The sequence below is a fragment of the Homarus americanus genome, unplaced genomic scaffold, assembly GCF_018991925.1.
Source record: "Homarus americanus isolate GMGI-L3 unplaced genomic scaffold, GMGI_Hamer_2.0 scaffold29963, whole genome shotgun sequence".
Classification (NCBI taxonomy): Eukaryota; Metazoa; Arthropoda; class Malacostraca; order Decapoda; family Nephropidae; genus Homarus; species Homarus americanus.
This window is the reverse complement of record NW_024743443.1, coordinates 165,432-237,520: the sequence shown is the minus strand read 5'-3', so window position 1 is coordinate 237,520 and position 72,089 is coordinate 165,432.

Here is a 72,089-nt window from a genome sequence, read left to right as displayed (position 1 = left end):
CAAATGTGCTTCAGGGCTTCAACCATTCACTATGTCCTACTTTCAACACAAACAACTACTTTAAAAAACAGACAAAGTTTGTTTTTGGTGTTTTAATGTATTCAAATGGCTCAACTGCAAGGGCCTCAGAGCATCGTTCAGCAAGTTTTTACGACCTACGACGGATAATTTTTGAAACATGAGAAATAAATTTTTTCTTTGATATCAAATTTTTTACGTCTAGTTGTATAGCTTTATCAATGGCAACCAAGTGATTTTTTTATTCTTCATGTATTCTAATGTTCAGTATCAACATGAGGGGAAAAAATAAAATCAGATTTTTTTTCATACCAGTTGCCGTGCGTTTTACTATACCTGTTAATTCTATGTTATGTATTCAACATTTTAAATATATTTACAGAAACTTGAGCTGTATAAAATGATCATAACGTATGCAACTTTACCTTCTGAATGACTCAACCCATGAAACTTCGCCCCTGGATTCATGTACCTCATGGATAACTCATCCCATAAAACCTCATCTCCTGGACTCACAGAGGATCACAGGCCTGGATGATTTAGCCCTTGTGATTTCACCTCTCGGAGTCATGGAAGATCACAGCCCATGAAATTACACCCCCCGAACCTTCCACTGAGAGCTTCTTGCTGGTGAATTTGTGGCAGTGGGCGTCTTGAAAGTGTTTGATTGAATATATTGCTACTTGTTTTGCGTAAGTAACATAATTCAACTTAAACCTTTGATATATTTTCTTTGTGTAACGAAACGCTTTAATTATGTCATGACTCTTTTACTGACGATGATGTAGTCAATGAGATGCCAATGTCTGAATTGTTGATGTTAGTATTATACTTGCCCACTTGCCCTATGGTTCTGTGCCACTGAAGTCAAAGAGCTGAGAGCAGGGAGCCGGGACTCACTTATGGCTGCTATGTCGATGTTGTATCTGGACAACTCTTTTACCACAAGGGCGGTTCTTCTTTCAAGGCGCTCACCTACTGTATGCCAGTGTCCAGAAGGGTTCGAACATTCCATTCGGCGACCAGAAAAGGTTACATGGTTTTTATGGTGTTTTAACATTTTGTGATTTTTTCACCGCATTAGGGATGACTTACTGGGTGCGAATGCCCAATCAGGGGAGTTGTATTGTACAGGGCGCTTTTTCTAGTCCCCTCCTCATGTGGGGTGAGCAGAGTGGCTGCTGGGAAAGACTGCTCAGTCGCACAGACAGGACCGGGTTGTATTGTTGCCTAAATCCCAGATCATAAACGACCATCATACGTATGCCGCTCACGTGCAGAGTTGTGACTATGGACACACACGCACTCCATCTCCATGGATGATCCTCGTGTTCGAGGATGGCCGAAGTTGTTTAAGGTGTAGAAGCTGTTGCCAACACAACAACCACACCCTAAGCTAAAATGAGCTGCATGGCCCAGTGTCAAGGAAGAGCCCAACTGCACCGACTAATCATTACCCCGGAACACGATCCGTAAATCGACTAACATCTAGGGTCCCAATTACTGCTGGGTAGACAGAGGCAAATGGCGTAAAGAAACTTGCCCATAGTTCCACCCTGCCCTAGGATCGAATCCGGGTCCGCTCATTTGCGAGGCGAGCATGCTGACCGTTACACAACAGGTCGCTACTCCTTATAATCCTTCACGCACAGAGCACTGCGAAATGATGTGCAGTATACGAGAAAACATATCAACTCGTACCCTATAACGAGTGAGAGAGACAAGCAGTAAGAGGGAGAGACAGGAACACCACACCAGAATGACAGCTGACAGGCTTTTTCTCCCCTACACAAGGGACGCCACATTTTATTGTCAGCACCACGACACGTATCTCTGTCCGCGGCGTCAAATTTAGACACAGATTTAAGCCACGTGTCTGTCAACATTACTTTTTTCTCACTTGAACTTGTTTGTACATCACGGTATTTTTTTTATGCCTCTCCGCACTGCAGGGGAACATATTGCATGTGTTACCCCTTATGTTTTTTGCTTTTATGTTTAGCGAAATGAAGTTAAGTTAAAAATATCATGTTTACATTATTATTATTTCTTTTGTCATTACTGGTACCATTAGTATAGTACCTCGTATATTAAAAGCTACCATTACTATTATTATTCTCACAGTCTCCAGTCATAATAACTGTTGTAGGAACTTTTAACTGATTTTATCTAGAAAATTTACATAAAACAATATACTGTATTACAATAACATAACTCTCTACACAACTCACCCGTTTGTGGCTCACTTGAGGAGACACCCGCAATAAACAACGCATTTACAATTTTAGGTTATGTGTGTGTGTGTGTGTGTGTGTGTGTGTGTGTGTGTGTGTGTGTGTGTGTGTGTGTGTGTGTGTGTGTTTCTGCGCAAAGATAATATCGGGGTCGAAGACGTGGCCCTGTGAGGGGGGGGGACGAGGCGAGTAATGATGGAGATTAGGGACATGGTGGGGGGGAGGGGGGAGGAGTCATCTTAGTTCCCCATGATGGAGTGGATAGGTAGGGGGCGTGAGAGATGGGGTAGGTCTAGTCTATACTATTTGAGCCTTTCACGGGCTTACTGACTCTAGTGTTGAGTTGCTATACCTGTTTCTATATAGCAAACATCTAAGAGTATTATAGTTTTTTTATATAGGAAGGATAGGGTAATACATTGTTATTTTATTCTCAGTTTTAATGAAGAGTTTTCCGATTCTTCTTAACAGTCCTTTAATAATTGTAACCCAGAAGTCAACATTTTATTATTGATTCTTTAATTGTTTGTGTTCTATCTCTTGTCTTTGTGTTGTCATCAGCAGTTGTCGTCTATTTAATGTTTATTTTCTACTGTTGATGTAATGGTGAAAGGAAGTTTTAACCCATCATCAGTCGTGTAGTTTAAACCCATCGCTCCACTTGTTACTCCAGTGTTGGTCCTTATCACAGTGTTGTCTCGCTCCACTTGATAACTTCCTCCATCGTTGTTATCTTGTGTAAGGAGGAATAAGATCACCTCTGTTAGACTCTACAACTCCAAAACGTTTCGGATTTTTTTTTGGTTATCTCCATGAAACTATTACAGTAAAAATAACATCGAACTGCAGGATTAACAAGAAACGACAGTGGGATTTTCTTCTTACATTAATGTTTTGTTATTTTACTCTGATGGATTAAGAGCTGTGTACAGTACGTGATAGTGTGTTCTCTGATGGGCAACAGAGCCGACAAGTAGGTAGAAACGAGCCTGACTGACCTCCTACACCAGGGATAAGATCATTAAATGTCACAAATTCGAAGGATTATAAGGTGAAGGTTGATATTATTATGTGACGAGGAAGAAAGTTATATACAGGAGAGAGAGAGAGAGAGAGAGAGAGAGAGAGAGAGAGAGAGAGATGATGATGATAAAATCCGACGAGGGAGAAGTTGTATGGAGTAGGGGAGATATGATGAAGATGAGGCAGAGGAGGAGGGTGTGAAGGAGAGGTAGGTGATGGGGTGATAAGCTTTAGGACTATATTGTGTATGTTAGTGTTAAAGAAGCCGTATACCTGGAATTCTTCGGTCGTTGGACACGCGTGTACAGTCGGGGACAAAAGTTCGCTCCTCGTGGTGAAACTGAATCACGGGAATGAGACTCCGAACTGACTTACCCTGACTGTTGTATCTCGCTTGGGGTCGATGCTACTTCATTTTGGGAGGGAGCAAACTTTTGACCCCAACTGTTCCTCCTGGCGTTCCTAAATTCAGAGTTCATCTCAAATATAGATGTGAGGTGAAGCGATACTCGAGTGCGGGAGAGGGTGGGTGTGTATGGGAGGGTGTAGTTGTGTGTGGGGGGTGTCGGTATGTGTAGGGTTGTGAATATGTGTGTGTGTGTGTGTGTGTGTGTCATCCTCTTCCGTGTGCGCCGGAGCTTTGTTATCATGTGTGTCTGTTTTTATTTCCTTGACTCTTTTCAGGATTTTACTGCCCAACCTTTACTGTACTCTCCTGCACTCAGGTGAACACTGGATGATTTTCGGGTTGTGACCACTCTAACCCTCCACGTAAAAACATCAACAAAACGTTCACAATACATGAACCGAAAAAAAGATCTTTACTTGTATAGATTGAGATAGTAGGGTATACAAGGAAAATTGTATATATCAGACAAGATTTGCATTCAGCAAGATATTGGTCGGTGTACTCTTAGGTCAAGTTCAACAGCAGGAAGGGAGGGCTTCTGCCACCATCACCTCCAACCCCCTGAATAATTCATTGAGCGTCATCCTGCCTCCCCATATTCTAGTCTATGTAATGGGATACTCAGTGCTCTTCACACCGTAAACACTCACAAATTAGGCCATTCCGGGCGTCGGTGTAAACCTTAGTGTGCAGTTTACGTGGGTGTGAGCCAATACTGACGGTATATATAACGTGGCGTGGCAGCAGCCTCTACTCCTGCCCGGCCTTCACACTTCAAAGAGAAGGTTATTAAGGCAGCTTACTCGCAATATCCTCGCTTCACAGTCAAAGGAGGACGCTAAGGCAATTGATTTGTGTCCCTTTAACTTGGCTGTTATTGGTTCAGTCTAGTTAAGTATTAGCTTTGCACTTAACTTTATATTTCTGGCGGGTAGAGACCGAGGGTAAGAACCTGTCAGGAGTGAACAATACCCAGAATGATTTGTTTTAATAAGTCTGAAATCATAATATCGAAGACTTTATTTTTGGTCACAAGAATGAGCTTAACAGGTAAAGAAATTAACTCATCTTAACCCACTGAGACACTAAAGCCTTTTGTTAAATATGTTGACATTTCTGTATATGTTTTATAATCTGAATAGTCATAGAGTAAAACTGGTAATTTACATCTAATTATAACATTGAAATAGATTTTGCTCATTCCTATAAACGTTTTTCTGCTGCAGTCTGGAGTGGCCAAATTGCATAGCGTTCATCTCGTTAGTCTCAGTATTCAGCAGCTAGTGGGTTCTACGCCACTGTCTTGGCAGGATGCTCGCCCACTCAAAGGTTGTTCTATCATTGGCAAGTGTACCCAATAGTGTACTCAATTATTACCGAGTTGTACAAGTATTAGTGTGCAAGAAGAGAGCCTAAAACCTCCACTTCGGGTAAAATTTGAACCCATTATTACGTTGAATTTGAACCTTTTGTCTTATGAACCACCGTGAACTTTGTTTGTAAAATAAAAGTAAACCAAAAATAGAATAACAAAAAGTAAAAAAATACTAGTGATTTTCCGAAGTATAAACCATTAAACCACAACATAAAAATCACAATTCTCGATCATAAGTTCCATAGATTAATAAAAAAGAAAATAATAAATAAATAAAACAAAACGTAAACTGACGAGTCGAACCACATAAACCATTATCTGTTATTTTCCTAACTTTTTTTTTCCCTTGTTGCGGGTCAAGCGTTTGAGTGGCCGGGCTCTTGTTCCAACCTCGTGCTACTATTTGAAAAACAAAAAACAAAAACAAAACAAAAGGTAAAATCGAAAAAACTAACCTTTTTTTATTGGACGTCTACCTTAAGTGGCTTTGACGGAGTGTTCAGGTGTGTGTTTTCAGGTTAATTTGGGGTCTTTATTTTTTTTAGTTTGGTTATTTATTATGTTACATTTAGATTAGGTTAGGTTACTGTAGGTTAGGTTACTGTAGGTTAGGTTACTGTAGGTTAGGTTACTGTAGGTTAGGTTAGGTTAGGTTAGGTTAGGTTAGGTTAGGTTTAGACGAAAGTGGAACCGAACGCGTTCAAGAGCTTCACCTTTTCTTATTTCCTATTTCAGTTAATTTATCCCCCGTGCCTTACACACACTACAGTATATGAATTAATTCATGTTTTTGTACTAATATTTATATAACAGTATATATACATTTTTATTATATTAATCCCGTATTTTTTTTATATTTTTAAATTAAAATGCTATATAAACCTTATGACCAATCGAGTATCTTGTAATTATTTGTATGTCCTTATAACATTATGACCGTAAATTAGAAACAAATATATAAATATCTCCTAGTGAAGTTATTTTAGTCTTATATATATTAATCCCTCAGTGATATATAATACTACGCTTCTAAACAACAAGAGGCAGAAAAAATGGCCACTAAGTAAGATATAATGACTCTCATGTTGCAGTTTCTTAAGAGTAATTAGGTGTATCTTGAGTCTATAGGGTGGTTTCACGTAACATTTTTTTCTCTTAGTTCCTGTTGTTGCCGTGAAGACTTGTCAAGGGCCTCAGTCATCGTCCCAGTCATCGTCTTAGTCATCGTGAAAAATAAGTATTGTTATACCATTGTTTAGGAAGGTATGGTGGTTGGAGGGAAGGATGAGATAAATACCATAGTCAAATCTATACACCGAGGTGTTGGTCTGTTTGCTAATGCCTGATGATGTTGACTTGTTGGGAGTTACATGGTTTTGTTAATCTGTTAGCGACATCGTAAGTTTGAGAAGTAACGAGACTGGTTGTTTCTTTCTTTCTTTCTTACTTTCTTTCTTTCTTTCTTTCTTTCTTTCTTTCTTATAACAATTTCTGTTCACATAAAATTATGGATATATGCTTCAACATCTATCTGATGGAGGAAAGTCTGATTTTTTAATGCTAACACGAACTTGAAGGATTGGAGAAATGCTGTCTTGAGTCTTGGTAGCCCGTGTGTTTGCCCTCACGGTGTATTGCTCATCATCACCAGGTCTCATCAACTCATGTATGTCAGGTGACTCACCGGTCGTTGGTATTGGGGGAAAGAGTCACCAGCTTATTCTTGGTGATTCTTGGGTTTTGTATCTAAATTTTGCACCTAACACTTTTTTTTATACCAGGAAGGATTGTGGTCTGTTGTTAGCTATAACCAATGTATTTGGAGTACGTCACAACACCACAAATTGGGGCGCTTCTTGGTGAGCGCTGAGAGTGCTTGTTTACAAACTTTCCGAGCAGTTTGGTAAGTGTTCTCCTGGCCTTTTGCTGTTCTGGTTGAGAATGGGAAAGTCTCAAGTTTACAGGGCAGGTATAGTCAAGGTAAAAAGACTCATTGGTCATTTAGTTTCTCTGAGTTCCGCCATCAAACTTTCAAATTAGATTCGTGGAAACTTTCAGATTGGATTCCGGCATTCAGCTGAAGTCTCTTCTCGACCAAGTCAGGAGAATTTTTTCTGAATACTTCCTAACGATGACCCTCTACTGTATTATGTTCATCTGTCTGTATCCCGTCACTGTGTTTCCCTCAGCTTCTCTCATGTTTTCCATACACGACCAGAAACAAACTCCCGATGTATACTAACTTTCTGACCATCTTGGAAGTAATACATTCCTCGTCCGTGATGACAGTGACCCCTCTCAGGCGAGTGTGAGTGTAGTGCGAACACATTTGTTACGATTCCCGGCCGCTTAAGAAACATTGAGACAATAAAGAGAGACACACCTATCTTGTGTCTCGCAGTCCGTGATCACACATGTCGTAAGACCCGTGTGGCTGAAGACGTGGGTTGACTTCCAAATGTCCCGAGAGTGGTCAGCCAGGCAAGCTGTCTAAACTGGCCTGTAAGTCAAGTCTTAAGGAACTTAGGAACTGTCAGCCCGACGTAGGTGAAGCACAACACACCACACCACACACAACACCACACCACACACAACACCACACCACACAACACCACACCACACACAACACACACACACACACCACACACACCACAACACACCACACACACAACACCACACACACCACACACACACACAACACCACACCACCACACACACACACACACACACCACACACACACACCACACACACACCACACACACACACACACACACACACACACACACACACACACACAACACCACACACACACACAACACACCACACACACACACACACCACACACACACACACAACACACACAACACACAACACCACACACACACACACACACACACACACACACACACACACACACACCACACACACCACACCACACCACACACACCACACCACACACACACCACACACACACCACACACACACACACATACACACCACACACACACACACCACACCACACCTCTCACCCACACACACACACACCCACACCATACCACCCCCCACCACATCACCCCACACCCCACACCCCACTCCACCACCACACCACACCACACCACACCACACCCCACACACCACACACCACACCCCACACACCACACACGACACACACACAATAGATAAGTCTAATGTCTTACGAGGCATAAACTATGTCTCAAAGCAATAAAAAGAGCCAGTAAAAAGGTCGTCATTTACGCGCGAGTCGGAGTTAAGAGGAGCGAGTGTGGTGCAGTGAAGTGACCAGGGCATTAACAAGTGTACTGTGCCTAAGATGACTCATGTTGTCTTTGTATAGATTGATTGATTGACTGACTAATTTACTTGTTTGTTTATCTAATTGTTTACTTATTTGCCAAGAACGTCAGGACTATGTAAAAGCTAAACAGATCCTCAGGGAACAAAGGATTTAATGACAGAAAAGAAGGAGATGAGGAGGTAGAAGAGGGAGAGGAGAAGGTAGAAGAAGGAGAGGAGAAGAAGGTAAAAGAGGAGAAGGAGGAGAAGGTAGAAGAAAAGGTCAAAGATGGAGAGGAGGAGGAAAAGGTAGAAGAGGGAGAGGAGAAGAATGTAGAAGAGGGAGAGGAGAAGAGAAGAGGTCAAAGATGGAGAGGAGGAGGAAAAGGTAGAAGAGGGAGAGGAGAAGAATGTAGAAGAGGGAGAGGAGAAGGTAGAAGAGGGAGAGGAGGAGAAAAAAGTAGAAGAGGAGAGGAGAAGAATGTAGAAGAGGGAGAGGAGAAGATAGAAGAGGGAGAGGAGAAGGTAGAAGAGGGAGAGAGAAGGTAGAAGAGGGAGAGGAGAAGATAAAGAGGGAGGGAGGAGGAGGAGAGGAGGAGAGAGGGTAGAAGAGGGAGAAGAGAGGGTAGAAGAGGAGATGGGAGGGTAGAGGAGGAGAGGAGAAGGTAGAGAGGGAGGGAGAAGAAGAGGGTGAGGAGGGGGTTAGAAGAGGAGAGGAGAGTGTAGAGAGGAGAAGAGGGAGAGAAAGGGTAGAAGAAGAGAGAGGAGGTGTAGAAGAGGGAGGGAGGAGAGGGTAGAAAGAGGAAAGGAACGGAGAAGGAGAGGAGAGTAGAAGGAGAGGAGAGAGAGGGTAGAAGAGGGGGAGGAGAGGGTAGGAGGGAGGAGGAGGGGTAGAAGAAGGAGAGGTAGAAGAGGGAGAGGAGAAGGTAGAAGAGGGAGAGGAAAGGGGGAGAAGAGGAGAGGAGAGTGTAGAAGAGAGAGGAAAGGAAAGAGGGAGAGGAGGAGAGAGGGTAGAAGAGGGGAGGAGGAGAGGGAGAGAAGGAGTGGAGTGTAGAAGAGGAGAGGAGAGGAGAAGAGGGAGAGGGAGGAGGTGAGGAGAGAAGAGAGAGGTTAGAAGAGGGAGGGAGGGAGGAGGAAGAGAGGAGAGGAAGAGAGGGAGAGGAGAGAGGGTAGGAAAGAGGAGAGGGAGAGAAGGAGAGGGAGGGAGGAGGAGAGAGAGTAGAAAGAGGAGGAGAGAAGAAGGGGAGGAGAGAGAAGAGGTAGAAGAAGGAGAGGAGAGTGTAGAAGAGGGAGAGGAAAGGAAAGAGAGGAGAGGAAGAAAAGAGGGAGAGGAGAGTGTAGAAGGGGAGAGGAAAGGTAGAAGAGGGAGAGGAAAGGGTAGAAGAAGGAGAGGAGAGGTAGAAGAAGAGGAGAGGAGGAGAGGGAATAGAAGAGGGGTGGGGGAGGAGAGGGGTAGAAGAGGGAGGAGGAGGGAGGGTAGAAGAGGAGAGAGGGAGAGGAAAGAAAGAGAAGAGGAGAGAGAAAGGGTAGAAGAAGAGAGGAGAGGTGGAGGGGAGAGGGGTAGAAGAGGGAGAGGAGGAGGTAGAAGAGGGGGAGGAGAGGGTAGAAGAGGGAGAGGGGGGGGAGAGGAGGAGAGGAGAGAGAAGAGAGGAAAGGGTGTAGAAGAGGGAGAGAAAGAGGGTAGAAGAGGGAGGGAGAATGAGAGGGGGGAGGAGAGGGGTATAAGAAGGAGAGAGAGTGTGAGAAGAGGGGAGGAGGAGAGGGTAGAAGAGGAGAGAGGGGAGAGAGAGGGAGAGGGAGGGAGGAGGAGGTATAAGGGGAGAGGAGGAGAGGGAGAAGGGAGAGGAGGAGGTAGAAAAGAGAGGAGGAGAGGGTAGAGGAGAGGAGGAGGAGGAGGGTATAAGAGAGGAGGAGGAGAGGGTAGAAGAAGAGAGGAGGGGGAAAAGAAGGGAGAGGAGAGGGTAGAAGAGGGAGAAGAGAGGGTAGAAGAGGGAGAGGAGAGGAAAGGGTAGAAGAAGGAGAGGAGAGGGTAGAAGAGGGAGAGGAGAAAATAGAAGAGGGAGAGGAGAAGGTAGAAGAGGGAGAGGAGGGAGGAGAAAGGAAAAGAGGAAGAGGAAGACGAAGTCGGAAAGGAAGAGGAGGGAAGGAGTGGTGTCAACTGAGGGAAGTCAACAAAACGGATAATTTTGGTATGTTAGATTATTTTCAGCATTCCTGGCGTCAGGCTTAAGGAAACTAGGACTCGCTTTGTACCCAGACCTTGCAACTCCGGCAATCACCAACAAAGTTACCTGGAGATACTTTAGATCCTAACGAGGGGAAATTCAGTGACATATTACTCATGGCAAAGATTAATCCTTCTTCTTCACTAACTACTGACCTGAGACGAGGACATATATTTCCCCGAGAGATATGAAACTGGGGGGGAGTTATAGCTCATGATGTACGATCTTTAAATGAAAGGATCTTGTTACCAGAGGTAGTTGGGTGACTGAGGACAAGCGATATTACCCTCAGAGGATCTTCTCATGACGTACCTAAACCAGCAATATTTATAATACAACTTTCCTCTCTATCTCATTTGTACTTCTTCCTCACACCCTCTACCTCGCTGCCAATCTATCCTGTAGAACCTTTCACCTTCGTCGGTATCAAAGCGAGCCATCATTCTCTGAGAGATTGAGGATGTTCCAGATGGCCACATGAATAGCCAGCAAGACGTTTACCCTAACTCTAAGCCTTTGAGTGAATAACCACCATTACTCTGACCACCACATTTCTACTTGAGCCGTCCCAGGGCTTTCAGAATAGGGAAGCTCTCGTAGAGGCTTTCCGCTACGCCTGTCATACATATTGTAGCAAATCCCCTTAGATTTTAATAGTACAGTACGAGGAGTCAGCTCTACCTAGTTGATGGAAGTGGTCGTTTCGTTGTTAGGGACTCCAACATCTTCCCTGGCTTATGATGATGTAACATATAAACTGTTTACTTGTTTACCTAATATTACGTGTTGTCATTCTCATATACGTGGCATAAAATAACAAGGCTGCCGGCAGTCACTGGCAAGGATACGTAATTACTTGATATAGAGAAGCGTCCGTGCTACCACAAACGAAATGTTATGGTTCAATCTGCAGTGTTGTCTCCCACTCCCGGCAGACTACAGCGGGAATAAGTTTATATCACGTTGTCAGTTATAACAGCAACGCGCACTGTCCCCGCCACATCCAGCTGCGTAAGGCGACATGAGGTGCTCGTGGACTTCTCTCCATCCTCATTTCATTAGACACACACACACACACACAATACTTTTAGAACAATTTATACGTCTGTTCGATTAAGCTAACATGTATTGTTGTTTAGCTGTATTTGTATTCTCATGTATAAGGATTTGTGGACGCTGCTCAAGAACAATAGTCAGAGAAACATAACATAGCCAATTATGGTTTGTGTTATATTGTTTTATTGCTGTCTATTTTGTCTAACATAATAAAAAATCACATCCTTCCACATAAAAGACCAGACCTCATCCCAGTTCAGACCTTTGTTGTGCCTAACTGTATCAATGACTAGTAATTAATTCATTATCTAAGTAATTTGAAAATTTGCCGTTTTCATGGTGCTTCTGGGTTCACCTGTGGTGATTGTTCGTACATTACGTATATTCCCAGAAGTCTTGATCACGTAATTTAATAATAATAATAGTAATAATAATAATAATAATAATAATAATGGTTATTATCAGTTGCCAGGAATACATAATGAAGTTCTGATTTTACCCGGCCTTTAAATTGGGTTGGGGGAAAAAAAAGTAAAACTTAATTTTATTATTAAGTCTTCAAAATGTCTAAATTATGAACCAAATTTGCACTTCAGATCATATATCATAAAATTTAGGTCCTACAAAAGTCCTAGTTTTCAAGGAACAAAGGTCCTACAAGAAAGTCCCTTTTGAAAATGTAAATTTAGTAGACACCTTGAAAAAGACGTGTCTGTTTGTCTGTCTGTCTGTCCCAGCCATAGCTCCCAAGTGCGTGCACCTTGGTACCACTATTGACCACGGACCCCCGGGTGGTCCGGGCAAGAACCCCAAAACTTCCCCGACTAAGATATCACCACGACGATTGTGAGAGGTGGTTTCCCGTGTCAGGAAGGACACACTGTGGCAGACAAGGTTATACAGTATATACCTAACCCGAGCGAAGCCAGGCAAACAAGTACATTGAAAGTATAGGTATACAATGTATATACAGTACTGGTATACAATATACATACGCAGTGCAAGGATACAATACACATAGTACAATTCAGGTTTATAAACACTGGCAAACGACTCGAACAAGGATGGTCCAATAAAACCATGATATGTTTTATTACCAGAGCGTCAGAGAGGTGCAGAAATCATAACGTTATTGTTTTGGATCCAGTTTTAGCAAGAATGTTGGTATGAATTTTCATCTACGTTTTTAATTATATTTCATTCTTCCACAAGTTCTGTCTATAATATCGAATACCGAACATTAAGAACAGACCTCCACAACACACCTCCACAACACAGCTCCCTGCAGCCAGAATACAGACGAAACTATAAACCTGTGACTGATTCCTGTATTTTCTCATGTAATCTATAGTAAAGGGTACAAAACTTACCATAGATACTTTTAATAAATAGTACAATGGTCTCGGTTTAAATGGTATGTGTTAAAGGGATATTCAGTATTAAAATGTTGAAAATCGACTAATATCTCAGTGTTTAGCCTCATTACGTTCATCTATAAGTCATTATGTTCATTTACCCGGAAGTAGAATTTTAATTTACTTCTCGCTTTAACAGGATAAAAATTGTACCCTTTTTATAATTCATGGTAAAATGGTTTAAGGATACGAATTTTTTTTTAAAGCTGTATGTCATTGTAATTACTAATTATACGCGTATTGGATGTAATTAACCTGTATAAGAATACCTGATCCAGATATTTTCGGTGCGTAACTCCTGTGAATGGCTCCAGGAATGTGTTGATCCAATTTATTTCCTCGCTACAATATTTCTAAATCCCTCAGTGTTTTAGACTGAATAATTGTACTTTTTTATGGACATATTAATGGCGTCATTTTCTGTATCTATTTATTTTGATTTCTTTTATGCATTATGTATATATTTGTGATTTTTTTTCTTCACATGGATTCCACTCGTTCTATTTTATACTTGCATTAAAGCAACGCTCGAGTTATCTAAACGACTGTTGCTATGAGATGCTTGTGTGTGTGTGTGTGTGTGTGTGTGTGTGTGTGTGTGTGTGTGTGTGTGTGTGTGTGTGTGTGTGTGTGTGTGTGTGTGTGTGTGTGTGTGTGTGTGTGTGTGTGTGTGTGTGTGTGTGTGTGTGTGTGTGTGTGTGTGTGTGTGTGCGCGCGTTTACGATTGAATTCTTCCTAAAATGGATAAATTCATTCGTTTTCATCATAATCTGAAGACTAGCTGTCGCCCCCCTGGAAACCACTATGAGAGGGAAAACGATCCACTGTAAAAATGAGTTTAAGTATCAGGGAAGATAAACTTTTCGTAATAGAAGCTGCCACATTCCCGGCCTACCTGACTAGCACACACACACACACACACACATAGCCCTGGCCCACCCCGACTAGCACACACACAGCCTCGGCCCTCCCTGACTAGCACACACACACACAGCCCCGGCAACAACACTGACCCCGCCATCCCGTCAACACCACCAACTCTTGGAACCATTAAACCGTCAAGTCACAGAGACAAATACAGCAGGTATGTCTTTCCCACCTTTGATCTTACACGTTATATCCACGATGATAAAAAACATGGAAACATAAGAAAATTAACTTACTTTTATTAATGTTGTTGTTTATCTTTCAATTAAACTGTGTTCTCCATAGTAATATTTTAAAGCCCTCTTCAAATACGGCTGTAAAATGGCTCTGCGAGATATCAAAAGAACGTGAATGTCCAAACACGGGCGAACAGGGCGTGGCAACTGAAGTACTTGACGTTATAGCATCGCGTGGTTTATGGCAGAGGACGTATTGTTGATGATGTGTGATGGTGGGTTATGTGAACTGACGGGGATAAACCAGGAGGATATCTCTGGGCTTTATTGTGGCGGCGGGGACACCATAGCGTAACACAGCTGCTGCAACGGTGTGGGGGGAATGGCTGACAGCGAACGGAGTGAGAGTTAGTATTTCTCTCTGTTTCAACTAGGGTGTTTCATCCTCAGAATAGGCCTACAAGAATTTATTTATATATGTTTATATATAGTGCTAGTTAGTGGTGTCATTAGCAGCGTAGTGTCATAATTAGGAGGCGGGGGTGAGATTCATTAGAACTTTGTAGACCTAACATGTTGGACGAGAATATTAAGTGAGTAACTTTGTGTTATGAGCTGCCGAGTGTGGGAGGTACACGTCAGGGTAGTGGTGGTGGAGGCCGCGTCACCCTAGGACTACCTCAGCTGGTGGTGGTCGCGTCACCCTAGGATTACCTCAGCTGGTGGTGGTCGCGTCACCCTAGGATTACCTCAGCTGGTGGTGGTCGCGTCACCCTAGGATTACCTCAGCTGGTGGTGGTCGCGTCACCCTAGGATTACCTCAGCTGGTGGTGGTCGCGTCACCCTAGGATTACCTCAGCTGGTGGTGGTCGCGTCACCCTAGGATTACCTCAGCTGGTGGTGGTCGCGTCACCCTAGGATTACCTCAGCTGGTGGGGTCGCGTCACCCAGATGGTGGTGGTAGGATTACCTCAGCTGGTGGTGGTCGCGTCACCCTAGGATTACCTCAGCTGGTGGTTCGCGTCACCCTAGGATTACCTCAGCTGGTGGTGGTCGCGTCACCCTAGGATTACCTCAGCTGGTGGTGGTCGCGTCACCCTAGGATTACCTCAGCTGGTTGGTCGCGTCACCCTAAGATTACCTCAGCTGGTGGTCGCGTCACCCTAGGATTACCTCAGCTGGTGGGGGGTCACCCTAGGATTACCTCAGCTGGTGGTGGTAATACTCTGTTGGATTTAATATTGCAGGTATTATTATTTTGTTCGTCTTTTTTGTTTATCTAGGGTTTTGTATTCTCCTCTCCTCTTTCTTCATTTTTCTATTCCTCTCTTCCCTTATCGGTATCTGTGTGTCTTTCTTGCTTCCTATTCATGTATGTATGTATGTATGTATGTATGTATGTATGTATGTATGTATGTATAACCCCACCTCTTTTATTGTCTCTATTTCATCCCTCTTCCACTATACATCTCTTTATCATTCTCTCTACTTTCTCCCCCTCCTTCTTATCACTCCTTTATCACTTCCCTCTTTCTTCCACCCCCCAATGACCTTCTTACACTCTAATTACTCTTTTTCTCTCTTTTTCTATTCCTTTCTCTTTATCTCATTTTCTTTCTCTTTCTCACTCTATACATTATGTTTACCTGACTCAACTGACGTGAGAGAGAGAGAGAGAGAGAGAGAGAGAGAGAGAGAGAGAGAGAGAGAGATTTGCCACCACCTCCTCCACGCCTTCTCGGATGATGTTGTTGACCTGCTTTTCCTCTGTATTGTGTCCAGGAGGGTGATGAACTAGCGGAATTAACGACGGGGAGGGGGGGATAGGATAGGAGGATAGAGGAAAGGAGGGAGGGAGGGAGATATGGAAGGAATGAGTGTAAGAGGAGGTTGGAAGGAGGGAATGGGGCCCCCATTATGGAGGTAGGGAGGAATGAATTTGGAGACCGAGAGTAAAGAAAGATACAAAAAGGAAATGACAAAAGTAGACATCAGAGACGAAGAGAAACGAAGACAATGAAACAATAGGGAAGGAAAATGGAGAGAGAGAGAGAGAGAGAGAGAGCTGCAGAAGGCAAGGAGGGAGGGAGGGGGGGGTGCGTGTACCCTAACACCAGCGAAGACGAAAATATTTCCACATAATATCACGAACCTCCCCCGGGCGTTTGTCGGGATGGGGGCATTATGCAGTTGCTGGGACGGAGCCGAGGTGTGTATACGTGCCTGGGCGTGCGCGTGCGTGCGTGCGTGAATGTGTGTGTGTGTGTGTGCTATCCACTCGTTCATGCTCACCGTTGCTTCCTGAGTATCCATACCCCATACTCCCTCCTTCCACCCTATCTCTGTCTACCTCTCCTCTCTCCTGTCATTCTATTTTTACTAAAATACCCTTTTTTTAACCAATCTTTCGTTCTCCATTCTCTCAGTATGTCCACACCACCTTGGTAAACCGAGACCGACTTTCGTCCAAATTCTTGTCAATCTTTCTCTAACTTATTCATTTCCTTTCTTCATTTTTTTTTTACGTTCAATCCATCCACACGTGCAGCTTCTCTTCCCTCCTACCTTGGCTGTCGTGCTTATTGGAGACTATTACTCTACACAACTGCAATATTACATAATAAAAACAATATCTTCCTTTACTTGGCTAAGAGAATGCCTGTAATTTTTGTTATCCTGTCAGGAGGGACCAAACACGGAAGAGTTACAAATATACACAAACAAACATGTATGTAGAAGCCAGTAAGAGCCAAGTCATATACGTTTTGATGTTAGTATTCAATTTAGGTCGTCAAACAAGTCAACACAGTGATATGTACCTACACAGAGACATATATGTACACCCACTTGTACAGACAAACGCACATGCAGACATAAATATAAACAAACGCCCTCAAAAAACACAAACAACTACTCTCTCGTGTGCACAAAGACGAGTGCTTACATGAATAGATGCACACACACACACACACACACACACACACACGCATCATACCTCCCAATAAGAAAGTGTTTACAGAAAAAGTTGCCAAAGCCTCCTCTTATGTTTGAATGCACAATGCAAATCGACCAACGCGAAGAATTTTTATTTTACATGACACTGGGGCGGCCACCATAGATATTACATCAGTAGCTCACATGTAATTTGTAAATTTTATTCATATTGATACATATTTGTATACTTCTCCTTGTCATGTCACTAGGAAACTGGGGTATATAATTCTAGGGTAAGTTATATGAGGGAAACGTGTTATAAGTGAGGGAATGGTGTTATAAGTGAGGGAATGGTGTTATAAGTGAGGGAACGGTGTTATTAGTGAGGGAACGGTGTTATTAGTGAGGGAACGGTGTTAAAAGTGAGGGAACTATGTTATAAGTGAGGGAATGGTGTTATAAGTGAGGGAATGGTGTTATAAGTGAGGGAACGGTGTTATTAGTGAGGGAACGGTGTTATTAGTGAGGGAACGGTGTTAAAAGTGAGGGAACTATGTTATAAGTGAGGGAACTATGTTATAAGTGAGGGAACGGTGTTATTAGTGAGGGAACGATGTTATAACTAAAAGAACGGTGTTAAAACTAAAAGAACAATGTTTCATATATAAAATGATATTCATCAGATAAATTGTTATACATCAGGAAACCATTGATAGATTTGTTTTAAAATTTTGGGGTACTGAAAAAAAAATAGAACTAAGCATTTATTTATTTTTAATATAAATACATATTTTAAAGAAGTGGCTTTTATGGGTAAAGGAACATTGCTATTAGTGCTTTTGTTGAGGGCCTCGATTTTAGTTAAGAAGATACCAATGGTTTAAGGTTTTAATTATGACTAAAGTTTAATTTCTATTTTACATTTATTTTATTTTATTTTTTATTTTATTTTATTTTATTCTATTTTTTGTGAGTAAATGACTTTTAAAATTTACTACATCTGTTGTATGGATGACTCACACGTTTCCTGAGATCTTCTTTTGTGAGCAATATGTCGGAAAGGGAACCTCGACCACCTGAGTCCTTAAAATTCAGTGAGCAAAGCAAACTAGGGTAAATTGAGTTAACGTTTATGACCGTATAGTGAGTTATGATTTTATTAACTTGTTATTGACGCAAGAATGATTCAGTGGATGAGTGGATACAGCGCTCACCTCCCGTCCTAAGCGTCTCTGGTTTGATCACGGCCTCCAGGTAAATGTGCAAACCTGGGTATAGATGTGTATTAATGTGTTTATATTTACTGACAATAAATGGAATAGGTGTAAATATGTAAATAAATAAAAACTTGCTGTAAAAGATAATATGATACAAGCTTAAAGCAGGTACAAGGAATGTAAATAAGTCTTTTATAAACTCAGCATGATAAAGATATTTAAGGAATTCGTATAAAACGTTCATGCTATCAGTACACCAACACAAAACAAAGCAAACTCTCACGACTAAACTATAGTTGTTGACAGGGAGGGTTCAGTTGTCTCTATTGTATGTTTGTCAGCAAGAAACTGCTCCTGAAAACACGTATAACAGTTGTCAGCGTCACTACAACCTCTAGGTGAAAAAATCTGTAAAATTTCCATGGCAACAGTTAGTTAGTTATTGGCCTTTTATGGCGCGTCAGCTACTATGACTATACTGCGCCAACACGATAATGGCAGGAAGTGCTGGTGTTAAGAGAAGAGGCGTACCTGCTCTCACACAGTCACGTTATCAGAATATTTAGAATTCGTGAACACTGTCTCTTGGTACATAGAACTGACAGTCTATTTAACACCTCTATAGGCATGGTACTCTCTCTCCTTCACAGTAAAAATGATTCCCTCTCTATGTTTCATTTTGTGAGAGAAAGCGAAAATGGGTCTCATAAGCCTGACGGCCCGTTAGGGACAGTGTAGACTCAGCTGACTGAATACTGAGCCTTCGGTACACAAGGAGGAAATATGGCTAGTGTTACGCTCGACCGCCTTCACCTTCCAAACTTGTAAAGTTAGTTGCCCATTTACAGCTGGGTGGACTGGGGTCACCCTGGGAGGAGCGCCGACTTTCAAGGAGGCAGGAGAACGATGTATCTAACCAGAATGTTTCTCTTGTCACAGGAAACATGAAATTCCATTCATCTGTTTGTTTGTAAGGTCTTCAAATAATTGTGTTTATTTCCTCTTAAAATATTAAAGAACAATTACTTACCTTGAACTGTATGGAAGTTAGTGTAAAACAAATCAGATATCATATAAAACTACTAATATCACTAAGTTATATTAGTGTCTGCAGGTGAAAAATTTAATATAGTTCGTATATAGATCTAAACTAAATAGAAAGAGAACAAGCAGAAACGTACACGAATCTTCTGATGTCGTTGGTAAGTGTAAAATTTAGACATTCTTGATAGCACTCATTTACATATTACTCTAAGCCGCTGGTTCTAGAGAGATTAACATATTAAAAGATACAGGAAGTTCAAGGATAACTACAATGAAACGAGTGGATGTGTGTGTGTCGTGGAGGAGAGAGGTGTCGGGGAGCCTGCAGGTAGATGTGTGTCTGCCTGCCTGCCTGCCTGCCTGCCTGCCTGCCTGCCTGCCTTTACGCGAATAGAGAAAATATATCTGGGTCAGCATTCGTTTGTCTGCCTATCTATACAGTAACATATATACAGTTCGAGTGTAGAGTCCAACATTCTGTGTCATGTATAAGTGACAACATTACTGTCTCAAAATTGAACTCTCTTGGTCTTTAATGGAACCTGGCGTCTCTTAATGAACTGTACAAGATAACTGTGTTTCTACTGAACTTGATATTAGAATTTTCTTATTGAACTCATATGATCAATTTATTTTGCAATTTCCTCGGCCTCTATTATCAATTTCAAAGTTTTAGACTTACATTCCTCATTGTTAAAGCTACCTTGATATATCTATACTATTCTTGTAATGGTTCTTCAGTCATTATTTACACCGAGTCACAATGTCACATTTCTTTGAATCTTACAATTATCTTATCCTTGTATGCAATAATTAAGAGAGATAATATTCTTCTCTTCTAAACACAGCTGTTGGCCTTAAACTAGCTATTGATCTCAGCTCAATAGGTTACAAGTACAAGCACAAGGGGTGTGTATACTTTTTAGGCTTTTCAGCAATCTGTCTTTGATATGAGTCTCGGGATGAAATCAAACACTTGTCTTAGGATCTGAGAGAGAGAGAGAGAGAGAGAGAGAGAGAGAGAGAGAGAGAGATGATGGCTATGAATGTGAGAGTCTGTGTGAATGCAACGAGAAACGGAGGATGACAGCTGAATAATGCACTACAGAGGAATATTCCATAATTGGTATTCCTGAAGATTTGTAAGTTAATTTTGTCTCTTAACTTGTGGTAAGTGACTGTATCTAGTTAAGGTAAAATCTCGGTATATTTTTTTTATTCTACTTTGGTGGTCAATTTCAGAAAAAGAATTTAAGTCGGTGAATTTGATTACTTCTCATATATACTCCAGTACGAAGAAAGATTAACCTGTGTCGTAACTTGAATTAACCAGTGAAATAGATTATTATTATCATCCATTTAAGAAGAAAAATACAACGAGAAAACAGTTCCCTTAAACGTTTGATTTTTCTATAATGTATCGTAGAACATAAAATGGTATTGTATGTGGTTAATGAAATCTTAAAATAAATGAATAAATGATTGTGTATGGCTGACAGGGGCGTTCGTATGTGTTGAAATATTGGGGGAAGGAGTGTAAGTTAGCGTTGACTAAGAGGAATAGTAAAGCGACGAGTGGTGTGGATCAACCTGTGGTATTTCTGGCGAGACGAGAGAAATAGTCATAGTTGTTTCATATAAAAAGGTAAATATTTAGCTTTATATTGAGATTTAGTAAACATTTGTGAAAGTAGAGGGGAAGTGGCTGTAGTGCTCTGCGTGTGTGGTGTAGCCAGGGACCTGCAACAAGGATAAGAGAGGCCCTAAAGAAGGAGGACATCAAGTGTTAGAATAAGCAGCTGTATATGAGGGAGTGAAGGATATCTTAGTCAGTAGGATAAACAGAGGGCGGGGAGTGGGGGAAGCTGGGAGGGAGAGAGGAAGGCAGAGAGAGCGAGGAAGGGATGGTGGCGACTATACTGGAGATGAACCACAATATGTGTTAAATGACTTTGGGTCCGTGTGTCAGTAAATGAAGTTGCTAACTCGAGTAAAGTGGCAGTAATTGAAAAAAAAAAGGTAGTGAGGCTGTACAATTTGGGCTCATCGTCAGGATGGGTTAAAATTTCTGACTTATTTGGGGAGAAACGTTGTGTTGGGAGAATAGAACCTAATGTGTCAAAGGGAGTGATGAAAGGTGGTCAGATAGCCAGTGTTCTGTGGAAGGTGACAAAAGGTTATACCTTGAACCACCAGGTTGCAGCTGGGTCAATAGAAGGGCGTGATTGCAACTTCCCTGCTGTGTGGGGACGAAATATGAGTGCAATAAAAGAATCACGAGGCGAGTAGAAACACTGTAGCTTGATATTTTCTCCAGCATGAAAGGGCAGGTAAAACTCCCACTCAAACGTCCCAGAATTAAATACCTTCGAGTCAGCTGACGGCGTCAGTCACGTGGTTCTGGCGTCACGTTTCACAGACCGGGTGAGTTAGGGATGTAGATCTCTCATTTTTTTCCCCGGATATTGATAAATCAATTGGGTTTGGCTACAAGTCCTGGGGTAGCGCCCAGTCCTCTCAACTGTAACTGGGTTCTTAACTTTTACAGTTGGGGAAATGAAGGCGATCGCTTGTAGTACTGGTCAAACTGCCTCGTTTTGTACCGAAAAAAAATCTACATTGTACTGTATCCGCACGACTCACTTCCACTTTATAAGGATACGGTTATGTGAGAAGGACTACTAGCTTGAATAAGATACACTCACACGCCGCCTCTTGCTAAGATCAAAATACTGGACCACGGGATCATTGGCCCACGTGAATGTTGAATATACAGAGTGAAGAAAAAAGTTATGTTTGAGATATAATATCAAGAATAAGGTATAAAATGTATAAATCAGGAGAACGAGAGAAAAATACAAAGAAAATAAAGGAATACAGGCGATCCCTAGAGTGAAGAAGTGTGGGAACAGGCGGGAGGGAGTGTGACGAGATGGAAAAAAAATTGCAAATGTTAGAGAAACTCTGCCTCAATCACCATACTGCAGGTACGACGTGAAGTATACTGGAGTACTTGAAGTTCTTGGATGATCTTGACTCCAAACTTGTTGAAGCCACCATATATATGTTACGCTAAATGGGGATATTCTCCTATTAAGTTTTAAAAAGCAATGGACGTTTTTTGCCAAATAGCGATAACCTTTTGTTTTAACTACTACAACTTAATGGAAATTATTTCGTCTATGGTAATAATTGTTCTGATTCATTAAAGACTTCGTTTACACTCGCAAGATAGCAAAAAATATGTCAGGTTATGTATGATTCTATGACCAGTTAGAAGTTTAAACAAAATGTAAAGAAGTTATCGAAAATGACATTTATCGCTATTTAGCGTTATATATATATATATATATATATATATATATATATATATATATATATATATATATATATGTATATATATATGTATATATGTGTGTGTGTGTGTATGTATGGCGCAAGCGCGTAGTTGAGCCTTGAGGGTGAACGACCCGCCACAACTCCCTCACTGGGTCACTGGGTGGAGTTGCCGTCACTCAGTAGTCAAGAGGAGGGATACCTGTCCACCTCTACACACACTGTCTTTATTAATACATTTAACGCTATACAAACATTTGTTGTAGAAATAATAAAGGCAGGAACAATAACTATAACATGTGGTACAGTACAGGAGGTCAGCACTCTACTCACGGTGTTACTGTACACGTCAACAGTCAGTGAGGTGCAGGGGATAATAACATTCACTGATACTACTACACACATGGCAACAACATACACATCTAAAAATAACTACACTAATCATATAACACAATAACTGTATTACAACCTCTCCGAGAGTCACCTCAATAAAGATAACTAAATTTATACGTCCATAGACACAGAACTACACAATGGCTCTGACATAACAAAATACAAGAGCGACTTCCCTTTGTACTCTCCGTCGTCCATGTCGAGGTTGAATTATAGGTCATATATCCCCAGCCAATATACGTCTGAGACTAATGTAACATCATCCTTAAACGTCAACTCCTGAAGCAACACACACACACACACACACACACACACACACACACACACACACACACACACACACACACACACACACACACACACACACACACACACACACACACAAATAAAACAAGCACACGGGAATATTCAAACACGCTGAGGTAAACACACAAGAAAATATTCCTTAGATCTTTCCTGCGAGCGTGAGCCAACGAAATTAAATCTTCATAATCCCAACACAATACTACAATTAAATTAATCTAAAGCTGTGAATAACACCTTAAATCCAAAACTTTAACCTCGACCAAAATTCGAGTGAAAAATGTTTGACACCTCCGTATACAAGTTATTAAAGTTTGTCAAAAATATTCTCTACGCGGTGAGGAAAAAATATTCATAAAAAAAAGAGATTTATAACTTTTTTTTTCTTTACATTCACCTGAAACTATTTGGCAGTTATAGTCGTTGGTGCCTTTCCTCTCACGTGAATATAACAAGTGAATTTTTACCAAGTTGATTAATTTCTTGGTCCACCGAGAGGCGCGAACATGTTAAATTAGTTTCCTCGGAGTTCGACACGGCGTCCTTTTTCCGTCATAACCTGGGACACACACACACACACAAGGCTCTTACTCTCCCTTGCCTCTCTCCACAGCCTACCCTCCCTCCCCTCCTCCACCACCCCAACGAGTTCATGGAGAGGGTAGGGGAATGGTGGGGAGGTGGAGGCATGGTGAAGAGGGTGGATGTGTAGTGGAGAGAGAGTGGAGAAGGCGGAGGGAGAGGTAGAGATAAATTCATGGTGAGTATTGGGGCGTGGATGTCGCCCTCGAGTATTGCCTCCTGTGTATATACGTGTGTGTGCGCGTGTGTGTGTGCGCGAGCGAAATTATGTGTATGTATATATGTTTTTGAATATGTTATCAATATGTGTAATTTTTTTTAATTTTTATAAGTTTCATCTAATAAATAATAATGAATACTAGATAAATATATAATAACCTGAACACTCACATTATCTCCAGAACAATTAATCAGACTTACTAGGTTATAAGTGAAGGTCAAGAGTGAAGGTGATAGGTGACGTTACTACACTAAACTGATCTCACTTTATATGTAAAGTTAGGTACAGGGGAAATGACTGATACCCCATTGACAAGTGACTAAACCTACCCATGAATTGATTTTTTTGAGAAATGAAACATTTAACAAAAATGATTCTAAAGTTTGTTATATATACATTGTCAAAATAAAATGACGGAGTATTTTTTTTATTGAACCTTAAATTGCCGGTAAACGTAATTTAAAAAAGTTAGGCCATGTTGTGCATCGATGGAGAAAATTTGCTTGTTAGACAAATTGCAACATTATACTCGGTTCTGTAAATGCATAGAAACATTATTTTACACAATACGTTTTTATATGGGCCGTAAAGCAACATGTGTATTCCTATTCATATTATCACACTTTTTACATTATTTTTCATTTTTGTGCGTTATGACACGTCTCGCTTTTAAAATCATTCGACAGTCCAATTTGAGGTCATATGCAAATTCAACCAACCACATCCCTTCCCTGGGTGGTTTATACACTATCATTTCCCTTGTAAAATTTAGTCAATAAAAGTTGTTAATGACTTTTTTTCCAGAGTCGTGTAAACTGGTTACTATACTCGTGAGGTGATTACTTAAGTGATTCTCTATTTCGTGTATGGTCGAGGACAAGAGTATATACAAGTAACACACAGGTAACACACAGGTAACACACATAGCTAATACACACACAGCTAATACACACACAAGTAACGCACACACACACACAGGTAAAACACACAGGTAACACACACACAGGTAACACGTACAGGTAAAACACATATAGGTAACACATACAGTTAAACACACAAGTAACACAGAACCACAGGTAACACTTACAGATATCACACATACACACACACAACTGACAACCCCTAATGCCCTGGAGAATTCGTATACACGCCGCTCAAATAGGAAGCGGTGTGGGTTAGAAGCCTCCGGGGGTAGTGGTGTTGTGTGTGTGTGTGTATTTCACTCATGTTAGGCTTCTGTGTGTGTCTGTTGTGACATCCCCATTAGCCACACGACGCCATGACCTCCTAATAATTCAGACGCTCTATTGCTTCCAGGAAAACCACAGTTCCATCACTTTTGGTATAGTTTCCCTGACCCTCATCCTTCCACAACCACCTTCTTGTGTTTTTCCTCCACTTCCTCCTTCCATCCACATCATCCATACTTGAATACACACACATACATGAATACTACTATGCCTTAGGGTTTGTCCAGGGTCTTGAATTCTGTATACATTGACCTCCTCTGCATTTTTTCTTGCATTTTCTTAGCTTTCATCTTCACTCTGACCATCTAATCAACAATGGTGCACCTTCAAAAAATATATATATATAATTATATATACTATATATATATATATATATATATATATATATATATAATAACCACAAGGAAGAAGAAAACACGAACTTCGTGTTTTCTTCTCTCCTGTAGTTATCAACGCTATACCTCAGATCACACTGCACCTAATGATTTACATATATATATATATATATATATATATATATATATATATATATATATATATATATATATATATATATATATATATATATATATATATGCTGCATTTACCGAATGATGACTTGAATTCTTCTTCCCTTTTATTTTCTATCATATACCCTCTACAGTCTAAAGAATAATAGCTTGATATATAATATTTTTTAACACACGTCGGAAATATCACTTCCTTCGTACAAGTGACCAAGCTTTCCATTCACTCAAAACCGAACCTTCATTCAATTTCCCTAAAAGCGTCCGAGGCTCACTATACTCCCTCCCTCTCTTAACTTTCCTCCTCAACTTCCCCATCCCTCCTTCGTCCAGTTATCTGATCACTTCCTGGTTCCTCTTTGTTTTTACGTTTTCCTCTCTCTCTCTCTCTCTCTCTCTCTCTTCTTTGGCTGTATTACATATCCATACTCAGTGTCACTCCGACATTGGTTTCCATTCCTGGGTCTGTCTTGCCCCCTGGCCCAGCGTCAGCACTGTAGGTCACCCCCGTCTTCCATGACGATCAATAAACCCTGGTAGTATCTTTTCACCTTTTATATACACTCTGATTTGTTATCAACAATTTCTTTTATTTATTTCCTACATTATCTTACTTTTATTCTCAGCATCTCTTGGGTTTCTTATTACGTGATCAGTTTATCCATTTATTTTTACTCATCACATTATTTACACTTGTACTTGATTACTTATTCTTGCTTATGTTCTAGCTGTATATTATTGTTATCCAGGATTTAAGTAGTTTCTAGCACAGGTCGTGTCGTGTGTGGGTTGTCAAGTGGAGAGTATAACTCGAGCCTTATTTACATTCAAGGTGATTGAAATATACATGATAACAGGAAGCAGATAACTTGATATAACTTAACGTAATTTGCCTGACTCAGGATAAGTTAACCCAATCTTACCTAACCCTTACCAGATGTAACTTAATCTCACCTAACCCTTACCAAACTTAACCTAACCAACCGACCCTAATTTCATCTAATCCTTACTAAATTTAACCTAGATAACCTAACCTAACCTAACCAAATCTAACCTCACCTAACATTTATCAAACCTAATCTAACATAACCTAACACAATATAACATAACATAACCTAACACAGCATAACATGACCCAACTTAACCTAACAATACAACTTACATAAAGAAATAGTATATAAAATTGTAACTCTTATCCTACATAGAAAACGACTGAGACTCCCGTGAACGAAATGATCAGCAGATACAGACGCCATTGTTTTGGTCTCCCCTGCAATGGTGTACATTTTCTTATCCTCTTTTCCTCTCTTCCTCTCTTCTTCTCTTGCATTTCCCGGATAATTTATTTTTGAATTACCTCATTCTTCTTCTGAATCGTCTTCTTAACGTCTTCACTCCACCACATCGTTCCCTCTTTCTCTGCTCCTCTCTTGTTCCTTCTACAGCTGTGTTTTTTATTTTTATTTTTACTCTTTCCTATCTTGTTTCTTCCTCCTTCCTATGTTTGCTTTCGACTAATTTAGTTATTTTCTGGTTCTCCATACTTACACTTATATTCTACCCTCTTTCCGTTTTCTGTTCTACTTTTTTTCTGTTTACCCTATTTTCATTTCCTGTTTTACCATATTACGTTTTCTGTTCTAGCCAAATTCGGTTTTCTGGTTCTCCCTATTTCCATTTTCTTCCCCTTATAGCCGTTTTCTTTCCTCTCTACAACTCTGTCTACAAAGGTGACACTATTTTATCTCTGACGAATCTTTGTCTATCCTATTCAGACGATCTTCCCTCTTCACTCAATAGCCCCAAGTATTACGTTATCATTTCCTCGTTTCATTTAACTTAATACCTCTCATTCTGCGATCGTCAGCCCCCTTCTTCCTCCTCCTCTCTACGTCACCACCGCTTCCAGAAGTACTCTTTTGATATGAGAACCAGAGAGTAGCCTTGGGGTACTCCATCACGTCTCGTTCTGATTGTGAGGAGGATAAGTGTAGCTTATGACTATCGTTCTGTATCTGGGACTCATTCTCTCTTAAACACTACATAACTAAATTGCTTTCATCATTTTCACCATCATTGTCACCATCATTATCACCATCCGTCCTTGACACACTACAGCAGTGTTATGTTCAGTATCTATAATATATGCTTGTAAACCATCACCCTCATCACCATCCGTGTGTAATTCCCCCCTCCTCCTCCTCCTCCTCTTCCACTATCAACACCCATCTCCAGCCCAACATACCATAGTTCTCTCCCTCTCATGTTGCATCTTACCCTCACTTCGTTTTATGCAGGGGAGAAAAAAAGAGAACGAAGATTTTGATGAAGAGAGCTTTGATCCGCTGGAATCCGGTTGAGGCTGACGCAAGTGTCGGGCAATATTGGAAGGTATTATGTGGGGGGAACTCAGAGCTGAGGCGGCAGCGGCAGCTCAGAGTTTCTATCCAAAGTCTCGGGTCGCCGCCAGCCTCGTCACTCCTGCTCCTTTTCTCATCTTCAAGCTGGGTGTTGTCAGGCGGTGTCTCCCCACCACCCAGATTCTGAGCCAGACGAACAGACTGTCATTGAGCCAACGACCAAGTTCAACCAACCAACCAACCAACCAACCACCCACCCACCCACCCACCCACCCACCCACCCACTCGTTACCTATTCAACCACAAAGCCGTCAGCCAGGCAAGCAGTACTTTCACTAAGCCAGGAAACCGTCTTGTCAGCCAACCATCTAGCCCGTCAGCCAGTCAACGATCTAGCACATCAGCCAGTCAAACATTCAGCCCGTCAGCTAGTCAACCATCTCACCCGTCAGCCAGTCAGCCACCCACCCCGTCAGCCAGCCAGCCAACAAGGCCGCTCTTGTATCTGATTTAATCTTGGGGTACAGCCAAGGCGGAGACAAAAGAGGAGGTGGAGGAGAGGAGGGAGAAGACGACCACACCAACACGATGATGAAAGACAAGTGAAGGAAAAATCCTTGATACTTTGGAAATAAGAAAAAAATGTAGTTACGTAAAAATAACTCCCAAATTCCGGGAATAAGATATAATAAGAATAAAACAAAGAATAAAAGGTAAAAAATATCAAGGAAGAATATGAATCGATGCATTAAACTTTCTTAGATCTTATACCTGAAGAAGCATCCCTCACTCACATCTATCAATCAAATCTGGGTATTTGGAGAGCTAAAATCACTTGAAAAACTAAAAAAAAAAAAAAAAATCAATGGCTTAGAGTGAAAATGAGATCCAATGTATCAAGATGGAAGAATAAAAGAGATATCAAGAATTCTTCATCCTTGTGTTAGTGAGGAAACTGGTAGTATGTGTATCAGCGTTTGAAACGAATTTAAGAATAAAAAACTCCCTCTCGCAGAAGACCTATATTTTGGGATCAGTTTGTCAGGAACGGTGGACATACAGAGGTTAGGGTTTAACTTTCTCCCCATTAGAAAATTGATAAGTGTTTAGATTTACAAAAGCGTCGGTGGCATAGATTCTCTGTTGATATCTCTTAAAGCGATAATTATGTCGGAACTAAACTGACTCAAAACATTGGAACAAGAGCAACAGTGTGAGATATAAACAAGCTAATAATAGAATAAAGGTAATGAGGATTATTAAGGAAAAATACAATTAGATGAAATGATTTGGTGATAAATAATTAGTGCATAAACAATATAATTAATGAAAAAATATACCTGATTATATAACAGTAAGAAAACCCCGATTTGATATCATTTGGGTGGACTTACTCTGTCTGTCTGTCTCTGTCTCTATCTGCCTGTCTGTCTCTTTCTCTTTCTCATTACACACATTTTTTCCACTTCTAGTTGTCATTAAGAACTAAAAGTCTCCATTACACACAGACACACTTAAAGATCTCTGTGAGGATGCAACACTCAACATAATCCAAGAGTTATTAAAAATAATGAGAAAACCTCACACACACACACAGTCGGTAATAATCGCCAAAGACCATCTTCTTTACTCCTCAACATTACTAAGTGGATTTAACATCTATATTAAGACTTCATTTGTGGTTTTATCCGACTGTGAACGTTTTAACAATGTGTATGATACGTTATGTTATTTCTCTGACTCGAATGCCGCGTGGACCTGGTAAAGATTAGAGGTGAATAAATACACGATTTCTTGTCTGTTGTGAGGTGTAGCAGCTGAGGATATCTGTGTGTGGGGTGTGTAGTATGATCAGATAGTGTCTAAGGGTGTAGTGATGGGTCTAGTTTTTTAGCCAGTGTGTGTATATGGGTGTATCAGTTTGTGAAGGTGTCGTGATGGGTGTAGTCCCCTCTTAGCCAGCCAGCGTGGGTGTCGACTAGCTAACAAACATATTGGTGTCAGGGGTCAGAATTGCAACACACCTCCAATGTTTTCTCTAACAACACCACGACTGACACCTGCATCACCCTGGGGCCTCGTCACCTCTTGATTACTTCACTGTTCTTGACATGAAATTACCTCTCATGTCTCCGAGTCTATTTATTATATTTAATAATTGTGTTTACATTCGGTAAATAAATCTTGAATATATTATAGATATTGTGAAAGAAAACTAGTCTGTAAATAGTTATAGTTACCTTTGGGTTTATTGGTCATTTTCGTATGTATCATTTCTGGGAAAACATTAACATAGTCGTATTACAGATCGAGCCATTACCATACTTGAACTAAATTGTAATGACTGACGTTTTAATTTTGTTGACGGGACACGTAATTATGCTTTACATCATAGACACACAGACACATACCCAAAAATTTATGATGAAAAGCGTCTATTCATTTTCTTTATGACAGTCGTATACCTAGAGTTTTGTTGTGTGTGTGTTTTGTGCTTTTAACTAAATATCTAGAATTCGAATGACGATCCTATGTTTTGAGAAAATAAATACGAAAATTATAATAAGACTGGATTACTAAAATAAATGAAGATCATATAATTACAGAATATAATACCTGAAAAAAATGAATATCGACACTTTATACATACGATTTGTAATTTTAAGTTAATAAAGTAATTCCAGTTTTAGATTTTATGAATTCCAAGTTAAACATATTTTTTCTAATCTGCTTAACCTGGCATGGCGAGCAAATTAAAATCGTCTAGGGATCTTGTGTTAATATAAATGCCCATCCAGGTCAGGTGTAGGTGTTTAATTAATACATCTCTCTCCCTTGTTGGTCTCGTGTAGCCTACTGGGTCATAGCTCAGTCATACAAAACACAGTGACATACATACCTGAAAAATTACAAATAATTCTGAGCCTTTAGTAATTCGAGGCTTCAGAGGATAGAGTTAATGAATCTCGAGGCTTCCATATTACTGAGTCTTATTAATATTTATTTTGTTTAATGATTCGAAGCTTTACAGAAAAGGGCTATTGAACCCCAAGTCTTCTATTTTACTCACTGGAGCAATACTTTATAACTCAATTATTGATGTTATTCATTTTATAAACGGTCTGGTCTCTCTCTCTCTCTCTCTCTCTCTCTCTCTCTCTCTCTCTCTCTCTCTTCTCCCTTTGATCATATTATTGTATATTTCCTTCCCCCTTCTGATTATTTCCTCCCTTCCTTTGAATTATATTATCAAATTTCTCCTCGTCGTCTTCACTCCCCCATTCTCCTCCTTCTTAATTTTGTTTTGGTAAATTTTCCTCACGTCTGCCCCCCCCCCCCTTCAACTCGCTTTTGCTGCTTTTAAGTGCATCATTAAAAACAATTTCCTCTTCGTGTTTTTACCCTTTCCTTCCTCTTTTTACGATTGTTTCTGGTCAAATTTCTTGACTATCCTCACTCTCTTTTTTCCCCTCACACGTCGCATTTTCCTCCCTCTTATTAACCGTATCAAAATTTTCCTTACCATCCTCCCTCACTCTTTCCTCTCTCTCCTTTCAATTATGTTAATGTATGTTTTCCTCACTAGCAAGAGACTCACTCGTCAGACGTATATACATCGAGCATGGAAAATATCAACAATAGTCCGACTCTTATGCTTCAAACGACTGCTGCTCCGCCTTACAGATTTCCATCGCGTTTCTATTCCTTTATTTAATCTCTTTTATGTACACAATATCGTAAGAGTTAACGTGTTTATATTTTTCTCATCTTTATATTTAAATTTTTCGTATTGTAAAATGGCAGATCTTTTCACTCAGCAAAATAAGACGGAATTTGGTGGAAAAAATTTGCTTCCATGCAGACGTTTTGCTGACTGGAAACTTCAATTGCAGAGAGTTAGTAGAGATTGGAGGACAACTTCAGCTTCTTCTCATAATACTCTTACCTTAACTTCTTCTTTCCTATTGTTAGTGTAGTGGGGTATTATAGATTATTATCAATATATCCATTTTTCTCATTATTTCAAGTCTCTCATTATTGAAATAGATGTCGATAATCTCTCTCTGTCACACACACACACACACACACACACACACTTTCTATCTGTTTGTCTCTTCCACGCATAAAAGTCTGATTAATTATACCTCCATCTACTTTCAATCTCCACCAATTTCATATCACTTCACAAGAACCACACTACATATTAATGCCAAGATTCAATAATAATAAGAAAATCACAAATCTCAACAACACACAATAACCGGGGACACTTTCCTCCCTCTCTCAGTGTCTGTGTTTCAACCTCACTCCGAAATCGGCCATTTAAGCTACCATGTGTGGCATAACCTCACTCATAGTTACACTGTCCAGTCCCGGTGGTATTACACAGTGCTGACACACACACACACACACACACACACACACACACACACACACACACACACACACACTCGGTTTTATTTCAACGAGGTGCCTAACGTTACAATATCAGAACGTTATCGCCTCTGTGGGTAAAGTTTGGTTTGGTTTGGTTTGGTTATGTTTAGGTTGATGGAGGATAGACTACATTAAAGTAGGTTAGGTATAGGGTTGTTTAAGTTATGTTAGATTTGATTAGATTTGATTAAGATAGATTAAATCAGGTTAGGTTCAGTTAAATTTGGTGAAGTTAAATCAGAGTAGGTAATGTTAGCTTAAATTCAAGTTAGATTAGATGACTAAGTTTGTTTTAAATTGGGTGTTATCTATGCCTATATTATTCAAGATCTCGTAACGTTAGCCCCTAAGTATGTATAGTGGTTAAAGCTATTTTATCAGTAGATCATCACGAAAAGATTAATATACCAACAACTAAACCCAGATCTAGTAGAGCACCAAGTCGTTATGTCCCGCTATCATAAAGTTACTCTCTGTCTTATTACACACATACTACGTTTACCCATCACCATAATATAGTGTCCCAGAAAAATCTCTCTCTCTCCCTCCAACTCACAGTGTCTCAGGGAGGGAGGCAGGAAGCAGGCAGGGATGGAGGGAGACAGGGAGCAGGCAGGGAGGGAGGGAGGGAGGGAGAGAGAGGGAGCAGGCAGGGAGGGAGGGAGGGAGGGAGAGAGACAGGGAGCAGGCAGGGATATTTTTCTGGGACACCCTATATATCCAGGCGAGGAACCTCCCCACACAAACACCGTCCCTTGAAAAACGTGTGCAAATAGAAAACACACAAGAGGCAAGACGAATAATTGAATTCCCTGGTTAATGAGGCGTGTGTTGACATTACTTATGAAGCGAAGTAATCATAGCTGAGTTGGTGGAATATGACTTTAGGGAGTGAATTGTAACACAGGATCTGTTCATTGGTGGAAGGTGTGTGTGTGTGTGTGTGTGTAGGGGTCTCACTTGAGATTTGTTGCCGCCAGACTGCACACACTGAAGTGATAAACTGGGGAAACTCATTAAGGAGATGTGATATATTGAGTCGTTGGATGACTGAAGGAGGGAAGAACCTAAGTAGTTTTGATGGAGAAGGAACTGAACATTGGAGAGAGAGGATGGGGAGATGTAATGTGTTATAGTACTATTGAAGGAAAGTTGTTAGCACTGATGATTATACTTTGACAATTAATACTAAATCATATACTCGACTTTGTACTGGACATGTGTACTGTACCCATTTGATATATTTGGTATAGTAAAATAGCACTTTAGATATTCACTATAGTAGGGGTCGGAAATCAATACCATATCTAGACAATATAGTTTTTGTTGGATATTAGTACAGAACCTATTTAATATTATCTATTTTGAAAAACATGAATACCACTACTCCCTCCCTCTTTCCTTCCTTCCCTCTTTCCCTCCTTGTGGTATCCTTCGCTTCATTTTCTATTTATTCACACTACCATTTTCCATACTGTTAACGCCTTTAATATCTCTTCACTTCTATCGTGGATTTAGATACGTAAGTTTAATAATATTGACACAAAAAAATAATCATTATTCTTCTATTAATATTCAGACCTCCTTCCTGCATACTCAAAATCATTATCTTTTGTTTTTCCTTCAAATGTGGCTTGTCTGCGTCTCACTCACTCACTCATTCACTCATCCACTCACCAGGCAAATCATTAATTCCATTTCACCCTTGACTCACATAAATTTCATCAGGTCCAATCTTCATCTCCCTGAATATATCAACTGGAGTATCATCCTCTCTTCACATAATTCCATCCGCATTCCAATTCAGCCACACGTACCCATGTCACTCGTCGTAGTCAACTATGGATACTGCGCCTCGGAGTGTGGATATTTCTGAATCCTTACATCCTTATTATTGTTACGGTACTTTACTTAGGTCGTCCCCTTGTGTCTGTGCCATGGGAGGGAAGAGTTGGGGGGAGAGAGGGAGGGGAGGGAGAGGGAGATTAGGAGAGGAAGGAGGGTGGATGAGAGACAGTATGGGAGAGGAAGAGTAAGGGAGAGGGGGGGATGTGAAAGAGAGTAGAATAGAAGGGGAGTAAGAGAGAAAGAGAGGGGAGAGGGAGAGTTAAGGGAGAGTAGAATAGAGGGAGAATAGAAGGGAAGTAAGAGAGAAAGAGGAGTAATAGGGGAGAGGGAGAGTTAAGGGAGAGTAGAATAGAGGGAGAATAGAAGGGGAGTAAGAGAGAAAGAGGAGTAATAGGGGAGAGGGAGAGTTAAGGGAGAGTAGAATAGAGGGAGAATAGGGGAGAAATACGAGAGAAAGAGACAACACACCACCTCTTCATCCAAAATATACACACGATATATCATTAAAAACCAACACCAATAAACACACAAAAAACAATATATCAAAACAAATTCAAAACCAATAATAAAAACCAATAATAAAAACCAATAATAAAAACCCTTACTAGATATCACATGGTTTTTTACAGTACCACACAAACACACACACAGTTTCCCCTACACATTTCATATTCCCACCACTCCTTCCCCCCTCCCCCTCCATAGCCCCTCCCCCTCCATACCCCCTCCCTCTTCCCTTCCCCCTCCATACCCCCTCTCGCCAGGTTATTGTGTGTGTCCCCCTACGATTTGGTTTTTTGTCTTTCAGTCTATTGGCTTGGCTCCCACATACGATTCCCTCTTTCAGTCATCCATTGTTGTTTACTGTCGTTCTACTAATGCCTTGTAATGTATATAGGATGTTAGTAAAGTTTCCCCTTGAATATTTGTATAGAAAATTAATATTTGTCTTCACTATAACTTGTGTTGATAATTACTATAGGTCCTAAATACTGTTTACTTTAGATTTAATTAATTATTACCCTTTTATACGAAATTGTCTTTTAGTATTAGATAAAGATGTTAAATCGTATACTGAGATCTGAGAACATATTTTCATACATAATTATATCATACAAAATACTGGCCACGGCTGAGGTTTGCAACATAGCTGGAATGGTTCATTGAGTATGCACTGCCAGCTAATGAAATTTTAGCTTCCTCTGTTAACTGAAGAGATGAGAACCACAACAATTTAACTTAAATATATATACTCAGTATTTTTTTCCACTGGTGAGTAAATTGATAATATGAATAAGATTGGTGGAAGAGAAGAAGAGGAGGTGGAAGAGGAAGACGTGGAAGAGGAAGACGAGGAAGAGGAAGACGAGGAAGAGGAAGACGAGGAAGTGGAAGAGGAAGACGAGGAAGTCGAAGAATAAGAGGAGGAAGTGGAAGATGAAAAGGAGGAATAAATGGAAGAGGAAGATTATGAAGTGGAAGAATGGGAGGAGTAGGAAGAAGAAGAAGAAGAAGAAGAAGAAGAAGAAGAAGAAGAAGATACTTACATACATAACAGCGACATACAGTACATATTGCTCTTACATATTACTGTACATAGAGGAGAAACAAGTTGTGTCTTTATTACCAGTCTTGTTTAAACATTTGTGACTGAACGAAGCTTAAAGTTCACTCTAAAACTCTCCAGTGCTGACGGTGTTCTTGCTGTCAAACTTCATTCTGTTACACTGTACCTGTCTCGTTGTTTTTTCCTGTGTTGATATTGCAATAAAGAAGTTGAGCTGTCATTTTGCTCGAGATAGGGCGTCATGTTGCATCCTGTGTCCTTACATGCTTTCCTTATTGCAACGTTCAGTCCCTGCAATATTCCCTGATAGCAGCGCTCGTTCTCCACTCTTTTTTTTTTCATAATGAATCGTACAGTTATGATGTTTTTTTTTTCTATGTTGAAAGGCCTGGTCGCTGTACAGGTTTCTTTTAGAATCGTTCACTTCAACAGTTTCGTAAATTCTTCTAGCTCTTCCATATAGTGTCATCATGGGAGTTTTTCCCACAGCGGATCGTTCACTGTATGAAATTTCCCTTATGGATTTGTTCATTTATACAGTTTCCAAAATTGCATCATTCATACCGTAAATATCCAGTATTGCAATATTCAATTCTGGCAGTAGCTGCCTCTATCGCCGCTGTTATTGCTCGCCAGTTCTATTGCTTTTCAAGTTTTGCAACATCGTGACAATTAAGATTGTTATTGCTGGAACAAGGAAGAGGTGAGCCCGGTACACTGACAGTTTTTCCAACGAAGAGAAATTCAATATGAATCATTCAAAGTACTTTACTGTCAAAGGTGTGTGTGTAGAGCGTCTGAATTATTATTATTTTTATTACCATTATAACTATACGTATGTGTGTGTGTGTGTGTGCTCGTTGCGTGTGTGTGTCTCCAGCAAAAACAACACGAGGGTGGCCGGCCATGTTGGGTAACTGCGTCTCTCCCCACAACTTTATTAATGAGATGGGTGTTTACGTGGGCTGGATGGTCCATAACCTCTGTCTCTCTCACCACCTCATAACTTTTACCTCACCTAATTTCATTCTTGGAAGAGACAGACAGGCAGGAGAATGAGGGAGAGGATTGGTGGGTTAATCAATTAATTCTTAGACGAGAGAGAGAGAGAGAGAGAGAGAGCTTCCATAATACTTAACTCGTGTAATATCCTTTTTACGATTACTACAAGTCTGGCACAATGACCGCCCCCCCCATTAAGATGTTTTAATAATCTCAAAAAAAAGAGGAAGAAGAAGAAGGCGAAGAGGAAGAAGAAGAATAGGAGGAGGAGGAGGAAGAGGAAGAAGAGGAAGAAACTACAAATGTATAAGTCTTCCATCGCGACTCACATTTACAATTTGTTCACTTTGATACATTGATATAAGAATGTCTCCCTTCTTGTATTATTGCTCACATCCGCTCGTTCTCTAATCTTGATGTATTTGATCATTGAAGTTTGTTTATAAATCACATAACCTAACATAAGCTGGGCTAAACTAACATAACATGACTGAACTTCACTTAAACTATGCTAACCTATCCTATTCTAACCTAAGATAATGTAACATAACCAAAGCTGAGCTAACCAAATCTAACCAAACTAAATTACATGTGACCAAACTTAACCTAACCTAAACTAACCAAACTTAACCTCTGCAAGTCTCGTGGAAGTGTCAAATCGTTACTCACACACACACACACACACACACACACTTGTGTCCTGGCCAGTAGAGGTTCAAGACCTATTCGGCGCTGCTCCGGCAGCCGCCTGAGCCAATTTGTTGGCCCATACCCTAACTCCCTCCCTCAACCCTTCTTCCCTACCGGGAACATCAGCAAAATCTCGCCCAAACTGACAAGTTCGCGTCGGAAAGGATTGGAATCGGTGTTTAACAGTGATGAACAGTCAGTGAAGTCAGCAGTAGACAGTGGTAGCCGAGAGTGTTGACCAAGATGACCGTCACACCCACCAGTAGAGTCCTAACATCTATAGATAAGCACCCCTGGGAACCGACCATCTCCTGACCAGGCAGTATATTATTAATGAGTTCACTCTGGGAAGAACCGTGGGTCGGCTTTACACCTGACCATAAGATAACACAACACCACTTAGCAGAGAGTGAGGTACTGTGTCACTACACTACACGGTGGCTCAATGACACTGCGATGTAATGACCGAATTGCTACGGCATGTAAATCCTACGGACAAGTTACTACTCCACGTGACCGACGTGACCTCTCACAGTAGGGCAAGAGACCAGTCCGGGCCATCAACTGTAAACTATAATTTTTATGTTTAGTTCGCGTTCCTTCTCCTTTTAGTAATTAAAGCTTTTGTTTACGATCTACCCCCCCCCCCTATGTCTCTGGATGTAATAAGTCATTTCTGCCCAATGTATATTTTCAGCCCTTTAGCTACTAAACTTTTTCAATATCACACACACACACACACACACACACACACACACACAGGGTAAAGTCATGTCAGCAATTACGGCTTTGACTTAGGTGAATAACCCGGGCGGGGAGAGAACACTATTAGCGAATTATAGCGGTGCTTAGCTCGTAGAGTCTGGTGGCCGGGCTCCTGCAGGCTAACTTTTAATGGTCAGTATAAAAGGAGATATAAACTTGGTCCAGAAATATATAAAGGCGAGGTTGGGGGGAGGTACATTATAGGAGACTCATATATTATCATTATACTGTGTGTTGGTGAGTGACCTACAGCGGCGGTCGTCCTCATTCTTGTTTATTAGTGAAGGAAAGTTTAGTGAAACATGGCCAACTTCATTACCAAATACCCCGGGAGCCTTGACGGAGTTTCACTGGTCTATTACGTTGTGTATACTCCGAGTTATGTGGCGGTGGGGAGGAAGGTAAGTGATCCCGGCTAGAAAATGCAAAATTATTATTATTATTATTGTTATTATCATTATTTTTTAAACAATAATGACAAAACAATAAAATCAAATCATTATTCAAACTTATTACAATAATAGCATTAATAAGATAATAATAATAATAATAATAATAATAATAATAATAATAATAATAATAGTAATAAATATATAAAAACGGCATTAGACTTATTAGTCTGTAACAGAAATAAATTTAGACTTACCTGTATGTACCTTTAGAATCACCGGTATACTGTGTATCTCTACAGGAAGGTAATCCATTAGTCTGGATACTTTCATGTCAGCTTCTGTCGTTAATAACATATTTATTTCCATAATGGCTTCATGATATTGTGAGATTAATTAACTGTTAGAATATAACTTAACACTGACTTGAAGTGTGAGGTGTCATTATAAGTGAAGATTGTCATTACTTATCATAACACTTACTTGTACAGCGTTACTTAACAAAGGAATGATACATACATAATTAGGTAGATTTATATAGAAAGTAGATTGATAAATAATTCAATAATCTCTATTATTTGTAGTTCGTAATTATTATAATCCTGACTTGTATAATCGTTTTAAAACACTATATGAATGTTTTTGAACAAGTCATCGATTCAGTGATATCTGTATTTGCTGTATTTCCTTCCTTCCTTCCTTCCTTCCTTCCTTGTCTAGTTTATTACTCACACGCGGCAACACCACCATTATGGCGAACATTTCTCACCGAATAAAACCGGTTTATATCCATCAAATAATGAAGAGAACGCCTGCCCTTCATTCTTCATATTGGTGAATGAAATTGAGTTATCGGTTGTATTCAGTTTGACGGTTTCTCTTCCTTTTCCTCACTTCCTTCTTCCTTCTTTCTTCCCTCATTTAAACCTTTCTCCTTTTATTGTATTTCTTTCCTTTTTTCACTTCTCTCTACCTTCCTTCACTTCCTTCTTCCTTACCTTATTTCTCCCTGTCTTCTCCTATTTAATCCCCTTTCCTTTCATTTCATTCCTTCTTTCACTTTCTACCTTCCTTCACTTCCTTCCTACTACTCACACTTTTTCTTCCCTCCCTCGCCATTTCCCTCTTTTTTCCCCTCACTTCCTTCTCCTCCCTCTCCCCATTTCCCTCTCCTTCCATTCACTTCCTCCTCCTCTTCAGCTACGACAAAAAAGGATTATGGGAATTACTGCACTGATGTTGGTGTCAATTTTGTTCAATTTTGCTCAGGGGAAAAATAGGGACGGGGAGAAAACATGCGACTCATATTAACTGTCTGGACATTGAGTTGTGGACGGAGTGTGAATCAGAGTAATGGGAGGCAGGCATGATAGAGAGAGAGAGAGAGAGAGAGAGAGGATCAAGGAGGTTGAAAAATTACCAAAGGTGGAATGTATCTCGTGGCAGTGAAGCTAAAATATCACATATATATATATATATATATATATATATATATATATATATATATATATATATATATATATATATATATATATATATATATATATATATATATATATATATATATATATATATATATATATTGTTCTAGTCAATGGACTTTACGGGTAGCGTGGATGTTAGCCGCTGTGGGAGAAAAATGTGTTCTGTTCTCTGATCTGTGTTTCTGTAATCAAGGGAGTTAAGGGAATTAAGGGAGTCTCTTTTAAAGTGTTACAATTCCAGGATTTAACATGAAGCAAGCATGCTCTCATAACATTTACGGCTACATATTCAATAATCTCTGACCCTGATGTGAGCGATGGTTATTGAATTTATTGTTGGTGTGGTTATTGTAATACACATGTTGCTATAATAGGTTAGGTTAGGTTAGGTTAGGTTAGGCTAGGCTAGGCTAGGCTAGGCTAGGTTAGGTTAGGCTAGGTTGGGTTAGGTTAGGTTGGGTTGGTTTGGGTTAGGTTGGGTTGGGTTAGGTTAGGTTGGGTTAGGTTAGGTTGGGTTAGGTTAGGTTATTGGTTTAGATTAAAAAAAATAAGGTGTTCCATATTCATACGTATTCATTATAAAAGTTTAAGAAAAAATAACTTCCTTTGTGTTTTAGTACAAAGTTATTAAAAACAACAATTATTACGTGTGAATAATAGAGGACACGCACACACACACACACACACACACACACACACACACACACATACTCACACAACTTTCAATACTCCTTTACACAATAGATCTAGTGAAAAGTGTTCCTTGTCTCTTCCCTAAATCTGCGTCTTGCTCTCGCCAGTATTAAAAACAATAGAGTCATTTTTGCAGCTCGACTCGTCACCAAGAAGGACAAATGTTTTTAAATTTGATTTCCTCTTGTTTCCTCATTCTTCAAAATTAACTTTTACTTCAGCGGAGTTATGAAGAGAAAAATGCCAGAGTTGATTTTTTTCCCCTCAGCCTTGAAGAAGAAAGACTGAACTAACTTTCTGTTGTCATTTCAGTAATTGGTGTGTTACCCGTGGTGGTTCAGACTGTGATATTTTACTGTGTTGTCAGTGGTGGTAGTTGTGGTGACAATAGTGGTGCCGATGAAGGTAGTGGTGTTTGTGGTGGTGATGATGATGGTGACGATAAAGGTGAAAGTAGTGGTGGTGACGATGGGTGGTGACGATGGGTGGTGACGGTAAAGGTAGTGGTATTTGTGGTGGTGGTGATAGTGGTGATAGTCAAGACAGTGGTTCGGTTCTTTCTCCTGGTGCAAATAATTGGCATAATAGTTGTAACACCAGAGTCGTATTTGGTTCTGGTTAGCATCCGAGGCGCCCCATTTCCACCCAGCTGTGAATGGGTACCTAATTCAACAAAATGGGAAGTCAAGGCAGTCGAATGCAATGTTAGCCAGAATTATGCATTGGAAAGAGGCTTTAGTTTCTAGTATAATATATCCTCACTGCTCTTAACGGCCCGTCAGTCATATAGGATCTAATATCATTTGCTCTTGTGGTTATTATTAAGTTACCTATACCAATAGGAGTGGAGGCGAAGGGAATTGAGTTAGCTGTAATATCAATTGTAACAGTGAAGGTAATACCTCTAATAATACCAACCACAGCAGAACAGTTTCAGTAATACTCAGGCAACACGCGAGCTAATAGACATGTTTCTCATCATCACGTTCCTCGTTATTATCCATTAGTAAATTAGTTCACAAGTTGTTCCTCTCTCATGTTATTTCCCTTTTTTAAATCTTTATATTTTCTTAGAATTCTTGTTTCCCGATTTTTGCAGTAAAATATATTTCTCTCGTGTGAGCCTACAATGTGTGTGTATATATATATATATATATATATATATATATATATATATATATATATATATATATATATATATATATATATATATATATATACACATATATATGCAGTATATAAATACACAGAGAAACAGAGGGGAAAGTATATAATGTTTTTGCCGGAAAATAATCCAGTGTATATCCTTATATCTCACAGTGAATACAAGTCGTGTGTGTGTGTGTGTGTGTGTGTGTGTGTGTGTGTGTGTGTGTGTGTGTGTGTGTGTGTGTGTGTGTGTGTGTGTGTGTGTGTGTGTGTGTGTGTGTGTGTGTGTGTGCGTGCGCGCGCGTGTGTGGGCGCGTGTGTATCGTAAGCATTAAAAGTGTAATTTCGTTTCATACCTATGAAGAGTTTTCCATAATCACAGGTAAAGAGATCATTACATCTCATTACCTTAATTACTGTACCTTCATGTTTTACCTGAGACTGGCCCACTGGATGGAGACGTAGAGCGAGGTATCAAGGCCAAGATCTCCTGCAGTAACTCTACATGTGTTAGCTGATCTCCCGGCCACATTACCTCGGCCAGCCTCTCCCGTGTCATTTAATCTTGCCCCGGAGGAGTCGTGCTCACGAAAGCTTTCTTAATCTTTCCTGCTCTGGATGGTGCCTTTGTCTTCATTAAGCAACGTAGTTAGTTTCTGGGGGGAACTTTATTTCACGTCTGTTTTTATTTGTTTTGGCTTTTTTTGACACACATACACACACACACACACACACATATGTATATATAATTGTACAAGTATCTTATGTTTGTATGTAAGTATAGTTATGTTATAAAAAATTTAGAAACTTTTCACTCCATCAAGACGACGGAAATGTAATGAAAACACATGAATTTTATTTCCAGACGAGGTGGAGAATTTTACGCATATCTCCTTACGCTGACGAGTAAATAGAAACGTCAAATGATATCCTCAATTAAGTATAGATAATAATACACAAAATCAACAAATGTACTCAATTGACACATAAACTTGAAATACATGTGTATATATTCCTATCTAAAATACTATTAATTATTGTCTTGTGATGAGAAACATGTATGATAAATTATGCAACTTTTCATAACTATCTATATTGTGTAATTCTACCCCCTCCTCTTTCTCCTCCCCATTAACCACCCCCTCTTCTCCCCAGGAACCACTCCCTCGTCTTCCCAATAACCATCCTTCTCGTTCCATTATGTAGTACGTGTTCTATCTCAAATATTTTAGGCCTCGTGTAAAAAACTCCTTAAGATGGAGGGTAGGCCTATATAACATACATCCTCGTGTCAGCTGGTGTAAACAACAGGTGTTGATGTTTTAGTGAACAATGGTGTTATTGGAGGTAACAGTAAGGCGTTTTATACTAGTGTTGGGAAGAATGACAGAGGGTAGCATAGTCATAATGAAGTGTTTTCTGGGACGACGATTGAAGCTGTTCATACTACTGTATCTAGATTCTATATACTCAGTCAACTAATAAAAAGAGCAGCCTGGGCACACATGTACAGTGGGCGATGCTTTGTAACAAGTGACGTTCCCCAACTGCTTGTTTATAAGCTTAACCCTCCGATGACGTCACTGTCCAAGGCCAATATCAATTCCTTTCTTATAACTCAATCCGTAAAGCTCTTTCTTATTGGTTGAATGACTGCAGTTCATAAAGTTGCCAATAGATGGCGTAACAATACACTCCAAGAATCGCTACAAAAGGAACTGCTCTTCTATAGGCTGTTTGTTACCCAGCTGCTTTCTTACTGGATGATGATACAAACCATTGTCATTTGTATACAAAATGACATTTGTGTCATTCAGCATTACTTGCCGCCAAAAATATATTTAGTTTCATAAATGACTGGACAGTTCTATGATTTATCACCAGACACTGTAGATGAAAATGTTTTAAAATATTCCAGCATCCACGATTGTTTATATGTTCTGTGTATATAACTGTATATGTAACATAAGTGTTTCCATCACTGAGGTTTCAAATATTTTCACTAAACAAACTTTCTTGTACATATATTCCCATTATTTTTATTTAACAGAAGAATAGTGTCACTAATATCTCATAAACAGTCAAATCTTGCCTTTTTTATACCTATTTTTAAACTATTTGTTTATTCATAATTACGTGAGTTTTTCGACAGAATTATCAAACTCACCTAAAACAAACTCCTACTAGAAAAACTCTTTTATTTAGTGTTAATAATGTGTTGAATGTTCACATTTTATTACAATTATCTCGTTAAACATTGGAGGAAAGTTAAACATACTGAGTAAATATTAAATTCACAATACAACATAACTTCAGTGTTTATAACATTTAATAGTGAGTTATCACCTGTCGGGAAAATGATTGATGGTGGTAATGTTTCACTGTCACGAAGGCCGAGGGAGGGAGGAAGAGGGAGAGAGGCCGAGGGAGGGAGGTAGAGGGAGAGAGGCCGAGGGAGGGAGCGAGGGAGGTAGAGGGAGGGAGAGAGGTAGAGAGAGAGAGGCCGAAGGAGGGAGGTAGGTGGAGAAAGGCCGAGGGGAGAGAGGTCCATAGGAGGAGGTATGAGTTTTACTATAACGGAGACAGTGTGATATCCGCCCAACGTCACCTGCTGCACCAGTGAGAAGGACGACACACACACACACACACACACACCATCTTACTCAAAAAGAACAGGTTATCATATACAAAGGATTAACACTTCACTTTGATGACTAATTAGATCTTCAGTAACGTTTTAGAGCATCACTACTCAGAGTCTTACTAGGAATGTAAAGAAATATTGTTTACTGTAAATTGGTGTTTGTGGGTGTGCTCAGTATCGCTGTTCGTCGTATACACATGTACACAACACGTCCGACACAGATCACTCCCGGGAACTACCTGACAATGTTCAGTGATTTTTGTGTGTGTAAAACAAAATATTCCAATTAATCTGTTGCGTGGGTTGTGTTATTCCTCTCTCTCTCTCTCACACACACACACACACACACACACACACACACACACACCCTCTCTCTCTCTTCGACAGGAAATTGGAAATGGGTGTTTGACAGCTCCCGACATTGTTATTGTTGCGATACTGTTTGAGGCCATGGCCAGGGGAACACTTGTGCCGGGTGATACTCTTAAACGCTGATGAGTGTATCAGACAATGGCACTCGGGTCATCATCGACTGTACACTGATGCTCTCCCTCAATTCACCAGGCAATGCTATTACTTACACCAATGGGCTCGTGTTAGTAGAGCTGCCAATAGCGGCTATTTGTGTGTGTAACTAAACTAGCTTAATGTCTTACTAGCAAACTGTTTAACTCCTTAACTATATAATCTACTAATTATCTATTTATCTATGTTACTAACTAAATATTGAACTGTCAACCTAACTAACTGACTGAATTAACTGACTGACTGACTGACGACTGACTATCAGTCAATCAATCAATCAATCAAACTACTTAACTATACAAGACACTAAAAACCAAAACCTTTAACTATATGTCAGGTTAGTAGCGTTGCTGTGTTTAATCCTCATTTGAAATAGTCTAGTGGGGATGATCTTCACGTGATACCATAATTCAATACTTGTCTACGTAATAAAGCTCAAGTGTGATATTTATGGTGAATACGTCTATAATCTATAACAGTATACTCATCATTATAGCCTCTGTGCATCATTATGTTGGTATTGAGGCCCGAGGGAGAGAGGTCGGGGAGGGAGGCCGAAGAAGAGGTCTAGGGAGGGTGTGAGGTTGAGGGAGGTAGGCTGAGGGAGAGCGGTCGAGGGAAAGCTATCGAGGGAGAGAGGCAGAGGGAGAGAGGCAGAGGGACGGAGGCAGAGGGAGAGAGACCGAGGTAGAGAGGCCGAAGGAGAGAGGGCGAGGGAGAGAGGTACAGGGAGAATAGCTGAAGGAATGAGGCCGAAGGAGACAAGCCGAGGGAAAGAGTCCGAGGGAGAGAGGCCGAGGGAGAGAGGTCAAGGTTATCACCAACATTTATATATACGTAACATGTGATGGCTTCGTGTTTTTTTTTATCCTGGGTCAAATTGCCTTAGTGTTTAACCATTGTTTTTATATCCTCAACGGTGTAGGTGTACAATGCATTGGAAATTGTATACCTGTACGCTCTATGTACACTGTATACCTGCATTGTCTATATACATGTTCAACCATTTGTAAACTTCCATGATGATTTTACTGATTAAATGCCTATCTGTCTGTCTGGTTGATTGTCTGTCTGTCTGTCTGTTTGCTTGCCTATGTATGTATGTATGTATGTATGTATGTATGTATGTATGTATGTATGCCTGACTTTATACGTGCTCACGATGATAACCTTTTAGAGTTGCTATGTTTTAATGGTCAAGGGTTAGTGTCATGGGCTGTTATATAAGGCATCGCCCCCGGTGAGTTGTCATTTCACTCGAGTGCATGTCAATTGTTCATGTTTATTCATCTCTCTCTCTCTCTCTCTCTCTCTCTCTCTCTCTCTCTCTCTCTCTCCCTCCTCATCTACGTCTTAGAATCTGAAAACGTCTGTATCAAAGCTTTATTTAAATTTTTTCCTCTATTTTATCTCTTTCTTTCATTCTCCCTGTCTCTCTGTCTCTCTTTCTATCTCTGTTATTATCAACGTCATAGAACTCCGAAAGCGTCTGTATGAAAGATCAACCCGGCCTCCTGACACCTGATATGATCGGACACAGTGGATCAATTCTTCTTCCTCCTCCTTCACTCTGACGGGCTGGGAACAAGGCACTCCTGATGTATTGATTAGTGAAGAGAAAGGGCAGATAATAAATAGTTAAAGTGGGGGAATAAATAAGAGATAACTGATAAGAAAGGGAATTTTTTTTATAATTTTAAATAAAGTGGAGGATATATCAGTAGAGCATGAGGTTAGTAAAGTATGGGGTCAGTAAAGTATGGGGTCAGTAAAGTATGGGGTCAGTAAAGTATGGGGTCAGTAAAGTATGGGGTCAGTAAAGTATGGGGTCAGTAAGGTATGAGGTTAGTAAAGTATGGGGTCAGTAAAGTAGTAAAGGGGTCTCAGGGTCAGTAAAGTATGAGGTCAGTAAAGTAAAGTATAGGGTCAGTAAAGTAAGGGTCAGTAAAGTAAGGGGTCCAGTAAAGTATGGGGCCAGTAAAGTAAGGGTCAGTAAAGTAAGGATCAGTAAAGTATGGGGTCAGTAATGTAAGGGGTCAGTAAAGTACGAGGTAAGTAAAGTAAGGGGTCAGTAAAGTATGGGGTCAGTAAAGTAAGGGATCAGTAAAATATGGGGTCAGTAATGTAAGGGGTCAGTAAAGTACGAGGTTAGTAAAGTAAGGGGTCAGTAGAGTATGGGGTCAGTAAAGTAAGGGATCAGTAAAGTATGGGGTCAGTAATGTAAGGGGTCAGTAAAGTACGAGGTTAGTAAAGTATGGGGTCAGTAGAGTATGGGGTCAGTAAAGTAAGGGATCAGTAAAGTATGAAGTTAGTAAAGTATGGGGTCAGTAAAATAAGGGATCAGTAAAGTATGGGGTCAGTAATGTAAGGGGTCAGTAAAGTACGAGGTAAGTAAAGTATGGGGTCAGTAGAGTATGGGGTCAGTAAAGTAAGGGATCAGTAAAGTATGGGGTCAGTAGAGTATGGGGTCAGTAAAGTACGAGGTTAGTAAAGTATGGGGTCAGTAATGTAAGGGGTCAGTAAAGTACGAGGTAAGTAAAGTATGGGGTCAGTAGAGTATGGGGTCAGTAAAGTAAGGGATCAGTAAAGTATGGGGTCAGTAAAGTACGAGGTTAGTAAAGTAAGGAACAGGTGTTAATCAATAAAGTAAAGGGTAATTAATGATTAGCTAGTAAAATAGGGTAGTAATATGAATGGTACTGAAATCGACCGCCTTCACTTCCCCAATTGTAAAATAAGATTCACAATTGGCTAAAGTTGGTACAGGCTCGAACCAACGACCTTTAGGATGGAAGATGAGCGCTGTACCTACTCGGCTGCCGCACCCCTGAGGATATATAAAAGTCAGTTACCAGCTGAGTATAGATACAGATTGGGAACTGTTCTCATTGTGTTATTGAGAACTCCCGATACTAACTTGTCTCAGAATGTTTTTTTCTCTTTTTTTTCTTTCTCTCTCTTCCTCTCTCTCTCTAGTCTTTATATGTCTATTCTCCCATTTCTTTGTTTTATATATTCTTTCTCCATCTCTATATCTTTTTTATTTCTTGCTTCTCATTCTTTTTTCTCTTCCCTTTTATGCCTCACCTCCCTTAATTTTTGTATCTCATATTTCTTTCTCCCCTCCCCCCTTCTCTCTCTCTCTCTCTCTCTCTCTCTCTCTCAACGAACGAGGTACCTTATCCCACACTCAGGCGCCTCAAAGGCTCTCTCAAGAATACAGCTGAGTTCAGGAATATTTATGGCAGATTTCGCCACTCCATCTCCAGGAACTTTAAGAGAAACCAGAAAAAAAACCTCAAGGAAATTATATTTTTTTCTCGAGTTTTTGGTGAAAATTATCTTGATTTTTGGCATATTAATAACAAGACACTTTAATTGATTGATTGGTTGTATTTATGGTGTATTTGTTTGTTGTTTATGAGTACTTGGTCTTCCTTGAGGTTTAGTGTTAGTGTAGGAGGGAATGGGATTACCTGGGGACACCTGTCATGTTTGGTAAGGCTATAATGGACAACACCCTTCTCACGTTATCAAAGTGGGTGTTGAACTAGTCACAGTAGTAAGCACATTACAGCTTCAATATCTTCACTCCAGTGCGACTTTAAATATGAGTAAGTAATGGGATTTTTTATGTATTCGGAAAGGAAATTTTTTATGCTCTATTTCTATGAACGTAAGAGTTACAGATTTTGTACGTACTGTATTTATGGATTGTTTTTGTGGAAGCTGTATCTTTTTTTGTTGTAACTTTAAGAATAAAAGTTGATGCCTGTATTTCTGGAATTCCTGAGGTAAAAATTGCTGCACTTTTTTATAGCGTAAGTGCAGGCGGCGTAAGTACGTGATGCGATTTCTGTGGATTTTTAGGTGAAATTTTTGCTACTCTGTGTTTCGAAACCTCACCTCACCTCACCTCACCTCACCAATCTCTTGTTAGACTCAGGGACCAGTGAATGAACGAGGCTTTTGAAACGCCACCACACAGACTGTCCAGGTACGTTTGTCCGGGTACGATTGACCGGGTACAATTGTCCGGGTACGATTGACCGGGTACGATTGTCCGGGTACGATTGTCCGGGTACGATTGTCCGGGTATGATTGTCCAGGGTCCATCTCATCTGGGGTCTTCCTCAGGGTCTTTCTCCTATCTGTAGCCATGCCCTAAACTTAACTGGGTATCTTTCCTCGTTCATCCACTTGACGTGCCCATATCAACGCTGCTGTGTCTGATGATTTTTTTTTTTACTATAGAGTCTGACTGTAATGGTAATTTGGATATTAACATTTCTACAAATTGTCTTAAGAGATTTTTATTCTTTATTTCAGCGTCTACGTCTTAGCTGCTTGAATCCTAACCTGGTTTACTAATATTTTATAAAGGATTTTTTTTCTCAAATTCGGGTAAAGTAAATTAAGATAGTGTATTTTATATGGCAATTAGTTGATTTAATTTTTTCCTTTGCTTTTGTCTGTTGTGGTTACTTAAAGGAATTGGAATTATGAGAACTATTTTAACTTGTTCTATGTTACAATTTGTCATCTGTTGATAGTACCAACACTTCATCTTTACAGCTATTGTCAGTCACATTATTCTGTTCTAATCTCATTTTTTACCTTTTGGCAATTTTATGTTAATCGTCCATAGTTTGTGTTATGATTCCAACATTACCTACTTGTGTTATCGTCGAGTTATTGTGTACATAAACTGATCTTCTTATCACATCGACCAAGAACATGAATAACAGGGGAGATAACACGTTGCCCTGCTTCACGCCACATCAAACCATTTTTTTATTTCCTGTCTCTCACCTCACCATACTACCGCTATGCTTATGGAGATCTTTCAGCTATCTTCTTGGAACTTGCTCAAAGGGCTTTAAGCTCAGAGGAAGACCACATGTTGTTTAATATTCTACTCGAAGGATTTTTTCCGTGGTCGTGAGGAGGATAAAATATCATCTCTAGTGCCTTTGTTATAATATTAGATCCTCTTTTGGTGTTTCCTGAGGTGGTTTTCAATAGGTTTACGTAGTGTTTTTTCTAAAATTCTCTCGTGTGTTTTGCTTATGTGGGGAGGGAAATATATGTGTGTATCATTCGGCTTTGAAACTTGCGGTTAATACATACAGTATATATATGTTTGACAAGATTATAACTTTTATTTATTTATTTTTATTTTTATTCATTTTTATTAATTTGTTTGTTTGTTTGTTCGTTTATTTATTCATTTTTGCTGCAGGACAGATGATACCAAGTTAGTGAACGTTTAGCTTGGGATTTTCAACGATAAATTGTAAATATTTCGTTATTTTCAAAGGTATACTAAAATAAAAAAATTCTATTACTGTATTAATGTTTTGAGAATGTTTTAATTATAATCTCTAGAAATATAGAAATAAAAGTCACAATTTACGTTAATTTTTTTAATTTCAGAAATGTTTTTGGCGATTTTTCAAAAATAATTTACGACTGAAAACTAAAATATAAAAGTAAATTAAATTATATCAGGGGAATTATAGGGAAACTGTTGCGGCTTTCCGTGTTTTATCGTTGGGAAAATTTACACAAAAATGAAAGAAATTATTGGTGAGATTTCCGTCGTTTTAGACAAATTTTTGAAGGTTGTCATAAGTCACCTCAAGTTGATAAAAAAATTGTTCAGTCAGTCAATAACCAATCGAATCAGTTAGTCAGTCAATCAGTCAGTCAGTTAGTCAATAATCAATCCAGTCAGTTACATAGACAGGATTAACATTCATAGAGCTGACTGATGTAGGTGAAACTCCAATCAAATAAGTTTCTTCTTCAGCGATTGACATTAATTTCAATAATATTTGGCGATTGAAGGAAATTATTGACGCAGTAGCTCCTGGGTTTAAAAGATTAGTGACGGGTTTATTAATGCATTTTGAGAGAGAGAGAGAGAGAGAGAGAGAGAGAGAGAGAGAGAGAGAAAATTGCCCTTTTATTCACTCAGAAACTCTAAGCTTGGCTGATAAAACCCCTGATTGAAGCTACATTCTGAGAAACAGTTGTTATTGTAATCAAGATGAGTGACGCTGTAGTGACAATATGTGTTGGTAGTCTTTATTGGATGATGTGTCAAAGAAAGACTTTATTTTGTGTGTGTGTGTGTGTGTGTGTGTGTGTGTGTGTTTATAGTGGTAGTGTGATAATGGTATGGTTGGGTGGTGCTATGTTGAACTTAGTGGAAAAGTGGTATGGAGATAATGTGGAAGTGGTGATATGATAGTGGTAGTGATGGTGATAGTATAGTAGATGTTATGTGATTGTGATAATGTTGTGGTGGTAGTGTGGTAGAGGTATTATAATAATAGTGGTATTGTGGTGGTGGTAATGGTGGCTTAGTAATAATTATTTAGTAGCTACAGTATGGTAATGAGAGTATAATAGCTCTACAGAAAAAAAATACACATCTGATAATTGCTTCCTCGCAGGTTAAGTACCGTAGTAATAATGCAGGCAACACATAATTTGGGAATTACTGTCACATAAGCTATTTTTTATTTTTACATTGTATTGTCAAGCTACCACAAGATCTCTCCTCCATATACTGTACTATGTGACCAGTGTGTTGTATACCATTACGGAACAAGAAGCACCATTGATGAGAACGTCTTTTTCATCTGTCACAGCAACTTCTGGATCGAGGTTACGTACGGTTCTGAGAAAAACAATGAATGGGTGGTTTTGAGACGCCCGAGGGAAGGAGGGAAACACAATCAGCTTCATTGTAACCTGTAGAACGTCTCTCTCTCTCGCCGTCAAATGATTTCGGCTCCAGACACGACACCATTGATGAGGGAAGGGACTTTGAATATCCTCATTGGAGTTCTTTTAGGCGTGGAATATATGTTTTTTTTTTTCTACTGCTCGAAGATGGATATATCATCTTTTTTCCTCTTTTCTAAGCCAAACTCCCCTTTCCTCTTTCATTTACATTTATTTCCTTTTCTAAGTCAAGAAAATATTTCCTGTATTCTAAGTCTAATATAATTTTCCTCCGCTCTACTTCGAATTTATTATTTTCTGGCACCAAGTCGATTATATTTCTCTGCTCTAAATCACAAATTTTTTTCTGCTCTTTATTCTATTTTTTCCTTCATCATTTGCTGCTCTATATTACCGAGTTCCCCGATTCGTTTTATTTTGTTACATTATGATGAGCTACGGTCTTATGGGGGTGTCTCAGTGGCACAGTGAGGATTTCTCTCGCTTGAGATCACAGAACATGCAGGCAGGTGTCAATCAACGGGTCATATGAGTAATTCTGCATCTCACCTGCCCCTTGAGATATCATTACACACGTAGGATGATGGGTCTCACATTTCTTTTGGGATATTGCTACAAGTGTCTACCTGTATTTACCTTTACATGTCCTTTGGGGCTTTGATTTCAGTCCTATTGTCTGAAATTTTAGATACACACTAAGTGGTTTTCACATTTTTCGCACACTCTCTCTCTCTCTCTCTCTCTCTCTCTCTCTCTCTCTCTCTCCTTCCTTTCTTCCTTCCTCCCTTCCTTGAGACTACAGACTGTCCTTCGGGTACTCTGCTGTGTCGGGATTTTTCTTCCTCTGACTGAGTGAACTAAAGGAGCATAGAGTTTTTTTCCGTTTAAAAGGTCGCGTAGCTGTGGTTTATGTAGTGAAGTGCCTCTCCTGTTTGTTTTACTGTTGTTACCGTTTACATGAATTGGAATTTGTTACAGGATCAGAATTTGTTAAATTATCACCTAAAATTTGTCTTTAGTTCCATTACGTAACGCTAATTTACTTGTCTGGTTTCAGGCTTACAGTAACTAGACACCGGAGGTTAGAAATTATGTATATTGTTGTTGATGTTATAATGTTATTACTGTGCTTGAGGAACTAAGGTCTTTAAGGGTGAATCCAGTTTAGTAATTACACGAGTCTACCAACAATATATTTCTTTTAAGTACAGCTCTTCATTTCATGTATGTATAGAATTATGTATATGTAGGACTACGTATGTATATTTATGGATCTATGTATACATGTAGAATTATATATGTATAGTAATATGTTATGTATGTATAAAACTATGTACAACTCGAGCAATGCGTTGAGAGAATGTAAAGGGATTGTGGAATGATGGTATGTAGGGAGTATGGTAATGTGGAGGGAGTGTGGAAGGAGTGTGGTGGTCACTCCGCCTTGTTGGTTGTAGTCGCATTGATCTGTCAGCTTTAACCCACCGTCCGCGTTAATGTATGTATGTATGTATGTATGTATGTATGTATGTATGTATGTATGTATGTATGTATGTATGTATGTATGTATGTATGTATGTATGTATGTATGTGTGTGTGTGTGTGTGTGTGTGTGTGTGTGTGTGTGTGTGTGTGTGTGTGTGTGTGTGTGTGTGTGTGTGTGTTGTGTGTGTGTGTGTGTTGTGTGTGTGTGTGTGTGTGTGTGTGTGTGTGTGTGTGTGTGTGTGTGTGTGTGTGTGTGTGTGTTTTTTCCGTATTAGCATGTAAATATATGAGCTTATATATAGACGAGTATTCATGACGTCCCGCGACCAAAAATGTTCCGTTTAGTAAAATTGTTCATGGTGGCTACAGTGTTTTTCTCTCACATGTTTTTCTCATTAAGTCATTGATCACTCACTGAGAATTAAATGTGCATACTTCTTTCTCTCTCTTCTTTCTTCTTTCTTTATCAGTTCCTCCTTCACCGTTATTATCTGTGGTGGAGTAAGGAATATTAACAGTGTAGTTTAGTTTAGTGTAAACATTGCAGCTACACCTGATTGTGACGTGTTATATACCTGCATGGCTGGTTGGGTCTGTGTGTCTGTTAAACGATAATTAAGTTTTACGCTGGATTTTGCACCAGAATTTATGTTCAGTTGCCTGCCAATGGAATGCTGTTTTAACAAACATATTTTAATCCTATTTTTGTCCGAGTTCAGGTCCCGTGGATGGGAGGAGGTACACAACGCACTAGAGTGTAGCTCACGTGTGGTGGAGTATCCTGGAATATCAGGAAATATCCCCAACTCTCTATACAGTATATATTTTATGGAATGTCTTTGATAAAACTCCCGGCTCCACTAAACAAAGTGAAATATATTATTATTTTTATTTTACATGTGTCCCTCGGCATATTTTCTGTAAATTGAGCTTTTGATATGTAAATAAATATATATTTTTGGTATGAGGTTTAAAACCATGAAGATTTGTATTTTTGTTTATTTCGGTAAAACTAAGCTCTCGTCTAGCTGGAAATTGATATTCAACCATTATCTCACTGGCCTCGCAACCCAAATCTACTCCCTGAGAATGAATACGGTATTTTTTGCACGCACGCACACGCTCACATACTAATATCTATATATGTATGAAGGTAACTATTAAAGAAGCCAAAACTATGTGAAATAGATTCAAGCACTTGTATCTTTTCCTGCTTCTGATTCTTAATGGTTAACTGGATAAAAGTACAGAAATGAGACATTAAGAGCGAGAGAAGAGGGAGGCACAGAGAGCATCAGGTTGTAGTCAGGTAATGAGAAATGAAATACTGATAAATAATGACTTTACAACTGAGGTGGATAGTAAGGAGAGGAGAATAATACGGAGATGGAAGGATAGGATGAAAGATACACTAAGAATAGGGAGGATGGAGATTTAGGAAACTGCAGTGTGAGTAAAGGATTGAGCTGGTGTTGGGAGAGCTCCTTGCTGGCTTGGTCTGAGGCGACGGACCTAAAACATATATGAGGTGTTTTTGTGGAGAGCTAACCCAGCGTAACATATCTTTTATAAAAGCGAGAATGAATAAATAACAAAATATATGAGGGGTGGGTGTGTGTGTGTGTGTGTGTGTTTGTGTGTGTGTGTGTGTGTGCGCATACGTTTCCGTTCTTGTTGTCACCCATACTTTATTAACTGAAAATGGATTGAAGGTTACAATCAAAATCATCATTATATATATATATATATATATATATATATATATATATATATATATATATATATATATATATATATATATATATATATATATAATATTTTTCTTTATTTATTTTATTTTTACCTATTATAATTAAGTCATACAAACATCGGTACAAACACAATCACTAAACTGTTTACAACATTTGTTCAGGATGTCTGTATGAAACACTAATTGTTTGTTTAGTGTTACGTGTCACCCAACACCACAGTAGTTTGTTTATGACTCATATATCATGCACGGGGGGAGGGGGGAAATTTATTGCTCAGTAATCACCTCAGATTCCCATATGTCATGCAGCAGCTTTTTTGATATTTGTATATGTAATTTTTTATTGCGAATCAAACTAAATTAATAGAATATATCTCCCTTGTGCTCCCATATATCATAATAAAGTGTATGTGAAATATTACATAACACACGATATCATACCAATAATATAGTATCGTATATACCATAATAAAGTGTATATATTATGTCATTTATTTAGGGTGTGATTACAAGCGTTATTGGTCTACACTGTCAGCCTGGTAACGAAATATTATTGGAACCTGTCAGCTACACGTCATAAATTAATCTGGAGAAGCACGATAATTTTTAAAGGATTATAACTTATTTTTTTTTGCGTCTTGATTCGTAAAGATTGACAGTATTATTATGTGTAGTGAAGATTGATAGTATATTATTGGAACCTTCAAGACACAAAACATTAATTGGAACCCTTAAATCACAACCCAACATCCACCTTAACGACAAGGATCAAAACACTACAGGTCAGCCTTACGCCTTTAATAGAGACGTAACATTAAGGCGTAAGTGCATTTAGGGGCTTAATCGACTACACCCAAAACTTAAGGTACACCGCTGTGTTAACAAAGCCCTAACATAAGGTACACCGCTCTGCTAACAAAGCCCTAACACAAGGTACACCGCTCTGCTAACAAAGCCCTAACACAAGGTACACCGCTCTGCTAACAAAGCCCTAACACAAGGTACACCGCTCTGCTAACAAAGCCCTAACACAAGGTACACCGCTCTGCTAACAAAGCCCTAACACAAGGTACACCGCTCTGCTAACAAAGCCCTAACACAAGGTACACCGCTCTGCTAACAAAGCCCTAACACAAGGTACACCGCTCTGCTAACAAAGCCCTAACACAAGGTACACCGCTCTGCTAACAAAGCAGAGGGGCATAACTGGATTTTAGGGTTCCGTCGATAACGCCATAAACCAGGGATATACCGCTGTGTTGACGGAGACCTAATATAGTAACAGTGTCTCCAAGTTTACGGTTCAATCAGAGCTCTATCTCCTAGCTTACCATCTACTCGCGGTCACTTGTACCTTAAATGCTTCACTGGGTAACTTTGAAAAGGGAATTTAACTGAGGATAAATCTTAAAGTCTGTATGGTTAGGTTAGGTTAGGTTTGGTTAGGTTAGGTTTGGTTAAAGTTAGGTTTAAAGTTAGGTGTTGGGGAACCGTGGATAAGGAAGGATCAAGTACTGTATCACAAGGATATACATAACATAGACGGGAACCTTATGCCCAGTTAGACCAGTAAACTCTCGAGGAATATTTTTTTTTCAGTGTTTACATAAAAAAAAAGCTTTCTTGGAGTTTAATATCTCGACAATCTTATGATAAAAATACTGAGTAATATTTTTTCAGGGTTAAGATGGATCGTGATATAAATAATTCCCTTGTCGGTTTTTTTTTTATTTTTTTATTTTTTTTTATTTTACGACAGAATTCTTTGTTAAGTATTTCTTTACATTTTTTTTTACTGTTTAATTTTACTGTTTCTTTTTTTTTGTTCTACTTCTATTCGTATTTTTTATCTGTTTCATCTTCTTCGTCGTTGGTTCTATTTTCTATTTTTTATTATTTTAACTTTATCCTCTCTCTCTCTCTCTCTCTCTCTCTCTACTTATAACTTCTTCCTCTTCTTTTTCTATAACTTTTGTTTTTCATTTCCTCTTTTTCCTCCTATATCCGTTTACTTCGTGGTTTCCTCTTTCCTCCTCTTCTTTTTTCTCCTCCTCCCGTGCATCCCTACACCTTCTTCTTCTTCATCTTCTTCTTCTCCTCATCCTTCCCCTCCTTCTTCCCTTCTTCCTCCTCCTCTTTCTCCTTCAGTGGCTGACTTCACCTTCTCCTTCTTCTTATCCTCCCCTTCCTCCTTTCCTCTTCCACCTCCTCCTCCTCCACCAGTGTCGAACTAATGTGAGACTCGCCACAAATTTTATAGCGGATCAGATGGTCGTAGAAGACTATTATGGGCAATAAAGTGCTATAACCGTCTTTTCGTCCAGCTCTCTATTGACTCCTATAGTTCATTAGTCACTGGCGAAAAAAAAAACAAGCTCGTCAGGGTAATTTTTTCTCGTCTGCTTCTTGGTGGTTGAATCTGTAAACACACGCTTAAAATCTCCTTCTATTCAACTTTTGGTGATTTGTTTCCTCGGTGTCTGGAAGCCAATTGATTGTTGTTTGTCCGAGGAGGGGAAGGGTGGAGGGACGTGGGGGTGGGGAAGGAAGGGGAGTGAGGGTGGGGGAGAACAAGGGTGTAGGGGTAGGGGAGAAGAGGGGGGAGGTAAGATATATTCAAGTAGGGTGCTGGCGTCCCTTAATTTCGGGTTTGAAGTGTTTATAGGGTTAAATTATTCTGTTTCTTTTCAAAATTGTAGCGTATTAATTTTTCCTGTCTCTGTTATTCAAGAGAGAGAGAGAGAGAGAGAGAGAGAGAGAGAGAGAGAGAGTTACCATGTTTGTTTCTCATTAAGCTAAGTCGGGGCTTTTGTTACGACATTTGATTAATCAGGATGGAAGTAAAAGTAGGAATGTTAACCTCTTTTACAAAACTTCATCCAGCTTAGTGTCACGGAACCAGATGAAGAATAAGGATTAAAGTAACGAATAATGAGGAAAAAATGCGAGATTGAGCTGTAAAAAAAATTCTATAAATGAGATGTAAATATTAACTAAGAATTTTGACTTGTTGAGGTTAATGACAGAATTAGATAGATTTTTTTCTTCATAATTTTATAAGTATTTTGTAATATTGTAAACATTAGCTGCTATAACAAAGGGAGTAATTGTAGATTTTTAAGCGCACCATAAGGAGGTAAATTGCCACTGAGACCCAACACGTCTTATTATACACTTGGGATAAATATGTATATATACCTGTAATTATTTAACCCATTCATCACGGGAACGCTACTTTATTTAATTAACGCCAGACAATTTTATTCAGCTCAAAGGGGAGATGAAACCTAACCTAACCTAACATTAACCTATCTTAAATGGCCTAGCCTAACCTAACCTAACCTAACCTAACCTAACCTAACCTAACCTAACCTAACGTGACCTGACCTGACCTGACCTAAACTAACCTAACCTATCTTAACGTGACCTAACCTAACTTATCCTACCTTAACCAAATGTAACCTAATCCTAGACTACGTCTTTTGACCATTAACTATGGCTAACCTTTAACTATGACCTCTAATTTATTACTATAGCATGTGACCTTTAGATCTGACCTGTAAGACAACGACGAAGATGGTGTCGTGTGTTTTTTTCTAGCTACAACAAACTTGACCTTAGAAGCGTCAAGCGCAAACACACACACACACACACACACACACTTATAGAAATGTAAATATGACGAACATACAACATACTAAACTTGTTTTGATTGGGTAATTATATCTAAAAACTCATCAAATTTAAATTGTGTTCCACGAAATACTTTGCAATCATTTAATTAATAATACTTACCATCATCACAACTCAGAAGCTTCAACTATTTATAAAAGTGCAAAAACGATGAATACTTTATATACTTTACGACACTTATCAACATTGGAGGTCAACTTAAAAGCCTCACTCACTTATAAGACAGTAAAGTCGACGAACACACAGTACACTTAATCCTCTACTTTACAACACTTAACAACATCAGAGGTCAATTTAGAAGCGTCACTCACTTATAAAGCGACAGAGGATGGTGGTCTGGCTATCACTGTTAAGGCGTCGTTTGGTCTCCATCAACACCTGGAAGTATCGACACACACCAGCCTCCAGCGGCACTGTGACGACGGTACAATAGAAGCTCTTAACACAATTATAAGATAAACATGACCTAGGGGAGGGAGGGAACAGGGAGGAGGGAATGAAGGAGGGAGGGAGAGAGGGAAGGAGGGAGGGAGGGAAGAAGGGATGGATGGAGGGAGGGAGGGAGGGAGGGAGGGACGGGAGGAGGGAAGGAGTACAAAGGGATCTTATACTTAAACTCCTTACACAATAATATGACTGTGAGGTGTTTGGTCATGTTAATTACTAAACACACACACACACACACACACACACACACACACACACACACACACATAAACAAACACACTCTCGTTTAATTGTTCTCCTATTGAATTCCGCTTCCCGAGGCCACTCTTGAACAGTGATATATTGTGAGGTGTAGAGCTAGACGGCCTCCGGGGAAACAGATTATCAAAGTAACTCTCTTGCTCACATTTTTCTCATCCCTCTTTACTCATCGACGTTTATTTAGGCCAGAACTAAGGTGAATAAGTAAATGTGTCTATCTTTGAGTGGCTAATTAACGTGACCCCAGGTAACCCAATGCTGACTAGGTAAATACAAATCCTTTATCTTTATCAAGTTTTATCTTTTTATAATTGACAACTAAGTAATTAATCCTTTTGACTGGGTGATTTTAGTGTCTCGATTGAAATAGCTCAATTAGAGAAGGATTAATTCGATTAAATCACATTATTAAAAAGGGATTTTCACTCAAGTGATAGAGGTATAGGATGTAGTTGATGTAGGATGTAGTGAAGATATTTGTACATGAGAATGGTGTGTGTGTGTGTGTGTGTGTGTGTGTGTGTTTGTGTGTTTGTGTGTGTGTGTGTGTGTGTGTGTGTGTGTAAATAATAATAATAATAATAATTGACGGTTTATTGAAAAAGTTCTGCAGCCCGAAGGCTGAAAATATACATTGGACATAAATGACTTATTACATACATTGGTGGTTTAACAAAAGCCTTCATTAGAGAAAAGTAAAGGAACATTCAGTGAACATACAGATTATTGTAGGTGTTGAACAGCAAAAACGTAGTGTAGTAACTCCCTCCCAGATGGTGTTAGGAGGGACCTCACGTGGTGTAGTAGTTCCCTCACAGATGATGTTATGAGGGGCCTCACGTGGTGTAGTAATTCCCTCACAGATGGTGTTATGAGGGGCCTCACGTGGTGTAGTAATTCCCTCACAGATGGTGTTATGAGGGGCCTCACGTGGTGTAGTAATTCCCTCACAGATGGTGTTATGAGGGGCCTCACGTGGTGTAGTAATCCCTCACAGATGGTGTTATGAGGGGCCTCACGTGGTGTAGAATTCCCTCACAGATGGTGTTATGAGGGACCTGACGTGGTGTAGTAATTCCCTCACAGATGATGTTATGAGGGGCCTGACGTGGTGTAGTAATTCCCTCACAGATGGTGTTATATGAGTGAGGTGTGGTCCCAGGCCTTCCTATCGTAGACGGATTAACACATCGCTGGTTGTTGGGTCTCACGGGCCGTTATCACTGGGTACCTGGGACCTCACTGTGTGAAGGTTAACTTGGGTACGACTGTTACTGTTGAGTTGTTCTCACTGACTTAAGCACTGTTCACCACTGTTCACCTCTGTTTAACACTGGTTCCATTCCTTTCCTAAATGAAATAGTAACTTCTGGCGAGAACATGTTGATATTCCGGTGGGGAGGAGGGTTCAGGGGAGGGAGTTGGTATGGGCCAACATAACAGTTGACCTGGCTGCTCCGAGAGGAGCGCCAGGTACGTCTTGACCCTTCGGTGGTCAAGGATGTAGTGTGTGTGTGTGTGTGTGTGTGTGTGTGTGTGTGTGTGTGTGTGTGTGTGTGTGTGTGTGTGTGTGTGTGTGCTATGTGCGTGCGTGCGTGCGTGCGTGCGTGCGTGCGTGCGTGCGTGCAGAAGACAAGATACACACGCACAGAACATCAACAGTGTAGTGTGTATTGAGCATCACCTGTGTGTGAGTGGATCAGAGTGGGTCATGATGGGTGTTGGTGTGAGTGCCAGTCTAGCGTGAACACCACCAATATAACACAGTCATGGGATACTCTCACTCTCCCTCACTGGTCTTGTTGGGTTAAAGTCTAGGATACAATACAAGACACAGACAGACAAACATTCAGAGAGAGAGAGAGAGAGAGAGAGAGGAAACAAAATATCAAACACTCAGCTATAAAAACAACAACAAAACAACAACAACAACAACAACAATCTCAGCAACAGGGCAGCTTGGGGCGCGTCGCTGTCCTATACAATTTACTCTGTCGCCATATGTCTAGGTCGTGTCCTGTACCATTTACCAACCACTAGCATATGGGATGGAGAGGGTCAAGAGGGAGGAAGGAAGCGAGGGAGAGGAGCGAACAGGGGAGGAGAAGACGAAGAAGGATGAGAAGCAGAGGAGGAGAAGGAGAAGGAATGAGGGGGAAGTGAGGAGGAAAGAGAAGAGGATGAGTGAAAAGGAGGAGAAAGGGGAAGGAGAGGGTGATGAAAGATGAATAGAAGAGGAGGGGAGATGGAGAGGGAAAGAACAGACGTAGAAGGTGAAGGAGTCGAGGATATGGATGCCAGAAGGAAGAGATAACAATAGAATGATGAGATGTAGAAGGAAGAGGAGGGGGAAGAGGCGAAAGAAAATGAGGGGACGAGAGGATATCAATAGAACGTGAGGAATGAAATAAACGTGAAGGAAGGCGGTGGTAAGATAAAAAAAAATTAATAAAGGAGAAACCGAGAAAAAGGGAAGAAACAAGAAGAAAAGAGAATACGAGAAGGAAGGAAGAGACGAAGGGGAAGAAAGACTAGAGAGATGGAAGGTAAAGGAGGAGGAGAAAAAGTTAACAATGTGACTTGTGATTTATGTTGGTGTTAGTTTCCGTCAGTCACCTCAGAGTCGCCACCCACGTCCTCCTTGACACGTGACCCACGGCCACGAGGCGACATCTTCATCATCTACCTGTAAGACGATCTGTTAGCAAGACAAAGGAGAAGCAAGAGAGTGGATATGACTAAGGAATAATGGAATCATGAGTTTTAGAAATGGGTATCGTGAATGAGGAAAGGAGAGAAGGAAACAATTAAATTACATTGAGAAATGAAACGAGAGAGAAACATGTATTCTACTGTATATTTTTAACGTATGTATAAAGAAATATGTATTATACTTTTATGATATATTTTGTACAACAGGAAGAGATCGACTCTTTGTCCCCTTGAGGATTATACTTTAAACCATCACCCGGATATGGTCCTCCTCCAAAGGGTTATAGCGTGAAGCCGTCAGCCAACAATCACTCTCCTGAAAGGGTGGAGAAAAAACAAGAGAAGGTTTTACGTCTCTCTTCCTACATCTTTCTGGTGATATTGAAAGTTTTCTAACGCCAGTTAAAGAGATTTTCAGGAGATGTAACTGAAAATAAGTAAAGGAAATTGACCAAGAAAGTGGAAGTCTGTCTTATGTAAACTTGGGTCCTCGGAGAGAACTACGACAAGAATTTTAAGTACTGAGAAAGTGTCCATTGTAGACATTATTCTGCTCACATTGTAGACATATTCTGAGCAGTAAGAGTGTTGTTAAGAACAGTTCAATTTCAGTTCACTGAGCCGAGGACTACGGCTCGGCTTGGGAGGCAGGATCGCTACCACGAGCTACCCAGCAAGAGAAAAGACTGCCTTGGCAGCCTATGGAACAAATACCTCTCCGGCTTATTAGACATCGTAGGTCTCTCTCCCGGGACCCAACAGACCTATGATGCCCAATAACACGGAAAGGTATTCCATGCAGAATCGATTAGGCCGGTCCTTTTTTAAGTACAGTAGTAGATAATTCAGAGTAGCGATACCGTCTCCCGAGCCATAGACCCGAATTGTTTTCCAGCTGGTGGAGGCAGATATGCTGTGTTATATATATATATATATATATATATATATATATATATATATATATATATATATATATATATATATATATATATATATATATATATATATATATATATATATATATATATATATATATATATATATATATATATATATATATGTGTATATATATTTTTTTTTCATTAGCCCAATAAAGCACGCGACTTACATAAAATCAACACCTCAACCCCCAGGATTCGAACCCACGGCCCACGAGCCCATGACTGTGACCGGGGAACGCTACCTCTGAACCACCAGGATATTAAAAGCAGTCCTAGACTTTGTGATATTTCACACAAAGCCTGTTCAACGAGCTTATGGCGCCGTGAACCTCTAATGGGGACTACCCGTATCATGTAGGTGGTCAGAGTAACGTTTTACCTAATCCGGCTTCGAAACACGAGGATCCATATATATTTCATTAGCCCAATAAAGCACGCGGACTTCTACATACAATCAACACCTCAACCCGCCATGATTCGAACCTACGGCCCACGAGCCTCTGACCACCTACGTGATACGGGTAGTCCCCATTAGAGGTTCACGGCGCCATAAGCTCGTTGAACAGGCTTTGTGTGAATTATCACAGAGTCTAGGACTGCTTTTAGTATCCTGGTGATCCAGAGGTAGCGTTTCCCGGTCACAGTCATGGGCTTGTGGGCCGTGGGTTCGAATTCCTGGCGGGTTGAGGTGTTGATTGTGTGTGTGTAATATATATATATATATATATATATATATATATATATATATATATATATATATATATATATATATATATATATATATATATATATATATATATATATATATATATATATATATATTGTGTGTGTGTGAGAACTGCGGTTTACTAGTAAATAATGACTTTCACTGGCTACGTGTATGTAAATGTGTTGGCGAGGCCCGCGGGACTGTACTGTACTGCACACTCACGCCCCACCTCTCTACTGTGTGTTTCACTAATGGAAATAATATCGGGAAATAAACTGTTGGAAAATAAATATGAACTGAGATTGTGGATATGTAAATGTGTGTGATTTTTCTATGCGTTTATACAACTACATCTATATATTTTTAGGGAACTTTTCCCTCTGTAAATAAATAAATAAACGCCAGTAAATATGTAACTAAGGATTACTGAATAAGTAGGCTTCGCATATGAGAAGTTCCTTGAGTTGAGTACACGGCATGTTCCGGAAACAGAAAAAGAATGAATAATAATAATAATAATAATAATAATAATAATAATAATAATAATAATAATAATAATAATAATGCTAATAATGCTAATAATAATAATAATATTAAAAGAGAACTAGAAGAAAGTCATAAGGAGATAGTGTGGGTGAGAGAGATTAGTGTAGGTGAGAGGGAGATTAGTGTGGGTGAGAGAGATTAGTGTAGGTGAGAGGGAGATTAGTGTAGGTGCGAGGGAGATTAGTGTGGGTGAGAGAGAGATTAGTGTAGGTGAGAGGGAGATTAGTGTGGGTGAGAGAGAGATTAGTGTAGGTGAGAGGGAGATTAGTGTGGGTGAGAGAGAGATTAGTGTAGGTGAGAGGGAGATTAGTGTAGGTGCGAGGGAGATTAGTGTGGGTGAGAGAGATTTGTGTAGGTGAGAGAGAAAGATTAGTGTAGGTGCGAGGGAGATTAGTGTAGGTGAGAGGGAGATTAGTGTAGGTGAGAGAGAGATTAGTGTAGGTGAGAGGGAGATTAGTGTAGGTGAGAGAGGGGTGAATATACAGTAATATATGTAGATAATAATTAAGACGGCGCCATACAAGACATTTATACCCAAAACTACAGGGAAACAATTCACTAATACAGACACAGAAAAAAAAAAGAAGTGATTTGCATACCACCACAACTGACTCTCACGTAAAGGAACACTTCTATATACATTTTCTATTCGGCTGTGATGTAACCAGGAAAAACACTCAGGGAATATGGTTTATAAATTCACATGTAGGTATATTTTGCATGAATCTGGGATGTGTACTTGTATATGTAGGTGTGTGTGTGTGTGTGTGTGTGTGTGTGTGTGTGTGTGTGTGTGTGTGTGTGTGTGTGTGTGTGTGTGTGTGTGTGTGTGTGTGTGTGTGTGTGTGTGTGTGTGTGTGTGGGTGTATAAATGTGTGTGTATGATTATCTACGTGTAAATATAACGTTTGGATCAAGTTTTATGTTTATTTACCAAAAGTTGCTTACAAATGTGTAATTCTCTCTCTCTTCTCTGTCCCATACATACATACATACATACATACATACATACATACATACATACACACATATATATATATACACACATATATACATACATACATACATACATACATACATACATACATACATACATACATACATACATGCTTACATACTTACATAAATTTCATACATACATACATACATACATACATACATGCTTACATACTTACATAAATTGCATACATACATACATACATACATACATGACCATCAGAGAGTCCCGAGAGTAAGCCATTCTTAACGATACACCCACTGCCCTGCATAATATCCTCTCCCGGACAATTCAACGATACTTAAAATTCTTCCCGTGGCCCACCCTGAGGACCCGGAGTTTACATAGGCTAGACATTCTCTTTTTTTGCCCCATTTCCTCTACTTGTTTTCACTTACACTTTGCGAAAATATCTGTAACAGGCGTGAGAAGAGTCTGAATTTTTCTCTCTCTCTCTACACACACACACACACACACACACACACACACAGGAGGAGAGATGCTATAGTCTTAGTTTTCCCGTGGATTTGATTGAAGGTCTTTTGTGTTTTCGTTAATTATATGTTATTTTATCTTCCTTTTTAGTATTTTCTTTCTTTAATGCTTTTTTGCTTTTTTTTGTAACCTCTCATTCTTAGCATTTTTCTCTTGTGTTTTCTTTCTTTTGCCAAAATATCACCTTAAAGGTAAATCCTGATGGTGTTGCCTCGTTGTCGTGGTTCACCTATGTAGGAAGACTTGGATGTCAACACTCAGATGTAATTTCCTCAGTTCATCATTTCTCCTCCGTCCTTCCTCCTTCTTCCTTCCTCTTTCTTGCTTCCTCCTCCTTTCTTCTTCCTTCTCCCTTCTGACCTACATCATACTTCACCCTTATCTCATCTACCACCCTCGTCTCCGCCTTCTCTTTCTCCCCTTCGTTTCCTTCACTTCTCTCCCCACCTTATCCTCGCGGCTCTCAAAAGTTAACATATAACTGGGTCACGAGTAAATGTATTAAACTGAATATTATAAAGATAGACCTCAATCTGCCAGGTCAGTATGTTATTCAGATTACTGTGAGAATATCTAAAACACTAAATTCAAAATTGTTAGTATGATTTTGAATTCCCAGTACAAGTATGTACTCATAATGGTTATATTCACCTGCCCACCTGCCTTTTGTTAATCCTCACTACACAGACTTTAACCCAACAAGACCAGTGAGGGAGAGTGAGAGTATCCCATGACTGTGTTATATTGGTGGTGTTCACGCTAGACTGGCACTCACACCAACACCCATCATGACCCACTCTGATCCACTCACACACAGGTGATGCTCAATACACACTACACTGTTGATGTTCTGTACGTGTGTATCTTGTCTTCTGCACACACACACACACACACACACACACACACACACACACACACACACACACTGCATATTGTTGAATTTGATTAAAGCAATTTCAATTAGAAGATAATATTTCTTTTTTTAACTGAATTCGTACTACAGAAAAAAAATTCTTTACTTAGTTACCATTTAATTAGAAAACAAACTTGAGACGAAATATGGACTCACAACTCTTACCTGGTCAGTCACCTTCACACAGGTATATTAATTACGAACCCGAAGGTTGACTTATATAGACAGTGCTTTAATTAACCTCTGATGAACTGATGCCCATAAGTGACTTTCTTTTCCTTTCTCCTTCCCCCCTCTCCTTAATTCATCCATTTCCTATACCCCCCACCCCTTCCCGTCCTCCCCCTATCCAATCATCATCTTCTTCCTCATTACCTTTCTCTATCCTTCCTTCTTCCTTATTTTCCCTTTTCCATATGCCCTGTTCCCTATTCCCCCCCTCCCTAACCTCCCACCTTTCTCTCTACCTCCTTACCCCCCCCCCTCCCTCCCGTAACACTGCCAAGGGGGAAAGTCGATGGAGAAGTGATTTAGAAAGTTTAACAATAGCGTCTTTTTACCCAGAAAGTAATCTCGCGCAACACTTCATAACCTGGCTCACATTACACCCCAGAACGCTGCTCACAATACACTTTTATACTTCACAATACACCTCAAAGTATACCTCACAATACACCTCAAACAATACTTAAAAATACACCTCAAAGCACACCTCATAACACACCTCACTATACTCCTAACAATACACCCCATAATACCCACAATACACTTCACAATGCACATCTACACTGTACAATACACCTCACAATATACCCAACAATACGTCTGTATTCGACAGTGGCCTCACGAAGCGTAATTGAACAGAACAATTGAATGATCGTTGAGGTACATGGAGTGTGTGTGTGTGTGTGTGTGTGTGTGTGTGTTTGTTTAGTAATCAACATGACTAGTACCTTCTCACACTCATATTATTGTGTATTGAGTTGAAGTGTAAAACCCTTTGTACTCCTTCCCTCCATCCCTCCTTCCCTCCCTCCCTCCTTATCTCCCTGTTCCCTCCCTCCTTCATTCCCTCCTCCCTGTTCCCTCCCTCCCCCAGGTCATGTTTATCTTGAAATTGTGTTAAGAGCTTCTATTGTACCGTCGTCACAGTGCCGCTGGAGGCTGGTGTGTGTCGATACTTCCAGGTGTTGATGGAGACCAAACGACGCCTTAACAGTGATAGCCAGACCACCATCCTCTGTCGCTTTATAAGTGAGCGACGCTTCTAAGTTGACCTCTGATGTTGTTAAGTGTTGTAAAGTAGAGGATTAAGTGTACTGTGTGTTCGTCGACTTTACTGTCTTATAAGTGAGTGAGGCTTCTAAGTTGACATTGGATGCTTGTAAGTATTATTGAAGAGAGTATTTTTTTTTTAGTATTTACTGAACACGAAGTGAAAGCTTTTAATAGGCTTTTATGCGAAAATTAAATATATTAATTTATAGTAATTTAGCCTTTCTCTGGGTGTCTCTCATTGTAGGTATCTGTATGTCTGTATGTCTGTCTGGGTATTTGTGTGTTTGGGTATCTGTATGTATGTCTGTATTTTTGTCTGGACGTCTCTCTGTCTAGGTGACCCGTCAACTTTCTCTTGTATATAACCTAACTGCGGTATCGATGTGGATATATCACTTAAACTTTTTACACTCAGTTTGTGTTATCAACAGAAACAACATCTTATTTACCATCTTTATTTATGCTGATATCGTTATGCTGCTTCTTCTGCATTATTATCACCCAACAGCGACAACACCACACACTGATACTCTCCATCACCCTCCACCACCGGCAATACTTCACCAAGAAAATCATTAATGCTGTTTCTATACATACATGTAAATTACTGTACCGTATATATGTAAATTAAATGGGGATTTTACTTGGAAAAGATAGAGGCACAGCCGAAAATTATTATGAGTTGAAAGGATATAGAATACAACAATAAATGTTTGCGATAGCGATACAAAGTCTATTGGCAACAGTACCCACGTTTCACTTATCATGTAAATGGCTTCTTTGTCAGGAGCCATTCTGTACATTTATTACGTTTATGCTTTATATGAATATTTCACAATGTATTGTGTTGTAAATTGCATACAACTGAGCTTAGTGTGCACCATGCATTAATAATTCACGCATAGCTTACGTACATGTTTGTCAAAAACATACAAGCACACTCAACACGACAGCAACAACAATGTAGGAGGACAATTTTAATGAAAACTGAACACTCTTTGTCCATGTATATATATATATATATATATATATATATATATATATATATATATATATATATATATATATATATATATATATATATATATATATATATATAGAAAGGCTAAGGAATATTATTTTCTTAAGGAGGTGTTCTGTAAGTGCGTAAGTCAGTCGCTGAGTATAGACAGACCTTATCAAAGACAGACGACCCTCGGTAGTAAGCTGTTTAGGAGGAGGATTCACCTAGTTTGGCATACCCTCTATTCGAACCCTTGTGAAGGCGTGTCAGTGGGCGTGCTTATTGGGGTGTGTCACTGGGCGTACTTGCAGGCCGTGTCTGTGGGCGTGCTTGTGGGATTAAATACATCAAATCCCTAATTACCGTAATAAGTGATGGACAAGTAATTTGCATGTGTTGGATATAATTAAATGGTGAACAAATATATGACAGCTTTTTTTTATTACTTTGATTTTGATTTACGTGTTGATTTTGTTGATGTGTGACGGAGAGCTGGTTGAAGCAGAACTCAATGATATGGTATTGATGGTGAAACACATAATGCAATAATCATATGTTATATAGAAATTTGATAGGTATTAACAGTTCTGTATAGGTTAACGTATTTTTGTTATGATTTTTGGGCCATTATGAGTTCAAAGAGTAAGTGAAATGTGGGTTGCATAGACCGTAGACTTCAATGGTATTATTGCAGGTATTATTATAATTATTATTATTTTTATTAACAAAAACAATAAAAATAACAAAGCAAAATGCATATCAACTTAATAAAAATAGTTAAAATGTTGATTCCAAAACTTTTTTGACGCACTATTGAGTCATTCTTTACTCTGGTGTGTAATGACTGTGTGTGGAGTTACTACAAAGACATACTCGACGGCAAAGAATATGGTACAGATACAAGAAAACAACACATGTAAATTAAGATATGAACCATTGTTTCTTATGCTTTCATTCCCTTGTGTGTGTGGCTGAGAGTTTACGTTTGTGTGTCTCAATTCCATTATTCTTGTCAAGTTGTGTTGTTCTTAACGTCGTATCTTTGTGGTTTAAATAAAGGAGGATTAAGATGACAAGGTTAAAAATTACGTTGAAAGACTTAAGAATCTTGTTAAGGAAAGGATGTTACCTACTGAAAGAATTATTACTACTACTACTTTCAAAGAAGTTATGGAATCAAAATTTTTACTATTTTTATTAAGTTGATATGCATTTTGATTTGTTATTTTTATTGTTTTTGTTAATAATAATAATAATAATAATAATAATAATAAGAAATGCAATAATACCCTTGAAGTCTACGGTATATGCAATCCATATTTCACTTACTCTTTGAACTCATAATTGCCTAAAAATCATAATATAACACGTTAACCTATACACTATTAATACTACTACTACTACTAATATTATTAATTTTTTTAAATGGCCTCCAGCCTCCCCCAATAGCCATACCTTCACCACCATTTTATTACCTTAATATTAAATATCCTAATACATAAGTAGCTACCACTACTACTACCACCACTACTACTACTACTTTTTTTTTTTTTACGTGGCCTCCAGCCTCCCCCAATAGCCACACCTTCGCCACCATTTATTTAACTTAATATTAAATATCCTAATACATAAGAAGCTATCCTATCTGTGTTAAATTAGTTGAGCCGCAGATCTATGCGGCATTCAGTGACTGTAGCCTCATAGTCAATATCTGCAGCAGTTGTCGGAGTAGGGGCAGAAGCTCTCGTTCCCCTGAGGCAGAGCAAAGCCGACCGAAGGAGAGAGAAAGACAGTCGACATCTCATCCAGGCTGTAACATAACTTCTGGGCTGCTGCTTCTGTTCGGAGATCAACTCCGCGAGTCTGGCGTAGAAACATCTTGCACTTGGGCCCATCCCACCAGAGGTTGTGAACACTAGAGGAGTGAAGCTGCCTTGATCAACGTTTTGAATTCTCTCCCCATATGCCCTTCTCTTGTCGTTCTCGTTCCTCCTATGTGCAGCATCGAGAGCTAGGTTACGGTGACATGCGGCCATGGGATCAAAAATCCTGATGTCGAAGAAAGCTCGCTGTCCCCGCGTCCAGAATCCTCGAGCGCTGACGTCCACACGGGCTTCGTTAGATGTGTTTGAAGTCCTGTGTTGGAAGATCTCGCCATCCAGTGGAAGGAGGGTCGGTTCTACCATGACGTCCCGGCAGATTTCCTTCAACATATTTGCTGTGAGATCCCTTACCTCGTCATGCCTCATGCATATGAAGCCCCCCTTCTTGCACACCATGGCGTGATCGCCGTCATAGGAAGAGCCATACACGCATTGGGAGGGCAAACCTTCTACTGGCAGACCGTACCTTAGAGCAATGGCATCTGTAAATTCTTGTTTATTAAGACTGAAACCATTTGCCCTTATCGGTAACGTAGTTAACCAGTTCGAGGCGCCCACCTCCTGCGCTATAGCTACTTTTTTTCAAATTTTCTGGAACCTGCAGCAATAGTTGCTGCAACATATCATTTTGGCAGTGCTGTCGATCTGTCGTAATGGACCTACGAATCTTATTTACTTCGCTGGTATCCACTTCTCCTGTTGCATTCTGGGCTATTATGTGGTCAGTGA